At 37.8% G+C, this 72,089-nt stretch overlaps 2 protein-coding genes and 2 long non-coding RNA genes across 5 annotated transcripts; all 4 read right to left on the bottom strand.

The window, feature by feature from the left end:
• Positions 1-3,946: 3,946 nt before the first annotated feature.
• LOC124348650 lies at positions 3,947-4,474 on the bottom strand. The gene is made up of 3 exons (XR_006920080.1): positions 4,244-4,474; positions 4,090-4,189; positions 3,947-4,028 (listed from the first exon to the last, which is right to left on the bottom strand). It is a non-coding gene; the product is annotated as an uncharacterized LOC124348650 (long non-coding RNA).
• Positions 4,475-20,093: 15,619 nt separating this feature from the next.
• Positions 20,094-21,347, bottom strand: LOC124348581 (neurofibromin-like). Of its 2 annotated transcripts, XM_046798803.1 has the most exons (6): positions 21,087-21,347; positions 20,846-21,005; positions 20,674-20,785; positions 20,537-20,609; positions 20,223-20,366; positions 20,094-20,148 (listed from the first exon to the last, which is right to left on the bottom strand). In XM_046798803.1, the coding sequence occupies exons 1-5, from the start codon at positions 21,186-21,188 to the stop codon at positions 20,286-20,288; spliced, it is 528 nt and encodes a 175-aa protein (XP_046654759.1). In that variant the 5' UTR covers positions 21,189-21,347; the 3' UTR covers positions 20,094-20,148; positions 20,223-20,285. The 2 variants fall into 2 exon arrangements, with proteins under 2 accessions (XP_046654759.1, XP_046654758.1); XM_046798802.1 differs by lacking the exons at positions 20,094-20,148; positions 20,223-20,366 and having other exon boundaries at positions 20,394-20,609.
• A 1,492-nt stretch (positions 21,348-22,839) lies between these two features.
• Positions 22,840-24,210, bottom strand: LOC124348576. Its single transcript, XR_006920036.1, has 3 exons — positions 24,179-24,210; positions 23,178-23,478; positions 22,840-23,103 (listed from the first exon to the last, which is right to left on the bottom strand). It is a non-coding gene; the product is annotated as an uncharacterized LOC124348576 (long non-coding RNA).
• A 25,120-nt stretch (positions 24,211-49,330) lies between these two features.
• LOC124348697 lies at positions 49,331-50,986 on the bottom strand. Its single transcript, XM_046798971.1, has 4 exons — positions 50,410-50,986; positions 49,662-50,335; positions 49,566-49,596; positions 49,331-49,491 (listed from the first exon to the last, which is right to left on the bottom strand). Exons 1-4 carry the CDS (start codon positions 50,984-50,986, stop codon positions 49,331-49,333), a joined length of 1,443 nt encoding a protein of 480 aa, XP_046654927.1.
• Between the last annotated feature and the right edge of the window lie 21,103 nt (positions 50,987-72,089).

Genomic DNA, 72,089 nt, shown 5'->3' with positions numbered 1-72,089 from the left:
CAGATGATTCATTCACGAATAGATAAAAGGAGACAGTCCTGCCTCGCAAAAAAACCCGAAAAGTCACGCAATAAGTAAAGCAAAGCTCGTCTGCGGTTTGAGAAAGGAAAACCTATGCAAGACAATATGTATAGATTGTCAGGGGGAGGCGAGTAGCAGCCCGGGAAATGCGAGGGAATATCCGCGTCGTCTTAATCACATGCGCGCGACTTAGCAACTGCCGCTGCCGCCACCACTGTGCTTCAACTCGCCTCCAAGAGTAGTAATGAACACCCCATCTCCATCCCACCTCCAAGAGTAGTAATGAACACCTCATACATCACGGGAAGATGTTTGTTTTCTTTTTCTACTTCGTCTTTTATTCATCGTGCGCTCTTTTTTATTTTTCATGGCCGGCAGGTGAATGTCTGTGGCTTTTCTTTTCTTTTCTGTTGGAGAGTGTGACATTAGTGGACAGGCACTGGCGGCTTATCGGTTCGAATAAAGCCAGAACTAGCTCGCTTTTACGTACATCTTGACTAGTTGGACTCTTCTTCTGGTTTATACTGTACTATTACAAGCTTATGTTGGTGTGTGTGTACCGTACAGATGATTCATTCACGATTCAGCTGCTTTACCAACAGACGGCCTCGTTCTCCACTGAATTATTTGTCAGGGTACTCCCGCGTTTTGGGAACAGCTGCTTGGTTGGTGGCCGCAAACGAAAATATGCCAAACAATTAGCAAAGGAGTATAGTGTAGAATTTCTTTTATTCATATCAGGCCGAGAATAGACTGTTGACTTTTGAGTTGGGATTATAGCTGTGATCGGTCACATCGAGACACAGTGGCAGCAAACGCGGACAGAAAGAAAAAAGGGCCTTTCTGTCGACTGCGATTCAGCATCATGCAGCATTACTATTTGAAGAATAATACCAACTACTTTCAAAATTTCCGCGGGATTCAATTTTATCTCCTCCCCATCCCGACGAATTAGGCTAATGTGAGAGTTGAGCATATAAAAACTTTTAGTTTTTTTTCTTAATGCTTAGTTTTAATATTTTTTTTGCTTAACTAGTGTGAAAACATTTTTTGTTATTAAAAAAAATCACTTGCCTACAGGCAAAAATGAAGAGTGTAATCAGTAAAGAATTTCTGGAGAAACGAAACCGATTACGGAAATACCCATCTCCTAGGACATGTACTGGCCCCAAATTCATGGAAGCTGCCGTACGCGAATAAATGTGTGACGACGTAAATCATCTTTTAAAATCTGTATCATGCTTGTAAGTACATTTTCATCATCATATGTATATGAAGGCATATAATTCAATTTTGATTCCAATAAAAATTTTGTTCGAAACAACGATTCGATTCAGTTTTTCCTGATTTTTTATTCCTACCCAAGTTTGATTCTGATTTTTTATTCTTTTTTATTCTTGATTCTGAATCAAACATCACTGAATGATTTTGATGTTTGATTCTTTGATTGATTGATTCTATCCAAGTTTTGTTTCCGTTCATATTGATGATCGATTCGGCAGATCACTGTATGTTACGAGGCTAGTTAGGGCTGATGAAACCAATGAGCTTCACTTTCCTATGTCACATGTATCAGATTTGTTTTAAATACCACTACATGCCTAATTCTAAGGTTGGGTACATGGTGAACTTCCCCAGCGATCTTAGTGGAAAGATGGCTAATTTTGTAAATATTTTTTCGTGATTATCTATTACAATGAAATGTGGTAAACATCTTTTTTTTGCTTCCAGTTTGAAAGACCTGGAAATGGCGGGGATAAAGCCAGCAGATGTCATTTACATGGCTTACGGGGTAGAAATTCTTGCAGCAACAGAGGAAAAAGAAGGTGGGGTCCTTCCAAATTTCACGATGTGTTCCATGAAAAAAATTCACGAGGTTCCAGAAATGACAGTTTAAAAATTTAAATTTTTTAAAAATCCCTGTACCTCTACTTTATTTTCCAAATGAATTATTAAAAAAAAATATATTTTATTTTTGGAAATCTTTTACTTTTTACGTGTAATTATTTTGGTGCAATTCTCAAAAGAGTATATGCGTAAAAAAATAAAAAGTATAACTTATTTTTTTTTGTGGTTTTTGCATCTCCCTCGACAATTACACCATGGTAAACATTTTAGCTGATTACAAGAAGAGTTCCTTGAAGTGGATGTTCAGGGGAATCATGGTCCTTTCCATGACTCAGAACCAACTAGATGTTGTTCGTTTGAAGGAATTGGATGCTGAGGAAAAACTTAAAGAGCGCAATCCAGAAGACGAGGTAGTGGAAGAACCACCAGTCATAGGTGAAAGTGGGTTGAGCTTAGAAGTGGAACAGACTTTCCAGGAAATGTTTAAAACAGTCAAGTTGAGTGACAATTCTATTTTATCGGACCGAATTCTGGTACCCATCGAATAAGTCTACCAAGTAAATAATTCCTAAACACAAATCCGATCGTCAGCTAACGGGTCATTTTGGGTCAGGGGACATTATTTTTTTTTCGTTAAGGGAATTCCAATATTGTATTTGCAATATTGTATAACATTTTATTGGATTAATAAGTCAAAAATTGTGTTTCGTTATTTGATTTAGGTGTACTGAAATAGCTCAAATGGGAGAGCGTTAGACTGAAGATCTAAAGGCCCCGAAGCAGGACCTACCTAATGGTTAAGGCCAGTAAACTTCAATCTTCCCTATGAAGGCGAGAGGATTTGCTACCAAAGCCACGTGCTGATAAGGGCCAATCAGGAGAGGGAGGATTGAAGGACGCAATCTAGCACTCGATGGTGCGACTCTCCTTCCATAATAACAATTCACGCAGACAGAAAATTTGAAAGAACAAAAAAAAAAAAAAATGGCCGACGTCTGTGGTGTGACAGGTTTAATATTCCCAGAGTAAATTTTCAAATTTTGGTTTTTAGTTTGTGATTATTTATGGAATTCAAACTCCACGCCATTTAATTAATTAATTGAAAACGTTATTTAAAGTATGCCAAGAAAACAGTGGTTCGTAAGAAGGTCAATTGTAATGGGGTTGTGCAGTTGCAATCAAAAGTCAGTCAAATCACATTAGAAAATTGACTGTTAAACTTTCATCTCTTTTTGTGCCGCAACAGTTGGAACAATTTATGATAATCATTTTTTGTGGATAATGTTAGAAGCAACTGATAAAAAAGGATAAAAGAGAATACTTTAAAATTCATTATTTCAATTTTTTAGCTCTACGTTCCTTATTAGCAGGATCGAAGGTATTTCTTTTTTGGTTCAAGATTTTATGTAATTTTCTATTGTTGGACACAATTGGTTTTAGATATTTCTTTAAAATAACTCCAATCGAGTCCTTAATTATCCCCACGACGTGCAATTCCACACAAAAAAGTGCTCATTTTTCAAGCTGGGGAACAATGAATTCCTCAAGGCCGCTGAGCATGAACGTGGACCCCGAGATCTGCACAAGGCTTTCTTTTACGAATATATAGATCGCCCACAGCCTGGAGACAAATTTGACGGAAGCTGGAAGGATACAGTAGACCACCATGGTTTGCAATTTTAAATTTAAATATTTTCATAAAAATGGTTTGTCACACTAATTGTTGATATGTATTAATTTTGAATTAATTAATTTTAATTAATTTTTAATTTTTATTTTTCTGTTTGCGTTTTTAGAACCAATATAATAAATAAGGAATATTTAATTTCCCTATCTTGAATATGTTTCTTTGTTTTTTTATTTTTATACGGTTTTTTTATTTTTTGTTATTACGGGTGGCACTATCGAGCGCTGGATGGCGTCGTTCTATCCTCCCTCTCCTGATTGGATCGGATCAGCACGTGATCAGAAAGGATTCTAATTGGATCTTGCAAGAAAATTTTTGCCACTTCTCTCCCCTTCATGGAGGACCATACAAGTTTAGTGGTCTTAACCATTGAGTTGGTCATGCCTGAAACCAAGAATGAAAATGCCAGAGCCAGCTATGGGCCAACGAGTGAAAGAATATGATAGCGGTATTTAGACTATTCAACTGGTGCCTGAATAACGATATAAAATTTTACATTTACATTCAAGCAACATATATAAATAGGATGTTACCCAGGATCCACAATTAGGAGTGGGCAATGGCCAGAGACGTCAATATACAATCGTGACTCAATAGAAATCACGTATCAATTCACTCAATATTATATACACTCTAGAATACAGTCGATTAATATACATAATTCAATAAATGATCTCAATTAAATACCTGAATGCAGAGTCGAATAAAAAAGACACACACAATCAAAGATATAAAACAGCGGATCAAATTAAGAGCTGTCAGACGTTACTACCGCAAAATGGCCTCTTACGACTCAAGATGACACAAGATTGGAAAAGACGACTGTGTTTCTGATCAGCTGATAATTACGCCCTCTAATTATTTGACGTGACATCTACCATTAAGAAAATACAACATAAATTCAAATCCACAGCAGACGAATAAATTACGCGTCGATTTTCGCTGGAACAATGCCCGCAGATGTTGTGGGAGTTTCCGTACCATCCGTAGTTTCCAATGCCATCTAGTAGTATTTGGGGAAGTAAAAATCAACATTTTGAAAAAGATCCCGTTATGGATAAGATCAAAGCGTCAGTATCGAAGATTTCACAAAATGGTCACTTCTGGTCATTTTGTGGCGTAAAGAGTCAGTAATTGCGCAATGTGAGACAAAATATGCAGTACTGGAAATGCACTTCTCGCATGCTAAGCGAGTGCTCTACCATCTCAGCTACATCCTCTTGATGTGAGGTAATTGAAGTGATTGCAGATATCTATAATCAAATCAAATACAGGCAGCGATGGCTCATCCGGGAATCGAACCCAGGAACTCTCGTCTAACCGAGAATCATACGACTAGACCAATGCGCGTTATGCTAATTACTAGAAACTATGTTTCATGTGTCTTCCTTCAAAGCGCATTGCTTGTCTTGTGACTTGCGTTTTGGGTTGAATTTTTACTTGTGACGGAAAACATTTTTCATCGCTTACGGAAAAGTCTTTCAATTAACGTTTTACGATTGCGGAAATAACTTATTTGGGAGAAGAATCCAAAGGTCCCTGGCTCGAAACCGGGTTTGGGCAGGAAGAATCGTTAGGAATTCCAATATGGTCTAGTGGCTAGAATAACCTAGCTTTCAACCAAGAGGCTCGTCGGACGAGTTTGGGAGAGCTCCTCAGGCCGCCAGGTGGTCAAGCCACTATACCAGTGTTTCTATGCCCAACCTCCCTCCCGACGCTAGTCTATTCTTCGGCTTGTGGTACGAGGACACCTTTAAGATTGTGTTCGGCAACACTTTCCCTAGGCCACAATTGTTGTCAGTACACCGTTTCGTCACCGGACTTGGGCTCAGGGATAGCCAGATTATGGCGATTGCCCCAGTCCTTTTGGTTGGCGTCCAAGTGATGGTAAGAGTAACACTGTTTGAAACGGCTGACGTAACAGCCATTCTAACATGGCGGCGCCCGACAAAATTTTATTGAAGGTCGTCAGATCAACGTTGTCATCGAGGACTAATGTGGAAGAGCGTTTTGTGAGGGTATCTGATTACCCAACGAATGCTAACATGGATGCCATGAAAGTCCGACTATGCGAATTTGGAACTTGCTTGACCTACACCGTGACGGTTATGTCAGTCCAATTTTCGGAATGATTCCGTTCCTTACTGGGCAACTCACTGTGAGAATGGCATGGTCACACCCAATATCCCCTATCTGCAAGTTGTTGATCATAAGGTATACATCCGATATGCCAACCAAACCGTAAAATGTCGGGAATGTAACCTTTTGGTTCACATGGCGCTGGAATGCCCCACGCGGAAGACCCACCATTTACCGGCCCCGCCGAAACCGCCACAGATGAAAAAAACTAGGGGAAAGGGGAATCTGATGTCCATGGTTTTCCAGCCTTCGGCTTTCCCGCCAAACACGCCAGATGAATTTCCCCCACTCACTGGTGTGGCTTGGACGGATGTGTAGAAAAAGAAGAAAAGTCAACAGCAGCAGGGTAATAAAGCTTCCGCCAGTGCCACCCCCTCCCTCCCTCATCGATAACCCAGTTGTCGGCCTGGGTGGTGGCAGAAACTCAGCTGGGGACGGAGACACCCTCGGCGGAAGCTTTATCGACAGAAAAAGTGCTGAATGCCTTGGCACAAGATCACGATGGCTCAAAAATGTCCACCTCTGATATGGTAAGATGTCGGCAAAAGAAACATACAGCTAAACGACCTCGCCGAAAAGAAAAGAGACACTGCCGAAGAAAAAGGAGAAAATCCAACATTAATCATGAAGGTAGCATTCATTAATATCGCAAGGATCAGTACTTCGGAGCGCCTGCAACTATTGCTCAATTATTGTGTGTCAAACCACTTCCATATCGTCTGCGTACAAGAAGTCGCCTTTCCGACGTACCCCATCCCAAACAAAGCTGGTACTGCAGTATTGGTAGCCAATAACATTTCCGTGCAATACCATAAGTGTGACCCAGATGGTCTTCTTTTCTGTGTAAATTTTGGTCCAGTGTCCTTCGTCTCGTTCTATGCCGCCTCGGGGCGAATATTCCGCAAGGAACGAAGTGTTTTTTTTCGTATTAACGTGCCTGCCTTCTATTTATTTGTCAAAAAACCAACTGTGATAATGGGAGAACTAAACGCGGTTGATGAACGCGGTGACAGTGAGTCCGGAAGGCAGGGACCACCCCTTCCACCCCAGTCGATCATGATTAGTCGCCATGATTAGTGGCCTGGATATTGAGGATGTGTGGAAGGCTTTGCGGCCCCGTGAAGCCGGCCACACTTATTTTCACCAGGGTTGATCGGCGCGGATCGACCGAATCTACTGCTTTCGATCTATTTGGGAAGATTTCAGCCTCATTGCTACTTATACATCTTATGTGACTGATCATGCGGCGCTTCACGCGGTGTGTTCCTTTCTCTCCGTGCCGGAGTCGTCCCGTACTTCCCAGCCATCCATATGGAAGCTCAATACAGCAATCTTCACCGAAGACTCTTTCCGGAAAACGTTCGAAACGTTTTTGCACCACTCCGTGTCTCTGCCGATACGGAATGCCAACGTGGTGGAGTGGCGTCAAGAGAATAGCACAAAGCTACTGCATGCGGCTTAATTGTTGAAAAAAATTGGTCTTTTCTACCAAAATTGCCTGCAAGACCTCACGGCCTGGACTCAGATCTCAATTTACCCGCCTTACGAGCTTTGCGAGAAGAAGCGCGTGAGTGGCAACTAAGAGCACTAACGGGCGCAAAAATCCGGTCACGAAGCGTGTCCGAATGCGACATGGACGACCCGTCCGTCTTCCATGTGTGGAAGGAAAAATGTAATGGAAGAAGTGTCACAATAGTGGAGTTTAGCCATGGAAGATGACCAACTCTTAGTGGATCAAGCTGGCATCAATGCTGCCCTCAAGGACGGATTCCGGTCTGTTTTTGGCAGAGTCCATGACGGAGACCCGCGCTCGAGTTCCCTTTTCTCGAGGAACATCACAGAACGGCCACTAATAACAGGATTGATGACGCTACCAACGCCCCACTAAATACACGCTACACAAAAAAAACTACCGTCAAACAAGAGCCCGGGAGAGGATGGCATCCCGTATGATTTTATAAACAATTTTGGGAGGATAAGGCCCTATTCTTTGTTGAAATGTTCGGCTCTGTTCTTCAAAATGAACGAGGGTCCCGTTCTTAGTCGGTCGGTCTCGTCCGCCTCATTCCAAAGTGAAACCAACCGAAGAAATATACAGATTGCCAGCCTATCACCCTCCTAAACTGTGATTACAAGATTACGGCGGAAGCGTTGGTTGCCCGTCTGAAAACGACGTTTTCGGTGGTGATCGGTGATGTCCAGCGTAGAGGTATTCCGGTCAGACGGATGGGTGACAACTAAAATCTCTATCGGGATGTCTCCGCTTTCAAAGAGACGTCGGTGTGGGCATTGCGCCAGTAGCTAGGTGTAGTGTGGCGATTGGGATCGATTTTACCAAGGCGTATGATCTGGTGCAACACGACATTCTGGGACGTAATGGAACAGTTTGGTTACCCCATCGATTTCATCAAGTTGCTCAAAGCTCTTTATCATGACGCCAAAATGCCCATTCTAAACGGCTCCTCGATAGCCGGATAGGTGCAGTGCTTGTCTTCCTTACGGAAGGGTTCCCCTCTCTCCATCCACCTCTACGTTTACTCCTAGAACGATTATTACTATGTTTATCGAAGAAATTGAAGGGCATCTCATTTTTTGGGAGATCAATGACAATGCGGGTCTTTGTCGACGATGTAGCGATTTTCACTGATGTCGACACCGACCTTACTATTAGTGAAAAAGTTCTTGACGACTTTTGTAAGTGGACATCCAGTCGACTTCAAAAAACGAAGTCCAGGCGGATGACAGCCCAAGCTACGCTTTCCTGGCCTTCACTTTAGACCGGGGGACATACTGTAGGCCCTTTCATATAGTCTAGTGGCCGGCAATATGAAGCCCGAGGTGCAGAGAACTCGTATGCTTCGGCTGTCATCCACCAGGAACGCGAGGGAGGATGATAAAAAATGGCGACTAGGCTTGGTGGGAAACTTGTAAAAATTACACTTTACTAGATTGGGAATAACTCGGTCAATCTAGTCTAGAATGTAAATTCCTTTTGGATTCGTATTGAGGGATGGACGAGTAAACTTTTGGGAGAATTTGTTTTTTTTTTAAAGGTAAGCATTTACCCAAAAAGCGATACCAAAGACCCCCCAAAATTGTTAAAATTTGAAAAAACCCAAACTTTAACATTAAATATCTCCCGAACGGCAGGGAATATTTAAATTCTGCAAACACAGGTGAATCCGGAGTAAAAAAACTGGATATGCCTGAATTATTTCAGATTTTTAGGTTCCATAGCGGAATGGGAAAAAAAAGTGGGGTCCATGGATTTGGTGCACTTGAGTGGTGGATTGCTTGTTAAAAGGAGTTTAAAATGTCTGTCAAAGAGAAGAAGGAGAAGAAAAGCAAGTTTCCTTATCTTTTTTTCTCATCCGCCAAACTTGTGTATCGCTCTTTAACAAGCTTTCTAAACTCTGGATAACAAAGGAGGCTCGACAAAATAGAAAAAAAACTCTTTGTGTGTCTCTGTGTGTGTAGAAAGAGAGTGTGTAGAAACCTGCGACGCGTTTATTCCCGGAACTTTCTTTCTCTATTTTAATTTGTCTCCCGTTTTCTTTCTGTGACAACGACGACGACGACAATCGGGGTCGTCCGGGATGATTCCCCACGACTCTTCCATCTTTTTTTTTTCTCTTTTAATTGCAAATTCAAAGATGGAAATGAAATTTGTTTTTTGTTTTTCCCTCTCTCCTTGTTTTATATCTGCGCCCAGCAGTGCAACGCGGAACTGGCTTTGGCAGACGTTGTTTTTATTTCGTGTTCACTCTCTCGTATTGGAAATATTTTTTTTTCATTCGTTTGCTATGATTAACTCTTATAGACGAAGTTTCAATATTAATTTTGCACTTTCTTTTCTCTCTTTCTCTCTCTCTCTCTCCAATTTTGATGACAGGAATTGAAAGTCAACTGGGCCACTTCATTCGGCAACGCAACCAAACAGGACACGGTCAGTAAGTTGCACCTCTTGACTATATTTTATTTTGTGTCATTCGTATTACGCGCCTAATGTGTGTTGTGCGTGAGTGTTTTTTCTTCAATGAAGGGTGCCATTTTTGAGCGAATCTTTTTTAATTTGGTTATTTATTTGTTTGTTTCCTTGTTGCGATTGGGAATATTTGTCTTTCTTGTTTTTTTTTCCTGCCATTCTTTTTATGTGTCTTATCGGCCGCGTCGCCTTCAAAAACATATACGCTTTCGCTTCAGTGTAAAGCTCTGGCAAAATTGGTTTTGTAAGAGATCTGCTACTTGTTCACCATAAACGGTGAAAGTTTCTTAGAAGAAATGCTCGCAGCAAATTATAGGAACCAGTCTTAACTTTAATTTATTCGCACTACCGTTGACATTTGGGCGGTTGTTTCCCAATAAGCACCGTGTAAAATATGGAAGTGAAATTCTAGCAACATTTGAACAAAAACACAAATACCTGTAAATACAAACTTGTGTCTAGAGAAATTGTAAAAAATTTTATATCTTCAAACATCCATCTGCAATATGATGTTCAACAAGAAATACGAACTGATGCAACAACCGAAATCCGAGTTCCAAGTTCTAACACAAAACTTATCAGGTAGCCCTAATTGACCTACTTATCGCTATAAATCCGTTTAGTCCCTATAGTCGCTTATTGTGTACATTGGAGAAACGTTCAGAACGTTCGATTGTTTTATACGACAGGATGAGAAAACAAATAAGTAAAATTTTTGTTGATTACATTAATATGGTCTTATTCCATTACTGAAATGACGGCAGACAACACAAACAATAAATATCCCTAGAGATAACACTGAGCATAGATATCAATTTGAATTGCTTGGCATTGGTGGCTTAAATGATATACTGGAAGACGACATCGAAAACGGGTAATGGAGTGGCGGGAACGAAAGGCGTATGTGAAAAATGAGACCAGTGAAGTCTAAAGAATTGCGAGTCCGTCCTCGCTGTGTTAAGGTTACTTTGATCAAGTCAATGATGCCCCTTGTAAAGTCACCTGCTTATTTTCTGGTAATGAGCCACAACCTAGCAATGGATCTGGTAATTTAAATTTTACTTGACTATCCACAAAAAAGAGATGCAAAAATTTAGAAAAGAATTGAAGAGTTTGAGATTTTCAATAATAAACTTATTACATTCTTAATTGATTTGCGTAGTAATTTTTGCACAAGAAGAAATGCAGCGCTCGTACGCGCAATAATATTTCTTCAGGTTTTTTTTCTGTTTTAATTTGATTCAAACTATCTTTGTGCTTGAACAGGAAATCTAGAACGAGATCCACAATTTTTCTTTTCTCTTTCTTATCCCAGTCACGAAATTTTGTGCCAACCGTTATTATTATTTAACGCCATTCGTTAGCCAACTTTTATACGTGTCTGCGGGGTGCAGCCCAGCTGCTGTCACATCTAAAACCGGCTGACCCTGTGTTTTGGATATTTTATTATTATATTAAGAAGAAAAACAGTGTTCGTTTGAAACTCTTTGCATGCGAACGAATTGCGCAAATAACAGATGTTTCATCACACTATTAGAACGTCGTTTCGAATGAATGTTAATCGATCACGCCCTCTCCCCTTCTTTTTTTCTTTGTTTATAAAATTGACTTTATGCAAATGCTGTGTAACGTTTGATTAACATGTTTTGTGGGCTCGGAGGGTAGAGTTTTGTGTCGCCAGTTTTTGTGTGCAGAAAGGCGTTGGCGTTGCAAAAAGTAATTGGTGATGGTCACTTTTATTATCTCAGGAGAAGATTTGTCATTGTTTCAGTTATGGATTTCTATAAGAAAATGACTGAAGAATGGGTGTTAAAATTTAAAGAAGAATTTTTGCAAGAAGTCTGCGAAATACACCAGATTGAAATTCAGACGCTTCCCACAAATGCATGTTTTTTCTTCCTTTTTTTGATAATTTTTAATTAATTTTTTTTTCTAAGATTGTTGCTCTTTACAAAAACATCTTTGAGATAGATTATGAAATATCTATTCTCAGAAAACGGATGTTAGTAATTGAGCATTGCACTCCATATGGAGTTTTCTTATTAGAGTCGTATCATTGCGTTTGGTTTTTTGTAGGAGATTCTTCGGGAGTCCGAGATAGAGAGACTTAGAAATATTCGAAGTGAGAGAGAACAAGAGCATTGAAAAAACATTTAACTGTTGCAGGGTCGATAAAGCGAGGGATCTTGTTTATTCTGCTGAGGTGAAAAGGGCAGCCTTTATAGAGGTGCTTTGGAGGCATGTCTCCATTCTAAGGTACGAGTCTATAACGACTCCAGAATGTTTTTTTTAACAAGTTTTTTTCTTAGTTTTTTTTACAAAGTTTTAAAGGTGTTCTGTTAGAAGGACCCACGTATACCAATCCTATGCCCCATTTTATCTCTCCGAAGATGAGTATAGTTGCTGTTTAACTTGGACCACTGTCAAACCTGGTGGGTGGCGAAATCATAAGGTTAGAATTAAAAGTGGATCCAACAAGAATTCATAATAACAAAGAAATCAAGACTGGGATTTCAGCCCATATCTAACATAAACTCTGGGCCGAACAGGTCTTCATCACTTATCAAGTAGCCTTAGGAAACCTTTCTGGAAACCATGGTTAAGCAAAAACTCAATTCTCAACAACGTAATTTACCACAAACTTTCGTAAACCGGATTAGATAAAAAATACGGGACTTAGGACACGATCTTCAATCAAGAAGAAGATCACGTTCTCGCAATCGACAACGTCCTCCAACATCACATAATTAACCCATCCAAAATCAACTTCCCAATCACATGATAAATAGAAAATAAGTCTTTTATCAACTCCTGATGCCTCAAAAATCCCCAACAACAAATGCAGCAATTCATTCCTCCTTTGCAATGGAAAAATGGAATACCATAGGATAATCAACAAGCCCAAGTGAATTTTCAGTGACTCCCATACTGCAACTTTGTTACAAACGTTCATTTGACTTACAAACAAATTATCTTCAAATTTTTAAACTCGGTGTCACCTTCACTTTCAGAAGATATCACGTATTTTCAAATAAATTAACATCCCCTCTTTTTCTTTAAACCCACACTTTATCTTTACCAGAGAGATTGGCTTTCACACTTCATTAAAAATACTTGGACCCTCAAACACCAATCCTGGGTTCATGATGTTAATCCCTATCCCAACTCTTAACCCTGATAATGTCCCATCTTCTCTGTTCAATAATAAATAATTTCTGAATCGGAGAAACGAACACCCCACAATGAATCCATATCTTGAAGGCTGATAAAGGCTTTAACACTGTTATCTGTAATGTTGAAGTAAATGATAGGGAAGCCAAAAGACAGTTATCTGATCAATCAACGTATAGAGAACTCTCTCAAAAGGAATTCACTGAAAAATAAACAAACATAAAACAAAAAAGTTGTAGTATCTCAAAATTTATTCTTCCATTCACCTCATTACCCCCATTGAAGACAAATCCATCTGCGACCGTCCCCCCAACGGTTCTATGATCTATTTTTTACCAAAAGTCCATAAAAACAAGGAAGCGGCATTAAGAATTTTCCTGGTTGACCCAACGTGGCCACTTTCACATCCATTACTTACCTTTGGAATAAATATAAAACAGTATTAACAAGCCATCTTCTCAAACTAATACCTGGCTCTCTTATAGACACCGAGAATTTTTTCGAACAACTGCCATCTATACCCTTACAGCTGCATTCTTTATTAGTTACGGCCGACGTAAATAGCATCTATCCCAATATCCCGTGAAAGCTAACATTGAACCTGCATATGCCAAGAAGATCCTTTCCAGCGCTGAATACACGTTCACTAGAAGCTCTGGTTGCAGTGATGGACAGGTAGTCCCGTGCCATGAAGGAGAGACGAGGGTAGCACTTCATTTGTGCTTTACAATATGACAGGTTGTCATAACTTGCATTTGAGGGCTCGCGAGGTTCAGCAAGGTAGTCCTCAAGTTCGTCTTCAAGGCGAGCTCGTTTCTTCACTGAATATAGGTCAGAAAGGTAGTCTTGTTTAGTTCTTTTTTTGGTGCCATGAGAAGTCTAAGATAGTCCACTGGTGATATTAAGCATATAGAAGAAGGGTTATTTCTGTACTTTCCCCAGTCTTTCTCCAGACTGAATTGAAAAAAAAAATTATAAAAAAATTATACTCGGAAATAATTGAAAATGTACAGCACTAAACTTACGCTGGAAGGACAAAGGTTTTAACCATGTCAATATCTGAAGAATCACCATCGCCAGCTTCCCATCTTAAGCCTGTACTGAAGTACTCAACCTTCAATCTTGCGTCCAACACAAGATACTATATAAACAGATGTGAGCCGCTTATAGTATTTATTCAGCTTTTCTGTTGCCATAAGAGTGGCCTCCCTAGATTCCATTGAGTGGCCAACATGAAGATTTCATTTTTGCAACAACATAAACAATTTCGAAAGCACGACAAACCTCTGGTCAATAGATTTTGCATCGATTACTTGTCTCCCGATCGCGATAGTGCGTTTATCAGGAAGCCATAAGTCACAAATCATTTTCTTTTTGTCAATTTTCTCTACGTATAGGTACGCATTAGTGATTGGTTACCATAGGAGTGGGTACAAAACAGTCGCAAAAACGCAGTGTGAACACACGGAAAATTGGATGCTTCCCGATGTCGCTTCTTCAAAATAGTTCACCGTTGTTGTATTTGTTAATTTCTAGTTCAAATTCAAAAAGGAATTTAAACTTTGTACAATTTTTTCACTACTATTGGTACTCTGAAATGAAAGAAATATGAAAACTAAATGTATTGCGTCGCTATGGCTCCCCCCATTTACTGTAGAAATTAAATCATGCTAAAGGCAGCACGCAGAAAATCGGTAAGTCATGTGAACAAAATCATGCCCGAGTATTGATTGGAGGTAAAAACCTACGTAATTGGCGTCAGTGATGTATCGCTGAAGTCAAGGACCAAAAACAGAGACAAGTTGCTTGAAACTATTTGCGGTGATTTTTTTTCCTGGAAGTTGAAGATATTTTTAAACGGATATTGTACGAAATCTTCAAACACATTATTAGCATGATGAACAAGACACATTCTTCACTTCTGCCTCGGCCTGAATTTTTGCTGTCTACCTGATGCTGTTTAGCAGCTTCCTTCTCTCGTCTGTCAGCCATTACCCGCGTGCAGTCACTCCGTATCTGTCACTGAATTTTCCCATTCTCAATTTTCTTTTCAGTTTGATTTTTCTTTCTTGATTGTTGCATTTTCAACTTTTTCATGTATTCTTCATTCATTTGCGATTTAATGTATTATTCATAATATGAATTTACAAATGTGTTATTCATGTTATTCCTCGAATTTCTTATGAGAAGCCTCACCACACAATACAAAATCCTTGTTTCTCAACAATTCCGACGTTTAAGATTCTGGTTGTACACTATTTCTGGGTAGACACACGAAATGGAAAAAAATTTCATGTAAAAAAAACGATGTAAAACACGGATGGATAAAACAGAACCCACTGTAGCAGTGTACAGTATTCTAAAAAAAAAAAATCCGAATTCGATTTATTAATGACCATCTCCGAGCTATCGACGGTGAATGTGGAAACGCTCTTTTTTTGCTTGACCTCAGTGCTGCTTTTGACACAATTGATCATGCGTCATTAATTGATCGCCCCTCTGTATCTTTCGTCATACGCGGGATGGCCCTCAATTGGTTTGGTTACTACCTCAGCGGAAGAAAACAGTGTGTGATGATCAACGGTGATATCTCGCCTGACGTAGCGCTAACGACGGGGGTTCCGCAAGGTTCAGTAATAGGCCCAGTCCTATTTACCACCTATGTGAATCCGGTACGAACGTTGGCTACTGTATTTGGTGTGAAGATGCATCAGTTCTCCGACGACACTCAAGAGTACCTAAGCTTTCCTATTCTGCCTGACTTTGGAATAAAGTGGAAGGAATAAAGTGAAGCCTAATTCAAGTAAGAACCATCTTCTTAACACATCCTCTCCTCACGCTGCGACCAAGACAGCGCCTATTCCTCTCGGCATAGGTGAAACCGCCATCCCGCCCTTCCAACTCAGTTAAAAAACTTGGTGTTATTCTTGATAGCTCCCTCTTCATGGTGGTCCAAATTTGTCGGGTGTGCAATATTGGCTTTTTCCAACTGCGGACGATTTGCAAAATTTGGAAGTTCCTGACCACCTCAGCTGCGAAATGCCTTGTTAATGCATTCATTTTATTGCATGTCGACTATGCTAACTCCCTGCTCGTTAACCTACCAGATAAGCAAATCACTCGACTTCAACGACTACAGAATGCTGCTGCTAAACTTGTCGTTGGTTCCCGCAAATTCAACAATAATTAGCCAATAATCAGCCACCTACGCTGGTTGCCTATTAATCAAAAGTCCATTTCAAGCTGTGTATCCTTACTTTCCGTTGCCTTAATGGTCTGGCCCCTGCCTATCTCTCTCGACGGATCAAACCTTGTATACCGACCAGAGACCTCCGTTCATCTACATCGGGTAGGCTAGCTCAACCCCATACTAGAACAACGTACGGCTCTCGTGCATTCTCTTATGCTGCGCCGGTTCTCTGAAACGGATTGCCCCAGTACATTTTTTAAGATTTTCCCCGATCTCAGAACTTTTAAATTTAGACTCAGAAAGCATTTACTCGGTGTCGAGGGTGGCAAATCTTTTTTTTCTTGAAAATCTGTTTTTGGTCTGTAAATGGTGATCCCGTTTTACGGATCTGTCACAGACCTGTATGACAGTCTGTAAAAGTGTCTTACTCCAAACAATTTACAGACTCTCAAAATCTGTTCCAGATCTGTGAAACAAACTTTTACCAAATCCTGTAAAACAGAGCAATTCAAGACAAATTTCCTGTAAAACAGAGATGTAACAAGCCTGATACGGATCTGTTTCACAAGTATGTGAAACAGATCGGTTACAGGAGTCTGTAACAGCTCTGTGTGCTACCTGGGAGGTGGGCTTTAGCCACGACGTCAGGAGAATTATTAAAATTATTCCGAAATAATAGCTAAATTCATAGTATGTCTAAATAATAGTATTTATGTAAAAAAATTAATTTTAAATATAAAAAATAAAAAAAACACCCACCTGAACATGCAAGATAAAAATACTAATTCTCTAAGTTCCATCTTGGAGTAACTTCATCGTTAACATGAACTTTAAGATTTCTATCTTAGTTACATCTCTTGATTCACAATTCCATTGAACCAAAGATGTTTATTATCTAACGTGTATTTCTTCATATTTATTCCAATGGCAGGTTCCAATCAAATGTGGTAAATGTGCTGTAGATCAGTCAGCGATCGGTGTCAAGCTGTGTAAGAGATGTATCAAATGCTCCGTGTTAAACATCTTCAGGTGATATATTCTTTCCTGCAAACCTCTTAGACTTAATAGTTGACGAAAACTATAAATGAAAATTAACATTCTATTGATAATGTTTATATATAGATTCAACGAGCTTTACTGAGATAGCAAGTCTTATAGGGTAGTAGGGTAGTAGGGTGTGTCTATATCACTCACATAAAAGGCCCTATCTTTATGAAGAGATCTATGTAAATATAAGAGGTCACCACTCTATTAATGTACAATTGACATAAACAAAAAAACATTTTATTTGAACACTATACTAACACAGTCATTGTAGAATTTTTAGGGGATTTTGGGACACAGATTACAATTTTTTAAGAGTAAGGGCCTCAAAGCCAGCAGTAGTCACGATCTGAAAATTTTGGCAGATAGTGTGAAAGTATATGCTTAAAAAACAACGAGTTCGGCCAATCGCTACTCTTAGGAGATAGTGGGTATATTTGTACTCAGTTTCTTCAAAAGCCCTATAGCCATATAGTGTAATATTTCTTTTTATTAATATATACCCTAGGCCTAATATAACTCTAGAAATTGCCTTGTTATGGTCGATGATATTTGAAGCTTTTCTGATCTCTAATTTAAAGAACAAGTCTTGAATTTGAAGGATACGAAATTCATCTAGGTAACCATGAAAATAATAAGAAACCATTACAAATTGTAACAAAGATGGAACACCAGTGTTTAATATTTTTTCTTAGTTGTTATCATGGTTTCATGGTATGTCTTTAGGATATTAACAGATTTCTTGGCAATTTATTTGGGACAGAAATGATCTCATTTGCTTTTAAAATGCTAATAAAAAGAAAACACTATATTTTTGTTATAGCCGCCATAGAAAGGGCTCTTACTCCTTTTCGCCCAAGTTCCTCAATTAAGATCATGACATTGAGAGTTAAATGCCTTAAAGTCTTTGGTTAGCAAATCTCGTTATTTTAATGTAAAAGGTTACGCAAACAACTACTTTGAGGTTTTTCTTGTGTTTGGAGACTGCGTAATGTAGCTAACTGCTGTTTCGAAAAGGCCACACTGCAAGCTCTGTTTTCGTTGACGGACGTGTGCTGCGACCTCTAACATTTTTCCGCCGTCAACAACGACCTTCAACCAGTCATCAATAACAAATTCGTAAACAAAACCTCTTCAATGACGTGCACAGTTATGTAACGTCTTTTTTGTGTTTCAACGAGATCAGGGTTGAATTGAAAAAAAAGAACTGGAGAAGCCAAGAAATTGAGTGCGTGAAATATAACGGAGGCGTCCTGAATCTCCTCCCCAAAAACTCCATCAAAGTAACTACTTTGACCGAGCTACCCAACTTCCGCACTTTCGTGTGCTTCAACTTCAGTGTCTCTTTCCGCTCATCCAAATTTCGACTCATCTTGATTTAAAGACCGCCAGAAAAATCACACGCCGATTTCCTCGAAAAGATTTCTTCTCCCCATGAGTAAATTCAAGTGGTATCATTTAATTTAGTGGTATCTGCTGGCGCTTTCAACCTACATGTAGACGTACCTAGCGACAACTATGCCAAAAGTTTCCTGGGAATCATCCACTCCGTGTGTTTTCAACAACATGTCGACCAGCCAACATAGTGTTCCAACCCGCTCAAATCCGTCTAGAAAAAAGAACCCAGGAAAACTAGGAATTTTTTTTGTTCAAAGGGTTCGGAATGAAATTTTCCCTGTCATATTGTCATAACCCACCAACGAATGTTTTTTGGGTGGGTTAATACAAAGGAATTATACATTTTTTGTGTTTTCCAAACGGGTTGACTACGGGTTTTTATTTTGTATTGTTATTGCACAACCTTCCTGAACCGCCAGAAGCTATCCCGACAAATATTTTTCCTTTGTGATTCAAAAAAAAATTTCCGTTTTTTATGGTACGAATACTTGAAAATTCACTTTTTATGGTTTCAAGGAGAAAACCGTTTAATTTTCATATTAATTTTACTAGTTTGTATTTTTAAACGTTAATTCCTGTGGTTATTTAACGAAAATAATTTTTATTACGTTAAATATGCATTTTTGGGACGCAGTTTTTATGATTCGCTTATTTCTTACTTTTAATTCCTATTATTTGAGAAACATATATGCAACATATATGCAAGACTATTTTTTAATAAAAATTATGAATAAATTTCACGATTAAATTTTATAAATTATGAACAAACATAAATTCAGCTCCAAATATGTATTCAAACAAAAGAAATACAGTAGGACATCATTTATAGTTTAATTTAGTCCAAACGTCTTCAATGATTTTTCTGCCAAATTTCTCGTTGGCACACAACAACTGCCGCAGAAGATGTCATACAAACGAAGTCACTGGGCAGTACTGATTATTATCTTGCATTTGACTTAAATTGTTCACCACAAGCTAGAACGAAAAGAAAAGTTAATTGATATTGATACAATTTGATTTGATCTTACAACAAATTAGATAATCTTACATTAGATTTGCGATCAATTACTCCTCCTGAGGGGTTAGACGTTGATGATAAAACCGGACGTGGGATTCCACATTTCAATCTTTTCTGGCTGATGAAGCACTAGTAAAGCGTCCATGGCTTCCTGTGCCATGTCAGCCATATTAGGTTGATGAACCAGCGAGACTAGACCATTGATTAATTCTAGTGTAGAGCTCTGAATCTCATGTCCAGCTTTCCCTTGGTTCTAAATAATAACATACATGAAATATTTCTTACAATTAAGTTTAAATGAGACAAATTACGTTTAACATGAGCAGTGGATTAGCGTGAATCAATCGGACCATGGACAATAACAAGTTTTTGTAAGAATTACCCTCTTCCGACGCTTTCTCCTTGAAGTTCTTCAGTGGATTTACTTTTTCTTTTAGTGTCAAACTCTGTAAAAACGAAAAAAAAACATTAGTCAATATTGAATGATGCGAATTGATGAACGGCATGTATCTACATCGATTAGCAGTATTATAAAAAAAATTTTAATACACATGAAATTTGATACAACATTACAACATATTAAGCCGGTTACCTGGCATAACTGCACATATGTCCATGATGGATGAAAGAGTGGTTGTGTGATAATTCTACAGAAAAGATTTGTGAAATTTGAGTTTTATGAGCACGAAACCAAAAAACACTAAAAACCGGTAGAACTCACCTGTAGAGGGAAGCAACAAGGACATAGTGAAAAGTTGGTGGCGAATGTGGATTGAGGCATACTTTAAGAGCTTTGTTGTTGTGGGGATTTATGCGAAAACAAGACACGAAACAGTGGGCTTGACACAACGGGAAAATGGCTTGCCTGGATTGAATAGCAACACCTGCCCAAGAAATAACGTCACATTGTGGCAATTTGGAATATTCTAGATTCACTTATTTTTAAGTCGTTGAGCACAGACTGAACAAGCGCAAACACTTTTTCCACCACTTTTTCTCACCGTTCAGCAATTTGATTAGTCGTATGGTATCTACATTTATATATTGAATGAGTTCGATGTCACTTAAGTCAGGATTCTCTTCGTTGGATGAACTTAATTCTTGCAGTCTATATTGAAAAATCAAAGTGAAATGTTAATAGTTGTCATTTTAATTAATTAACTGTGTGCTACCTTGATGATATCCGACTGAAAACAACATTGAAATTGTTGAGACTGAGAGCAAATAAATATTTTGAAGCTAGAGCTTTAAGCTGGTTAACCAATGGATTTTCATTTGGCAAATCTGCATCAATAGTTAAAACTTTATTATTATTAAATATTTTGTATTTCAAAGTTTGTTTACCAATAAATTGGCAGATTTCTCGCAGTAACAGTTTAACATTCATGGCTTCATCAAATCTTGTTGTATCTTTTGGTTGGCCACTTAGGCATTTCTCTAAAGTGTCTAATACAATTAGCAATGATTCATAATAATTTTTCTCATAGTCAGGATCATGTGTTCTCTGTTGGAAATAGACATCATAACATTAATTTCTTTGCTTGTTTCCTGAGCTTGGTGATATTTAGAAATCTGTCAAACTTACTGATTCATTGACCCTCTGTAAAATCTTTGTAATTCCTGATATCACAAGAGAAAATTGAAATTTGCTGATTTGGATGACACACTCCTTATTTTGTTCCACCATTTGACGTGCATGTCATGTGTGTGGTCCTGTTCGGTAGGGTAACTTGATGAAAAAGAAAAGAAATGTCAATATGGTCAATAAAGATGAAGTTAGATTTTGAATTGAATGTAAACAGATCCATTCTCAGCAGATTTCTCAACAGCAAAGAGAAAAGAAGAAATTTTCCCAAGTCCATGACAATAATAGCGAGGTACCTATGGCGTAAATTAAAAAAACTCGTCTTTTTATCTCGTAAAATTCTACTCTTTAAACACTCACAAAATCAAACAACGTAACACTTTTTCTTCATTCGTCTGTTCTTCACTCACTCAAGATGTTTTGACGCGGTTGCCAGGTTTACCGAAAAAGTTAACTCACAAAGAACAAACATAGATTCAGTTTCAAATATGTATTGAAACAAAGAAACACAGTAGAACATCATTTGATTTAATGTAGTCCAAACGTCTTAAAGGATTTTGTAATTTTTGTAATCCGTGCATCTATTTTGGTGACAGAGTCAGTCAGAGTCAAGCTGATCTTTGAGAGAACTCTCCCGCATTGGAACGGGGTCTTTACGCTGCTTGTTTCCTATTTTTGTATTGAAAGACCAGGCAACATTTCTGCGCCCATCTTGGATAACTTTTATCATCTTCAATATTGTAATTGGGGTCTTCTCTGTTGATTCCATAATCAATTGAATTACTACTAATAAACAAAATAAAAGATTATACTAAGATGTAGCACATTATTAGTCATAAAATTCTGAAACGAACCAGCTAAGACGGCAACGAGATTTATCATGTGCCCATAAGCTGGACGGGCATCATTAAGCCTAACTTTCCATGTAATTTCTATAGCCAACGTTCCGGACAAAATCGAACTCCACAACTTTTTGGAAACTCCAATTTCTGTATTGTAAGTTCTTAAGCGTTCGACGAATACTCCAACCTATTAGATAAAACAAGAAAAATGAGAAATTTGAAGTGGGGAAATAATTGAAAAGGGAAAAAATACCAGGCTGACGGAAAGCTCGACAATTCCAAGCGCCAAATCTAAGGCAACTAGTTCGGAATAATAATTCAAAGGCAGAGTTACGGAATCAGTGAAAGTCTTGGTAAAGTTGACTAAATTCCCTTCACAAATAACGGCATGGCGTGTTTTTTCGCTTTGCAAACTATTTAGCCCCTTTATAATCAGGTCTAATTTAGCAAACAGAAGTTTTTGGTAACTTGTCAAGTTTCCGTCTTCCAAACTCACCGACGGTTCTTTGGGTAAAGCCGAGGGTAAAGTTATATAAAGAAAAAAAAATTATAAAAAGCAATATGGAATATTGAACAATAATTGCTTACTTTTAACATTCAGGTCCAATAGAATGTTAACACCTATATCATCAAGATCACGATCGTTTAAATCAACGAAATATGATGACATACCCGAGTCGCCTGATATGTGAAAATGTTTTTTGATTTGGCAGCAGATTTGAGACCCTCTTGTTCACCTTTGGATTTTTCTTGACAAAAAATACAAATATTACAAGTACAATACAAGTATGATTAAAACACAGCCAACTAGAAGCAATCGAGGCATTCAAAAAAGGATTTAATTACCAATAAACTGAGAATCCTCGTTGTCTGCTTCTTTTGAGTCGCTACTATTAGCATTATGTCGCAGCCATTCGATTCTGAAAATTTTTGATCGGCAATATAGGAGTGGACGTGTTATCCAATCTCTTGCTCAAAGATACATGATTAGGAGAAGCTAAGTCAACTTCATTTTTGTTTTTCCTCTTCTCCACTGGCTTTGGTGTTTCCTGGGCTGGTGGTTTTACGCTTCGGAGTATTCCCGAGTTGTAGTAGGTCTTTTAAATCATAATTGATTCCACCGGAGATAGATTAAAATATGGACGAGATCTCATTTTTCGAATCTTCAAATGATTCTAGGTGAAAATTGAAAAAAAATATATTTATTTTTTAAATATCTCAAGCTAATAATATACAATATAATATTTACTTGGGAAGTACACTTCTGTTAAAAAGTCGGAAATTTGAAGCTCGGTCCAGCTGGATTCCGGAAACCTTCTTTTTTTGAATGTTATTAAACTCCATTCCCAAAAATTGATTCCTCTAACCTTCAAATTGTCGTCGCTCATCCAGTTAGTCGGTATGGAAAAAAGACGGTCATGGGAACCACGAGCACTTGCTGTATGAATAGGACTGTTGACTATCAAAAAGAGTAGAGGGTCTTTGACATTCCCAGTGCCGTCTACGTTATAATATTTTCCTTCCCAGCGCACCATTTTTGAATTCTGCAACTACTTGTAAAAGGCTTTTTAGGTTCGTTTACAGTACACAAATCATATTTATCATATCATCTATTATATAAATAAAATTAAGTGGAGATCATTATAAAATTCAATGCAGTACTCAAATCGTTTGTTTGGTGCAGTATTAAATCGTTTACGCAAATAATACTACAACGATGCATGTGTCACTCAGCGGGAGGGAAAACAACTAATACTTCCCTGCTGTGTGTACACTCATGAGTGACTGCATGAGTGCATTAGTCGTGTAGTCTGCTGCTGTCAATTGATTTTGGTAATTTGGAATATTGTGGACGGAAAAAGTAATTAATCGGACATCTGATAGACCTAACTGGGATAGCATGGATAGCATTGTACGTCATTTGGCCACATTGTAAACCAGAAAAACGTGTTTGAAATAGGCTATCCTTTTAATAACCTGTGACATCATTCAATACAAAGACATTTGCATTTCAATAGCAATCTTTTTTTCTTATTAGTTTTACAAAGAATTAATTCAGAAAATTAAAATATAATCACAAAATTAGTCCTGACAACTGATTTAAAAAAACGGCCTGAAACCTTAATTTGCCCCACGACTACCATAAAGTTTCCATCTCGTTAACTAGTTATGATTATGACTAGAATATGCTTGGTATCAAATATTGGCAATTTTCAATAATTCAGAAGATATCAAAGGGGAATTGCTTACCTTATAAATAGGATGATGGTTGATACGCGGCCAGTTTACTGTAATTAATTTGTTCTTTAGATAGATTCTGAGAAAGTACTGAAGCCTAGCTGACATAGGCTAATAGCCCAGCTAGGCCTAATCACAACAAAATTTAGCAGGTGCGTAAAAAAATTTAAAATTACCTCATAGAGGGTAGCACATTGTCACCATAATCAATTTGAGCAATCAATAGGAGCGGATAGAAGCATTATTCTTTATGTTTACAATTAATTACAAATATATTTATCGGACCTTATTTGACTTTTGACTATCAAGTAATTTCCGAACAGTTCAATTTGTAACCTAATATTACGGTGAATATTTGACAGATCTAAAAACATTCCGTATTGTTTCTACGTTATTCTCAGTTTATTTGGTATTAATTGTAAATAAAATTGTGTCTTACGAAATATATCTTTATTTTAACTTTTTCTACGGTTACAGGTTATTTAGAAGTAAATTATAGCTAAACAAACAAGCTTCCACTGTGACAGGAACTTACTAACCGTTATAATTTAACTTAAGTTATAAATATGCCTCTTCCCTCTTTTCAAGCTTCTTGATGAAGAGGTCAACGCAATTTTGATTGCTAGTGGAAATAATAAGCGTCATCGAAAACGGAAACTCAGAAGCTTGATGCCTAATTATGAAACGAAAAAAGTTTACTAGGCCAATTGCGTGAAAATGGCGTTTCTCAACTCCAATGGGAGGTACTTATGGTTGAATGCCCATCACTACTCAGTAGTTACAACATCTCTATTCGTGTCAACAACAATGAAGCCTGTGCATCACCATTAATTGAAACAGAAAATACCGAAGACATTTTCCAGCTAGAGCCAATTTCGGACGATGAACTAATGGATTTTGATATGCCGCTTGGAGACGATGACGAAGAGCTGATTGCAATGCAAGAGAACACAGAACAGAAATTGTCTTTGCTTACAATTCTTCGTCATTTTGCCACATACACCAATCAAATACACAGTCATTTGACATATTTATTCAAATTACTGAAATATTACAAACCACCAGCAAATTATGATTGTCTGCCACGTACTGGACAAGAACTGTTGAAAATTGATGGTCGGGACTGGTTGAATGGCAGTAATAATACTAGAAGTTTGCCTAAACCTACGGAGTTGGAAGAAGGAGGAAAGTACATCCATTTTGGATTAGAAAGGGCATTAAACTGTGATTCTCCGGGTGTTTTGCACATATTTGGGACGAAAATCTCTTTCAGTTTGTCAGCATTTTCAGAGAAAATCCATCATTGTTACCGATTCCAGTCCGAGAAAAGGTATAAGCTAATATAAAAATCCATAAATACTGTATACGTCTGATGAAATAGTCTACACATTGTTATATTTTAGATTGAATCATATGACGACGATCTGAAGCTACAAACATGACTAAATATTCTTTCAGGTAGCAACCCAAAAGAACCGATTAGTTCTGCAATTCCGCATTTTCAGATTGATGTGTTCATTGATCCCGTGAAGGTATTTAAATCGTCTGAAGTTCCGTCTGTAACCCCCATCTTGGGTAGACTGTATTCTGTCCAACCATGTTCAAAATCTAAAGAAGGCATGTTTTGTTTTGAGAGACCAACACCATTTATTATCGGGTTCTATCATGGGCGGGACAAACCACCAAATGTACATTCTTTTTTGCAACCAATAATGAATGAATTTGACAGACTCTGCCCTGACATTGACGATGTTATTCCTCTACGTTCTTTCACTGCCAGCCTAAGATGCGTTATAGCCGACAGCCCAATGAGAAGCTATTTAAAAGGTACCAAAGGCCATAGTGGTTATTGGACTTGTGACAGGTGCATCCAAAGGGGAGAAATGGTTAAAAAAATTATTATAATGGCATATATAGATGCTCCTCTTCGTACTGATGATGATTTCCTAAGTTATCACACCAATGAATTTTCTATTGATGAACACGTCAAAGATGTAGAGAATCCAAGCCCTTTTGTCAAAATGGGATTTAATATGGTAACGGGCTTTGTAATTGATAGTATGCACACTATGATATCTGGGGCATTTTTCAGAAAACTTGATGGTTTCGCATCGAATCCTCTTGAGGGGAAATTGAGTTCAACTCAATTAGCACAAGTAGAAAAGCGATTGAAATTCTATCGCCATTGCCACCCGTACGAGTTTGATCGTTACGTTGGTTCATTTTCTCAATGCGGAAAGTATAAAGGACATGTCCTACGTCAATTTCTTTATTACTTATTGTACCCTGTTTTTGATGGGATTGTTGAAGAAGACGAACTAGAACATATAATGCTTCTTCAATATGCAATGATGTTACTTGGTGCTTACAAAACTTCCACAAAAATAAACCCTTCTGATGTAAAAAAGGCAGAACTTATTTTGAAGAGATATTCTTCGGAATTGACTGACCTGGGTATTCCTTGCAGATTTGTAAGTCACCAAATTATTCATTTACATGAAGATGTGACACATTTTCAGAACCCAGTAGAAGACAATAGTGCATTTGAGTTTGAATCATTTTTGAGTTTCTTTCGTAGAATAATTCCAAATGGATTTTTACTACCCGAACAAATTAGAAATAGACTAGTTGAGAAATCCAAATATCAGTTGGCAACTACTTCTTGTGGTCTTATTATCGACAACAAAATAAAACTTGATCTTGAAGCCTCAAAAAGGTTTTCCAGCAGTGATGATGACAGTCCAAAGTAATGGAATCATGGTGACAAATGGCCCAAAAGATTAATTTTCGAAAACTATTCTCTTTCTAATATATTTCCGAACAATGTTTGTTTGATGAAAAATAGATCAGCGGTTGTTTGTACCGACTTCGAGTTTCAAAACAATACGCTATTAGTAGTTGGACGGAAATGTATGAATCTGGATTGTGCTTTTCGCAAACCGTATGTTAGCACAGATTATTTCATTTATCGTGCTTCTGAGTTAAGTAAACAAAAAAAGTTTGGCTGGTAAGTGATATTTCGGCAAAGTACTATGCTCTTCCATTAAATCCCATAGAATTCCCTAATATTTTTAATCCCAAACAACACTGGTATCTCAGTTCCCTTCTTCACACAATGAAAGTTTGATATTGGTTTTTGGTTTACAATAATACACAACACATAAAGTTAAATTTTGAGAGCGTTTTTCTTTAGTGACGCATTGCATTGGTAGAGGTTAATAATTTAGATAGCGCAATTAAGCTTCAAAATAAAATTAATAGTCGGAATCACTATTCTAGATTATAGGACAGCACCGGTTTATTCCTGAAATAATATAAAAAATTAATGTTTCTTGATGGCAGTATGGTTAAGAAGCTTGAGTATAAAATAATTTTCTTGGGCTCGATACTCGGTTCGGTTTCTAGTGGCAGGACACCATCACACCAGACCACCATAGCAAAATAGCGTGGACCCTATTGACACGATAATTTTTCTTGTCAATAACACCATTTTCCAATGTACACTTGGCGGTGCTACTTGTTGCGACTAATACAATTCAAACCGATTTCCATTATACTGTCTTGGCTTTTTATTATTATTTGACAGGTTCACAGATGGCGTTGATAACATAAACAATAGCGTGAAAAGCAAGCAAGCAAGCTAGAGTCTGGCAATAATTTAAGCAAACAAGGCGTTACATGCCATTTCATCATACTATTAGATACAGTGATTCAATTCGCTGTTCAACTTACTTTCATTCTCATCCATCTTCTACCCTTAACAGAACGAAGGGAATTCTTCTAATGCTCTTCATCAAAGCCCACTATTTAATTGTCAAGTAAACGTGATGTTGAAACGACTTACTAATCGAAATTTGATTCTTTTAAATGAGGCATGCATATGTATTTATTATATGTGGATACCTGCGTCCGTGTGCGCCAATATGACGTTACCTTGATCTGCTTGTGTTGTCGAGTCTCCCTACTTCCCCGGTGACTGCGGGAAAATATAGGCTAGAGATATTGAAAAGTCACTGTAAGAGAATCCAGTTGGAATTCAACGTATGGCTGGCAGGCGAATTACAACGCTGTGAAGGTATGTAACGTGGATATTCATTTGTCTTCCTAGAGTCTCCATGAAGTTGTTTATTTTATCTTCTCTGAACTTACATTTATTCCTACTAATGGCACATTGCTAGATTTCCGTGATGGCCGGTGGTTCCTGAAGCTATAACCCGCTAGTGTTGCCGAATCGGTCAGCAATTTTTTTATTTTTGGTGAATGCGATTTTGTTTTCAGGTTAAAGACGTCAACTGGCGCCCTTCATGCTGCAGTATAAACTGACTGGAGTCTGGCAAAAGTTTCTTCATCAAATGTCATTTCTCTTGGTTCTCAGGTTTACGACGGAGTAAAATTTCCACTGAAATCCAATCCGAAATGGGCACCACGGAAACCAAACTGAAAAATCCTAATAATTCTATACAATTTTGCGCTATTCTAGATCAACAACCACAAATGAATGGAGTCCAGCCACAAGCAACAAGACGCCACTCATCCCTAACACCCCCCCCCCCAAAAAAAAAAAAAAAAAAAAATTAGGATTCCCTGATAACAAGAGGATTAGTTTGCATTTGAAATGGTCACTGACATCATGGGACTTTCGACCTCTGCTAAGAAAAGCGGGTCACTACTAGATCTTTGAACCCAACAGTACAAAATGACATCACACAACAGAATAATGAAATAATGTTATCCACTTATAAAAAGGAAAGATGGATGTACAGTACGCAATATGGTAATTTCACGTCACAGCTAATTTATTCGAGGCAAATATGGCAGGCTGCCTCGTTCAATTGATTTGAGAACTTCGAGCTACGAAATTCGTTTGGAAATCTCAAATTTAAAATGTGTAGAAAGAGTTGATGATGTAACTTCATGGCTCGTTTATGTACCCCTTCATTTATCAACTTCAATATTTGAAGATGCGCTGATCGTTCCTGCCACAAAATACTCAAGAAATATCTTTCGTTCTAGCCAAAACCGTTCGAGAGAAAAATCAATTCTAAGAGTATTCTCAGTGTTTTTTTCTTAATGGCCTACAGTAATTATTCATTCGAAAAAATTTGATGCACCGATGGACAAGTTTAATAAAGTTACATTTTTAAGTTCGAACGCATGTATAAGTTTTTATTTTCATTCTGCCACATTGGTCATATTGCAGCTGTATGGCCATCGGCTTGAAGCCCGGAATCTCTAGAGACTAGGATTCGCCCCAAGAGACTAGGGGGCGGTTATTAACAGGGAAATTGAGAGCATGGGTATATTCCATGTCCCTACTTTTTCAAAAGAAAAATTACCAGTCCTCGTAATTTAGTTTATGGTGCTTCATGGTCTTGGGATGCTTTAGGACAATAAAGTTATTTTTTTTATTCTTCCTCGTGGAACGAGTTGCATCATTTTGATTATGGCAGAAGCAAACATGGATCGTGGTGGAGTTCGAGTATTGAGGGTACCCTTAACTCGTAAGAATTCTTTCCGATACAACACAGAGTGTGGTCATATCTTCTATGAAAAAGACTTGAGGTTAGTTTTACATAGTTTAGTAGTTTACAGTTTGTTCAATCAACTTACATATTATGTCCACCAGAGGTGAAACACTTCAATTGGAGTGTGTCAACAGGAAACGCGAAAATGATGGGTGTCCCTACAACATTTACTTCGTATATGATGTGTACACACAGACAGGCTTGCACAACCACGAACCGATGTTTGACGAACAAAATTGGGCAGCAGTTGTTCACGAATGTGTCACGATTGCAGAGACACCGGGACAAGGCCGACAAGGGCAAAAGCGAATTTCGGAGCAGTCTCGTCGTGAAAAAAGATCCACCCAGCCACCAACGCCTAATTCGGTTGAAGACATCGTGCAGTCAATTGAAACGCCCCCTGAATTCAAATACGGGAAAAATTCTTGTTTAGTTAGTACTTCTTTTTAACTTTAAATCAAAATTATTTACAGGGAAAGTGTAAGACGAGACCAATTTTTCTTTGGAACTGCACAATCGGATGAGAACGATTGCTTCTGCTTGGTCAGCTGGGAGTAGCAATGTCAATGTATTTTGATGCATCCTTTAGGACAGTTCCCCTTCTCTTCCAGTAGTTGATAACGATCCACGTAGTCATACACAACAGGATAACTAACTAAATATATAATAAGCTTTTTGCTTTGCGAATCGTTCTATTTTTTAATAAGTTCGTTTCATCTAGGTCTTCCCTGTGGCGTTTGCGTTGATGACGCGAAAAACGAGGAATTAATACCATGCGGTAATGCAGATAATTTCTAAAACATTTCGGGAACGCTTTCCGGACACACCAATGACAATCCGAGATATTTTATCAGATTTCAAACTTTTGATGATGGCCATGCCAGACGTGATACTAGAAGCGGAAGCAAGAGGTTGGTGGTTTACTATGGACAGGCTATTTTAAAACGGCAGGACAACTCCATCTTACCCTACGTTTCCGTAATGGCAGTGTGGTTAACAGCATAGCAGAGTTAATTGCCCTTACTCTCCTTCCACCTGATCGAATCCACGAAGGATTTGAAGTATGTGAACTAATGTTATTATAATGGATGCAAAATACTAATAAACTATTTAATTACCTATTCCAGAACATACGGCAAGCTCATGCACGCCTTTTGCTACGCCAATCAAGAGTTACGCCACCGATGATTGGCAAACTTCACCGGTGTTGGACTGGCTATTAATTGGGCGTGGTAACGCCTCTGCGATTTAGCTGCAACGGGCAACAAAATCGAACCAACAATTTTGTGAAATCGTGGCACAGATGGTTCAATAAGCGTTATTTGCATTCCCACCTAAATGTTTGGAATTTTATAGGTATAATAAGATCTTTTTATTGTGTTTAATTAAAATAAGTTACCTGGTAAACTATTAATTTAACAGATCACATAAAGGACGCCAAAGACTCAAAAACCCGCGACTTTGAGGCAACTGAAGCCGGATTGTCAATTGGCCCTCGGAAAAAATTCAATGTCGCACCACGTCAAGAGCTAAACAAGAAGACGAAAACAATGAAGAATCGGACGTAAGAGTTGAGGTAGAAGGCTACCAAGCCGAAATTGGAGCTCTAATGGTCTTTTATTATGTTGGGCTGGCGAGGACCATGGCCTTAGGCCTGGTGTCTCGTGGTTCAATAACCGCATTCCCAGCCCAACAAGCGGAGTGTCCAGCCCAGCAAGAGGAGAGTCCAGACCTGAAAACGGAGAGTCCAGGCAACCAAGCCGAAATGCTGGAAGCCTTACTTAGGCAAGAAACGCAACGAGAAGGAAATTACGATGAAACACGCAATCGATCTACACCGTCATTACCTACAATCCAATTACATTTCAACAGACCCTTTTTAACTCAGTTCTGTTGGAGTGTCCCATCTTTACAAAGAAATAATTTGTCGGAAGACATATTTATTACCGCCACAGAAAAATATCCAGACGTTCGATACTCACAAACGTCACCTAACGAAATTGAAACTTGTTAACTAATAATCTAACGTCTTTATAACACGTGTAACTTCATGTATACTCATCCATCGGTGCGATATAGATATTCGAATAAAACAAGATTGATACGAATCCATAAGATTAATTACGATTATGTTGCCAAAAGAGCTTTTGATAAAAAGCTCGAGGTTTCTTGAGTATTTACTGACAAGAACGAATCAACATCGTTTTTTATTCAACGAATTCAGCGCATGTTCTTGATGTAGCAAACTTTCACCACCAAACTTGACAACATTGTGGCTAGCTTTTTCCTGAACTCGAAAAAAGGGGACTCGTCCGCTGATTCCCTGATACTCGGAGTCGCTTACTGAATAAAAATACAAACTTCATTTATTCAAGTCATTGGCTTAATTGTTGACAATCAGAAAGATATACAGACTAATATGATGAAGTGTCGATTGCAGTTTTCCCAAATTGCTATCATCACTGACCACAGGTTTCTTGTCCTTGTCCTTGTCCTTGTGCTAGTGGACCATTTTGAAACTGACCTTAGCCCCCAAAATGGCCTCATCGGTTTCATCAGTAAGATAGTCAGGGAAACATTTGGAGAGGTAGTAACCACAGGAAGTTGCATTTGCGTGTTTTAATAAATAAATTAGTGGTTGCAACAAAAAAATAAATTGAGAACTTAAACTGACCTGAGCCAACACAAACTTCCTAAACGATGTCAGGAGAGGAAGCCAGTGAAGCATTAACAGAGTAGACTGTCCATTTTAAACGCCTTTGATGTAGGGTCTATCTTTTAGAATGCATTACACCAATTAATCAGTGAAGCTATTAGTTCAAAAGAGAAATAGGCATGCCGAGAAATATTATAAGAATGTAAAAACTGACCTGAGCTGCAAAAAATTTCTTCATCGAGACATAGACGGCGAAGTTTTCACTTGTGTTTTGAACGATGGGGGCTACTGTCACGTCAAAGCGACTCAACACTCCCAGACACTTTTACTAAATAACAAAAGTTAAGGGCAAACAGTAAACTTGTTTTATAATTGATGTTTTCTTTGATTGAAAAATAAGAATTAGGTGTAACAATTTATTTTTTCTTTTATTTAAAAACCAGAAAAAGTATTTAGCAGACATAATTCTTAATTGTTTAGATTGTTGTGAGATATACGCATGTCAACACTCATTGCTTTATTGGAGTAGTCAAGCATTTCATCATGAAATCGTATTCCCCTTTCGCTGGCTGAGATTATATTTTTGAATTGATTTATCAACATTGTTGATATGCATATTGTATTCCAAAACACTTCGACCATCTTTTCCATTTGTTCGATAGCGTTATTGCGATCGTACATTATTCGTTGTAAAAGTTGCTTTGCTTTAGTTGTGCGCAAATCAATTAGCTGATGATGCATTTTTGCTACAAGAAATCTTGGCTTTTCTCCTTGCACAACTAGAACGGCTGCCTTCGGCGATTCTTGGATTTTTTGCATCAATTTCCACATATTGTACGTCACGATTCTTGCAGATTTTTGGCAAGCCACGTACTCTGAAATCATATTCATCTATTTTATAGGTTTTTCATTAATGCGTAAACTGTTGTACAAGTATAAACAAATAAATATTTGTTTACCTCTTCTTCGCTTCGCGGTGTTGGATCTTCCAGTCGGGAGTCGTTGCTTGAATCCATGCTGATGCTGTTATTTTCGCTTGCGGTATCTTCATCACTTTCATTGTATTGGTTGATGACCAATTCTGCTTGTGGAATAAGATTTAAATCTTGCTCAGGCATTACGTTTTGAACGGGACCAGCTATTTCAGAAAATTTTTCCTCAATATTCAAGTGATCTCTTTCGATGTGAAGTGCTATAACAATTTGATCGAAATTATCAGAATGGTTCAGTACATTTTGGCCAGTTTAAACTCCATTGAGTTGCTCTACAATTATATTCATTCTGTTTAAATGAGAATCTTGCTCTTCGTAAATATTCAACGGAGACATTTTCAAATCAGTTTCCAAATATATGCGTACGCTTGATTGATAATCATGAATTATAGAGACGCACGCTGCTTATTCATTGGCTGGAAGATCAAAATGTACAGTCATACATAAACTTTGACAATCCAAAGGTGAAGTTTTTGTTCCAAACATTGTAATTTCATTATCGTTTTCTTCGTAAACGTTCTCTGGGGACTATCGTTGGCCAATGCTTTTTTTTGTAGAATCATTATAGAAAAAAAATTTCGAGAGTACGGCTTGAGTAGGTTCATTATCTTTTTCAAAGTTGGCGTATTTTTAATTAGTCTAAGTTCTCTAGTCGGGTTAGGGTAAGAATTTTTTGGGGGTGGATTTCATTTTTAAACCTGCAAAAAAAGCATTTAAGGAATGGGTTGGAAATAAAGTTTGTTGTTTGTAGCCAAATGTATTTTTTATGAAAATGTTGGCTACAGAAAAATGTTTCGTTACTTGCCAAAAGTCTCTTGTGACGTAAACGTCCAGATGCCTTCTTGTGTGGATCAGTTCGTAGAAGCAGGACTTTGGGGAAGGGAAGTAATTTTTTTAAGAAGACTACAAACCAACAGTTAATTCGAAAATATTGAGGTAAAATGTTTTATTTCAAATTTCTAAAACAAAATATAGCTAAATGTGTTATAATTTAGTGTGTTCTCAGAAATTGTGGTGGGGTTTAAAATGATGAAATCAAACCAAAACGGAAAAACCCTCCATTTAATAGGAACTGGCCCATTGGTAGATGGGAGACAGTTGAAAGCGTTGCGTGCTCAGAATATTTATTTATCGCCGTTGCAAAAAAATATTTCAATAGTGGAGAAAGATTTTGAAAGCGAAGAATGGGATGGACAAGAAATGGATGAGTTGTATTTGGAATCCTGTGCTAAGTGTGTCACCTCAATATCATTAACATTGAGGTGATTGAAGAGCATACAAGGAAATTACAAATAAATTAAATATAAATAAAATAAATTTAGTTAAATTACAAATACAAGGGAAACATTCTAGTTTCGAGACAGAAAAGGTTGATCATCAAGAACAATTGCCTGCTTTGTTGAACGCAAATGATGGTCTCAAGAAAATGCATACAAATAGATCCAAATTTTTTACTGCCATCGATGAAATGACTTTTGCAAATAGGGAGGAATTTCGTGAGACATTGACGATGCGATCCGTTTGTCAAAACGTCTCTTCTTCGTGTAAGTTTTTTTTGCTAATCTTCTCTACGTGTGTTTTAGCAATTTGAAAATAACATTTTCAGATCCAAAGTGAAAAGACCTCTCATCGTTTCTTTCAGTGGAGAAGTTGGGGTGGACGGTTGTGGTCTTAGAAGGAACATCCTTTCGACTATTGTGGGTTATGGTGTTCGTGTCTTTGAAAGAGTCGTTACGGAAGTTGGATTGTATACAGCAGATGTAGACGACATAAATTTAATGCTTGGGGTTTTTCTAGGCAAGTTCTTAAAATGTTTATGCGTTAATATTTTAATATATCTTTATCTTATGATAGGGCTAGCCATAATTCAAGAGTGTATTTGCTCGAAGTACATCATTAAAGCCTAGAACGCCTGTTGAGGCAATTAAAATCGTCATCATCCGTTTATTCGTGGCTTACAGATGCCCGAATTAGATAATGTAATATGATAAATAATTTCAGTAAAAATTTCATGGTAATTTACTTAAGCAATCTTATAGCTATTTCTTGATCCTGATGTTTTGGCAGTTTTCATCTGTATTCCCGTAACCGTTGCAGTGTTCGTTGAATCGTTGGATGTGTCCAATATTTTATCTGCACAAAGCCCAGAAGCTACCATGTGCCAGTCTATATTTTAAAATTTCTTTATTCAGTTTTTGAATTCTGTTGCTAATGGCGATGTGTTAATGCCAACTGGCATTAAAGTTAATCTTTCTTATGTCTATCTCTTCTACACGGGATCGAAACATGTGCCAATAAGCTATGATTTCTCTAAGTATGTACTTGAATTCAAATTAAATGACTCTCGGAACCGATTTAGCCCATCCTGCAAAACTCGTGGTGGTTGCGGAAAGCTCGGAATCCCAATAGTAGAACGGTATGAGGACATGGTGAAGAGATTGATGCCATTTGTAATCTCGTTTCAGGTTTTGCTGTATGGATCTTGGATAACGGAACACGTAAAAAAACTTAATTTAAAGGGGGAATACGCATTTTAATGTTTTCAGCGGGTTGGTGGTGTTGACTGGTTGGTTGTATGCAGCTAAGTAACATCAACAGTTGCTGTGCACTGCAAACGTGTTTTTCATGTTTTCTCCCAAACTCAGAATATTTGTAAACCATCGTTTTCATTTTGAACTCTTAAATTAAGCTAAATAACAGGTTCGTTACACTTCAAAATACAAAGAAGGAATCAATTTTAATGGCTACTAAATTTTTTTTGCTTTTATTATGCTTTTGAAGTAGAGAAACGTTTTTTCTGGCCTTTGATCATTTCCGCATTATGTTTAATAATAAATATATGATCGAACTTCAGCATTTCCTTCTTTCGTCTATTTTCAGTCTTATTTTGATTGACGCTTAACTGCTGCTGGCGTAGCCGGAGTTGGGTCGTCAAGGAAGAGTGGCCGGGTTCCATACTTCCATTTCACCGTCTGTAGAAGAAATTAAAAGAAAATCTTATAAAAACAAACATCGTTATGAGCTTATGAGTCATGACTTAAGGGAATCAAATAAATGGATCATATGATTATATACCGGTGCTAGCCCGGGACACTCGTAAACAACAATGTAGACGCCTTCTTCGTTATCCTTGTCGCTTTCTCCGTCCTAATTGGAGACGCGTCTTTCGAATTCGGAATGACCTCTGAGACGTTAAAAAATTTCAAACAAATATGTGGTTTTTTTTATCATACCCATCTGATTTATGCCACAAGATACGTGAGTCGTATAACTATATAAGTAAGTAAAGGATAACGAACCTTTCGAGTGCTAGGACTTGTTGTTTTTTGTGTTGGAAGTGAAAATGTGCGCAGTGAGAGCCAGATTCTTGTCACGACTGATGTTTTTTTTTTCCAAAGTCCATCTTCCGATCCCTCTACCGGGAGTCTTAGAAGACGGCGATGATTTGAATGACGACTTACCACTCGGCGATGGACCCGAACCAGTGATACCGTATGCTGGTTATCTTGTGCCGCCTTGGCTCTTCTCTGCTGCTGTAAAAAATAAAGAAGCCAATCAAAGATTAAAAAGGACTACGTGGGCTGTTGTACTCGACCAGGTTTTGCATTTTGCAAAAGGGCTTCTTTTCTCCAAATGAAAAACCAAAAAGAAAGAGAGAAAAGATTCCTACCAGTTGGCTAGGTTAGAGGATAAATGGCATTAATTTGTCGAACCGGTTCGACTGGTGCTGTTATTACGAAATCGGTCGTCGTGAGGTAGATTTGCATAATTCTTTTGCTCTTGATGCTGCTGAAATGGTTGCTCAATCCTTGGCTGGAACAAGACCTTGTCATCTTGTACAGAAAAATGGTCTTCTTCCAATAATCAAATGTCCGTCAATTGTGGGTGCTGGAGTGGACGAAAATACGTACCTGGCTGATGTTGCTTCTGAACGTCTTTCCATTTCAAACTATGCACCAGTTTGTCCAAAAAAAGATCCTCTGGTCCGCTTATCTAATATTGTTTTTACTTCCAAAGTTATCCCACTACGCTGTAATCAGAGCGATTAAGGATTCGAGGGAGATAAAGACTGAATCCTCGCTTTTCGTTTCATCACCTGCAGGCTGATTATCCCCTTTTTACGTTTTCCTGCAGCGGCTTCTTTTAAGCCGTTCATTGTGATACCAAACCTTCGTTCATTTTCGATTGAAGAGCTTTACAATCTATTAAGATGGGATAATAGATTGTTTCGGAAAAAATTAGATATGTGAAAAGAGAAGATACAAAGCATATCATATTTCACATTATGTCATTTTCAAGTTGGTTGGTTTGCTGTTGAAGTTCATCGACCGACAAGTGTAAGGGACCTTTCAAGCCTTTTTTTCTGTAATTTCTTCTCTTGCGATTGAGTTTAGAAAGTTTGACTTCCCATGAACTTGATACCGTCTCTTGCTTTTAGATGTGTTAAATTACAATCATGTTTAATAAAATGCTATGAATTTGCATATCTTGAAAAACATTACCTCTTTCAATTACCATTATTTTCGCAATCAAAATTCAATTGAAGCTTATCATTTTAATCTTAAATTGTTAGTAACAATTTAAGATGAACGTAACGTAACAATTTGTTACGACAATAAGTGCTACAGCGGTTAGTTGTAGGATAACTGTAACACTTGTATTAGGATCCATGCATATAATACATCAGAGATAATACAGGTATAACAGATATGCATTAAATTACCATAGGGAATCCAAAGGAAATGTGAGCCAGTTGGTAGATATGGGTATTACAAATGATATAATCCTAGGGTCGTCTGCTAAAACAAAGTGTAGGGTAGGGAATCATAGTAGGGTTATGCAACCACCAACTGTAGGAGTTGTTTATGCTCAAAAATAAATAATATATAAAATGTAAAATAGATTTAACATTTTTTTAATTTAAACAACATAATTCTACCGCAGTCAGCACTGTGACATTAGATTTGGGCACAGATTTATTACAAATTTACCAGCCCTGTTAAAAATAGTTTAGTTTTAAATTTGGTGTCTGAAACTTACCAGTTTGTAACGTGTTTTTTGAGGATAGAAAGTTCTATAGATGCCCCACACGTGAGGCATTTTTCAAATTTAACTGACATTTTAACTATGAACTCGCTGACAGGAAGAACTGTTCCACGCACGGCTTGTTAAAACTCACGCAGCATGTGGCGCTTCTGGTGTCAAACTCAAGGGGAAAAAAAGAGATGCCCGTCTCTAATGTTTGTAGGAATATCCATTATATTGGCCGCTAGATGGCACTAAAAATAGACAGGTCAAGGTGAAGGATTGAGGTGAAGGGTGGAGGTGACGGGTGGAGGTGATGGGTTGAGGTGACGGGTTGAGGTAAAAAAGGTGGCACTTCAAACTTGCCATACTCAACAACTAGGACAAACGTCCCAAAGCCAACTTTCCTTCCAAGGTAGAAAGAAAACCGCAATGAGAGTTGAGGTATGAAGTGGGCAGTCCTCTGCAAGACAGACTGAGTGACAAAGAAATAGACGGAAAAACTAGGACAGTATAGGCTTCACCCAACATTGCTTATGTGGATTAGTCACACAATTTCCCCGTACACAAACGCTTCAACCGACACAGAACACGGGGAAAATTAAGCCGGAAACGAAAAGGGAGTATTACGAACTCTGCAACAATTCCTCCATAGGAATGAAGAGCGGATTCTGACGGACATTCACTGTAGCGGTTAAGCAGGTAAACTATAGCAAGAGATACAAAAAAGCAAAGTAACAATACAAAAAAATGTCCTGATTAAGTAGAATTGGGAAAACCATTTAACAGAGAGGAAAGAATATGAAGACCACTCGACAAAACAAAGCTCATCCCAAGGTGACGTGAGTCATACTTGCGATCCGTTTTTCTGCATAACTTTCACGACCTCCAGCCCCAAGACGGTAAATGCAGAGTCTGGTGCCGATTTGTAGAGTGAATGGACCTTGACGAAGTCAATATGTTGTTCAAGGCTAAAGTGATTCAGGTTAGTGCTAAAGGAAACGTAAAAATACTGAAGACGAAAACGTTTTACCCAATTTCTTGTGCTTCCTCTTCTTGGATGATCTCCACGGCTTGTACGCTGCTAGTCAATGGTTCATCCTAGCCGTGTATCTGTTTCTGGTTACAACCATGACGTCAGCCTTGTAGTCGTCGTCCACCATCGCCAGTGTGTTAACCTTCGCCTTCGCCACGACCCAGGTCTCCGAATTCGTTCCAAAGCTGTCTCCGAATACGAATCCACAACGGCCACAAACGCCGAGTTCATGTCCGCGGCAGTGTCCAAGTTCAAAGCTAAGGCGGGCTCAGTCTTCGAGTCAACAGCCAGGACGGGCTCAGTCTTCAAGTCAACATGCAGGACGGGCTCAGTCTTCGAGTCAACATCCAGGACGGACTCAGTCTCCGCCTGAAAATCTGAATCAAGAAAAGCTTCGCTGCGTTTCAGAATCCACTGTGGTCACTTTTCCTCAAATTCGGTGGTCCAACTCCTAAGCTCCGTTAAGAATAGCGTCCCTAACACATCTGCGTTATTCTTCTCGGAGAAAATCGACCCCAATCGTCGACGAAACGCCTACTCAACTTTATTTGTAAATTAGTGAAGACACGCGGAAGACGTAGAAATTTTTCCTGCAGCAGATCCTAAATCTGTCTTACCAGATTGCAGCCTAATTAACGACTTCAACAGCCTCCTCACCAAAGGGTCGTAGTTGAAACGGAAAATTTTTCCTTTTGCTAGTCTTTCAGTGGCGTCGGGTAAGCCACACTAAAGAGTTGGGTATGTTCCCCAAAACAGGGAGTAAAAGAAATGAGGAAAAAAGGCACAATGAATGCAAAGAACACAACGAAAACATCGAACATTTATCACCATCAAAATTTTGATCGAGTTGTAGATGACGAAAGCACCGCAATCTTGAGTTCCCGAATTCTGCTTCGGTGCAGTGGCATCGATGAACTTAACGGTTCCTCCACGGTATTCGCCTGTTGTGCCATCAGCTTTACAAAATGCCTTCTGTATGTAACTCATCACAGTGACAATAACATTCCTCCGTGTCTCTGTTTTCGAATAATTGCAAAAATCCGTGTTTTGGAAGTGGGGCCTGCCATAAATGACGTCACGCGTTTTTTCCAGTTTTTTAGACCCCCCCCCTCCCCTTCTGTCACGGACTGTCACAAAAACGTGTCTCCCCCCCTCAAAATGACGTTACAAATCGCTTTACTCCCTAAAAATTTATAGGCTAAAATTAATTAAAGAAAAAAGCATTATATTTTAAATCTTCTTGGTTTTATTGAATTCGAACTCGAAATCCAATAGCAAATTCTTTATAGTTGACAAAAAAATAAGAAATAGACAAAAACATTTGTTTCGGTCCGGATCCTTCTTCGTTTTCCCAAGGCGACGATAAATTCTTTGGCACTTGAATTCCAGCCAAATCTAATTCATCTTCGTCCATCCAGTTAACTTGCTCTCCGTTTTCTTCTCTCGCAAATCGCAATGATTGCCATCATCTCGCGTTGACGGACACCGGCAATTCGAACAGGCCTAGTTCTTGCAATAGTCAAAGCTTCTCGTACCGCATCGTTTTTGTGAACTTTTTGATGTTTCTTCAACATGACTTTGGACGCAAAGTAAAGTTACACTTCTTGCAAATCCTTTCCAGTAGTACAGACTGAATTGATAGACAGTAAAGATCGTATGGGAGTTGTTTTAAGGCTTTCGTTGACCACGGCAGTATTTCTTCAATCTGTAACATTTTTGAAACAAATAAACTGGGAAAAACGTGATTTTCTTGATATGTCCTCTCTGGAGCCTTAAGACCATCGGACGTTTGAATAAGAGGAATAGGAGGAGGAATAAGTCTGCTTGGATTTAAAACGAAAAATGAACTTCTTGGTGACGAACAGCAGGTGCTGTCCAAACACTTGACAATTTGACTCATATACTTACTTGTTCGGACATTTTTTATCCTTAGTTAGCATATCATCAATTTTCAGCTGTGATGCGTCAGGTTTAATATATTCAGCCACTGTAGGGAACTCATCAACCACAACTTTTGACCGGATCTCGGCGAGAGTTGACCCAGAAAATGCAAAAATTCATTTTTCTAGATCAAGGTCCATGGTTCGACGTTGGTTATCGAGATGCGTTCCATAATGATCGTAAGGTAATATAAGACCAGATAGTTCACGACTAAGAGGGGCCATTTTTCTTTCCACACGGTTGAATGCGCTTCGACTGGGAGAATTGGTGGCTACAAAAAATCCATTCAAATCGTGAATAAAAAAAAGATGAACTGCAACATCAATCACATTTTGATAACGAGGATTCTAGTCAGGGCCTCCATCTACAGCGAGGAAAATTACTGGTTTGACGGACTTCTCAGGGCCAGATTTCACGATTTTCTCAAATTCTGGAACGCTCAATAACCGCTCAAAGTCGAGCCCATGCGCAAATGCCGTAGACGAGCAATGTTTTCCGGAAAGGCGAGCTATGTATGTGCGCCCGGATTACCCGACAGCTTCTGGTTTTCCTAATCCATTCGGTTGAATCTCAATACAAGCATGTACGGATTGGATTAGTTTATGCTGCTCGGCCACAACCCAATCATGGTCAGGCAGGCTAACTCGGTACTCAACATGCATTATCATGGGCGATTGTTTGTTAGTGGCGGTGATTCCTATCAGACGCACGCTTTGTCGTTTTGACTTAAAAAACACGCTTCTTGTTGGCCCAAAAGAGAAGCCAGTGACTCCATGGATCGAATAGATGCCGTACAAAATGGTCCGTCTATGTGCTTTGAATGCAAATCGTTTTGAGCGCGAATTACCTTGACAGGGATGGTGACGACCTGTCGCTTCCCTTCAAGAGAGGAACTACGCCAAGGTAGAAATCGGAGATAAACTCCACTTTGACTGATTTGAAAGCCATCCTTCTTTAATTGTTCGGTCAGTTCATCCAAAGTAGCAATACTTCTATAGACTTCGCTTCTTCTTTTCTCGTAGGCAGCTGAGCCGTGCATGGCAAGATTGATGATGGCTTGAAGAAGCAAAGGTTGTTTGACTTCTAATCAGGGTCTTCCTACCTTTAGTTGGCCACCCAAGGAGTCCTTCAGTGCAGGGTTTTCTTCCAAAACTTTTACCAATTTCTTCTTTTTATTTTCTCTAGACTTTTTTGTCTTATCTGATCATCGACTATTTTTTTCAACTCCTTTTCAGGATCCACTTTTTGTTTCTTTTTTTTCTTAAATTCGCTTTCTTGTTCTTCACTCAACATATCATAATCTTTTCGTTTCTGTAAGGCTAGCAAGTCAGAATTGACAAGGATTAATTTGTCTTTTAATTCGTCTTGAGCCTTCGTTTTCGATGTAGTTGTTACCTGTGCTTCTTTTGAAGTAGAAAGATGCTCGTCTGATTGGGATTCTTCCTGGGGCTCATCAAATTGAGACCAATCTGGTAAAAATTCAATCGGAATTTCGGACGAGGAACCGTTTGATGACGTCAGTGATTTGTCTTGAGACTTTTTTTTCGGATTTTTGGGACAAATTTCCCCAAAATGAAAACATATTTCCTTTTCTCTTCATGGCAATAGATTTTAATTTTTTCATCATATCATCCAGTTTTTCGTCTTTGTCTTTTTCATCCTTCAGGCTTCTCCAAATCTGAGTGACCTCAGCTTGACAAACTTGTTTTGTCTTAGAAGGATATGCCTCATTATAAGCAAAACATATAAAAAATCTGCGATTTTTTTTATTTCGTTTAAAATTTTTTTTTTGTTACATCAAATTTTAGGAATCTCCCCCCTCCCCTTCCGTCACAGACCATCACAAAATCATGAACCCCTCCCCCCTCTGGCGCGTGCCGTCATTTATGGACGGCCTCAGTGGCGTCCCACGAAAGCCAAAAAGTAATCGACGAGACTTTCACACTCAAACTAATAGAAATAAAAACAAAAACAAAATTTAAGTTGGTTCAGAGGTGAAACCGTATAGATTCTAATATGAAACTAATTACTACCCTCCTCCCAGCAGAACATGGGGCCCAACATCCCTTTTTGACGTGCATATCGAGAAATCATGAGTGCATTCCTGGAATATTCTTATGTCTACATCTATTAAGCTACATTTATTATCCGTTTTTAGATTATATTTTTATTGGTGTTGTGTCTATGCAAATCTAATATTCTGAGAATTTGAAATTTAAGTAGAAATGAAATATACATATACCAAAGGATCGTGGAGATTCCAGTCAGTATTCCACAGTTAGTAAATTTTCCACTTAAGAGTTGTTTATCAATATGTTTTTTTATATAGTAAGGTTAGAATAGAATACACTATTCGGGTGCTTACAACTTCAATTTAATTAGTAACGCTTAAAATATTATTCCTTTCTTAAAGTTGACCGAAATTCTGGGGTTTGAAATCTATCCTCTCTTTTTGAACATCAAACCTTTTTTTGGGGTATCACTAGGATATACTTTAATTCCATGGCTGTATTATAATTTAATAATTGAAAGTGTTATTTATTATATTCTTTTAGTAATTAGAAATATGGTTGGAATTTTTTGAAGGAAAACAATTTACGTGCACCTCACAACAGTCGGCTGTTTAGCACCTCCCTAATGACCAAGTAAACGTACAAATTCCTCTTCTTTTTTTATCTCTTCCAGGGAGGAGTATAGAGGAGAAAGCAGTCCTATACCGCGCTGTTAGACATAGGAGTCCGGGGAGTGGAAGCCGCCAGCACAATGAGGTAGAGGGTAAGTTTTCAGCCGTTTCCCCATAAGCTTGCGTGGAACAGCTGACTACCCGCCGATGATTTTGTTAAATAGCAGGGGTTATTTGCAATATTTTTGAAAAACACTTCAAACAAAAAGTAATCAGAATTGAATTTCTGATTTTTTTATGTAAAAAAAAAAAAAAAAAAAACACATTTTTATGTAAATTTATGTATTATTTTTTTATGTAAAAAAAAAAAAAAAAAAAAAAAAAAAACATAAAAAAATCAGAAATTTAATTCTGATTACTTTTTGTTTGAAGTGTTTTTCAAAAATATTGCAAATAACCCCTGCTATTTAACAAAATCATCGGCGGGTAGTCAGCTGTTCCACGCAAGCTTATGGGGAAACGGCTGAAAACTTACCCACTACCTCATTGTGCTGCCAACTGGTGGCGGTTTCCACTCCCCGGACTCCTATGTCTAAGACTCCCCTCTCAGAGGGATAGCAAAGTGCTTTCTCCTCTATACTCCTCCCTGATCTCTTCGATCATTTGGTAATATAAGAGGTCGGATAGGGATTTTATGGTTTTACCTAAACGTTTGAAACTATCCACTACTAACACAGCTGAAACAGTAGATTGATATAATAGAAAACCGAACGGAGAAATAATAATCAATAAACAGACAATTCATGACGACTTGATGTAACTTTGAAGAAGTGGAATGTGTGGCAGTCCCTTAAGACCTCCCTTATTGCGGATCAGAAATATTGTAAATATACAGTAACTTTGATCAAGATACAAGAAATAATTCTCGCAATACCAAGTTAATCTTATTTCAGACGAGTAATTGCCAAACCTTTTCACTTCTCTAAAATCTTTCGTTTCCTAAACGTGATAATAAGACAAATAGATTTAAATATTTTATACTTTAAACAATTTGAATTGTGGATGGTTTGCATTGCAGTATTGGAAGCAATGACATAATTCTATCCGACATAATTCTATCCTATTTTTTTTATTAAAAAAAATTTACTAGGTTTACTTACGAGTTAGACATAAGGGCATATGTGCAACTCGTCTTTTAAGTAGTCAGAAGACATTGAAACTGATGAAGGGCTTATGAGTATAGAGCTATCTGTTTTTGTGAAGCCTCATTCCTATCCCTTTTGTAATTTTATAATTTTCTGAAAGGGGATTGAATTCGATAATTCACCAAAAAATCTTTTTTTATAGTTTCCGTTTCCGTTGCCGTCAAGCGAGATTCAAAAAATTCAACAAGTAATGGATAGTTTGATTGAACAAATACCAACAATTAGTCGATTGAAATTGCATTGCGAAATGATTTCGGAATGCAGAATCGCCACACCAGTGCGCCGGACAATGAAACGCGCGCGAATGATGCCAACGGCAATAGTCACCGGATAAAACGGAACAGCAATATGATAACGAAAAGGAAGGCGAGGTACATCGGTGGGATCAATCTGTTGAACATGCAGTCGATTGAAATGGCATTGCGAAATGATGCCGGAAGGCGGAATCACCACACCAGTGTACCGACCAATGAAACGCGCGCGAATGATGTCAACGGCAACAGCCACCGGATAAAACGGAACGGCGAAATGATGAAATGAGACTCACCCGAACGGTGAAAGAGACAATGGCGTTAAATGTTCGCTAGGAAACATTTGCACGAAATATTTACACCATACCGTGCTGCACCGGGGTTGGAATCCCGCATAGTACACGTGAATAGCCATCTGATCCGGGCAAGTTGAGTGCAATCGGAAAATAGGCCGCATGGTGATGTGTTGATGATAGTTTATGCGGGAAGACGAAGGTGGGTGGAGAGAGCAGCACTGCAACACACACGAAAAATTTATGAGCACATCATAATTTTAAGTCATTTACATAAAATCAACAACAACAAGATTCCGCCCCCGTAATCAATTGCGCATCACTAGAGTTGCCAAGCATGTTTAACTGCGGGCATCACAGCCTCATCTGTATTATCTACCACCGATATCGATACGGAAGTTTAAGAATTACCAGACAATTGCGAATGCAGGATGTAGGGCCTTGTGCGTGAGATCCAGGATGGGATAAATTTGTTTAGCTGTAAGTGACGACGGTTAAGTGTCACCGACCATCAGAAGAGATTTGATGTTTTTCAGTAAACTCTGTGGAATCGTTTGAGAATGGAAGACGAACGTGACGGACGTCAATTCCGCGTAATAGCACCTAGGTGTGATTGAAGTCCCGCAAAATCAGCCCGGCACTATTTGCTTATTGGTTTCAGTGTCGCTGTATGTTATTCAACTACAATTTGGTGGTGTGGCACGTGCTGGTGGCAAATAATTCCATTGAGCAAACAGCAAAGGCGAGAAGGATGTAACAACAACAAACCACTGACGGTTATTTCCTCCTAAACGTCTACTTCACATCAACAGCAACAACACCGAACAAAATAATTTTAATGCCTAAGGGTTGTGTAGTCATCGCTACAGCAGATGACAGTAATGTTTCTTGAAAGGAGTTGTAGCCTACACAACCCACCACCCGCGATTAAAAATCACATCTTCACTCCTTATTCATCTTTTTCATCCAATCCTAATCGGTGGAAAATCCTAAAATCAAACTCTGACCCATGCGCGATTCTCTCCTCCTGTACAGTAGAGGAGGAGGAGGGGCAAACAAAAATGTCTTCTAAAAAATTTCCTTTCCTCTCCTCTTCTGTACTATTCTAGAATAGCGGGAAAAAAGAAGAAAGGGCAGGGACAGGGACTCTTTCCCCCCCTCCCCTTACAACCCCCACCATCAGTTTTACAGACGAATTTAAAATACTTTGCACATGAGCAGTAGGTTGTTAAATGTTGTCTTTAGATATTTAAATAGCGTCGTGTGCGTTCGTTTATCGTTTCCTTTATCCTCCCCCCTTCTTGTTTGCCTAAAAATAGGAGAATATTATCGACATGTGATCTATCCTCTTCACGCGAACCGTACCACGTTGAAACCGCTGTTCTAATCAGTCGCGTTTCGGCGGTTCTTGAGGCAGGAGCTTCTGCCGGTGTTACATGGAATTTTTATTTTGGCATTCTTTTAACAATGAAACTTAAGTTATCCAAATCAACGAAACCAGCCCTAGGTAGATATTTAGCACCTGTCCCATAACATACACTTATTTAATTATTTGTTTTTACAGTTCCCAAACCATGGAGACAAATTCTTGGTTTGCCAGATGGTTACATGGAAGCCCTTCAAGTACGGGATAATCGATACAGGATCGTTTATAAAATGTAAGTCAAGCCCATTTTCCTTCACTGTCTTTTCCTTTCCTTGACTCTAAGCAAAAGTTTCCATCGAATAAAATCAGTTATTCCGCCCGGATTGAATGCTTTACTTTCGCCTTCCACTATAGTCACTGCAGCTCTCACTCTCTCTCGCTCTCTTTGTATTACAGTGTCAATTCCTTTGATTAGTTGTACGTTCTGAGACATAAATATTCTTTTGCTCATCTATTTACTGGCTTATCCCCTCCCAACTTTATCCAATTTGCGCATTCTAAAAAATGTACGGGGTTCCGATGCCAGACTAACTGTTTTAGGTACTATTTACACACGTCACACTGTGTTGGAGAAACTGGGATATTTCTCTCTCAATATTGCTGCGTGTATGTATGTGTTTCTGTGTTTTGTCTTTACTTTCCAGTCCAAATGCTCACTAGTTTGTGCTTCTCATGTCCCTTTTATTTCCAATGCATGATGAGCAGCGTTCGCCGACGACATCCGTTTCCTCGCAACTGGTGGGCGAAACTTGATCCTCAGTCACGACAACTTTTGATTGCGCTCCAGGCAATTTTTAGCGTCTATGTGGTGGCCGGAATGATCCCACCGATGTACTCTTCCTTTCCGTTTCATTTCAATTTTTTTCATTCCGTTAAATATGGTGACTATTGCCGTTGGCATCACTTGCGCGTGTGTCACCGGCTGGAACACTGGTGTGGGGTTCCTGCTAGTTCAATAATAACACCTTCATCAATATTTTTATTTTTATTTTTTATCCTTTATAGGATAAGTGGAAACGTAAAAGTACTGCGGTCGCTAACGGATGTGCAGGCTCACTTGCGGCAACACCCGGATCCTCGCGTTAACTTTTCAAAATTCAATTTTCTGGAAAAGTATTTCCAAGCAACACCACTGCATGAGGCTCTCGCTCTTGAAGGGAAAGCGGCGGATACAGCAGAGCCTCTTGTTGATGATTCGTTGGCGAAAGATGTTGTTCAAGAGTCCATTCCTGACCTACTCTGCGGCTGGGGCTCCATATTCACGGAAGGTGAAAGGATTTCGGAAAACCACTATCTCAACCTGGGACGCAAAATGGAGATTGACGTTTCAAACAGTGACGTAGGAAAGGTAAGAAAAAACTTTTGTTGCATGAATGTCTCGCATCTGCTTTCATCGTTACCCTTTCAGAATGCAGCAAGTGAAGCGGCTTTGACAAATACAATCACCGCTACTCACGAAACAATCGCGGCTACTCAAGCAAAGTTCGAGAACTGGTTCAATGGTCGTGACTCTTACTCACAGTCCCTAATCGGTAAAACCTATATATAGTTACTGGTTTTTCGTTGAGTCACACGTAACTAAACTGGTTTATTTTTTGTTGGTTTGCTTTGCGTTTACCGTGTCTTGCATAACTGTTTTTCTTTCACCAGAAAACTGGTAGAATGCGATCGGCACAATCTTCAACTTCTGTAAATGAAATAAAAGTCTACAAATTTAATTTGTCTAACACTTAAAAACGAATTAAATTACCACCAAAATGCAACTTCCTCTTATTGGTAGCGCGAAAGACATCCACGAGGGATGAGATGGTGAAATTTGTCGAAGAATGAGACAAAATTGATTTTCTAATATCACAAACATGTTCTATAACATCAACTTCGTCATATCTGAACTAAATTAAAATTCAACAAATTAGAATTTTAATTTAACAACACAATAATTATACATACATCCGAGCCGCAAATATCGCAACAGGCTGGCAAATTACGAGCACAGGTGATGGGTGTTTCGTCAGGGAAACTTGCAATTTGGACATTCCGGCAAACAGTGCAGTTTTCACAAAATAAAACCATGTCTTCAATTAAGTGCTGATTTCTCCATTGCCTGAACGTAATCGAGATTTTTTCCATCGGAATCTGATGTGTAAATTTCCATGATTACTACAATTACTTCATCCAATTGCAGTAATTTTTAGTTTCCATAATAAATGAGCTTCTGATGGGCATGTGAATCTGCATATTTGTAAAACAGGATGCAGTGGGCCAACTGTCCATCCAGGCCATCTCTGCCGCATTCCTGATAGTAAGATTCTATCGATTTCGGCATCGAAAGGTGAAAAACAAATCGAACATCTAAAAAATAAAGGAATTAATATTGGATATGACATTGAATTTAACAGCATGTATACCTGGCTACTTATTAATACCCAAACCAAAGGCAACAGTTGCGCACATAATCTAAAAAAAAATAAAAAATGGGAACGGTAAACGATGCAATTTTCCGAGAGCACAGCCAGAGAAACATGGTCGATATCCGAACCAGGGGCGATTATTAAATCATAACCCATACCCTTCTTCTCCATTTTTTTTATGGTGGAACCAGATAAATGTCCAAGGCGTTGATGCCATACACTCATTGAATGAATCTCTGATTTGGCCAACTGGGCTACCGATGAAACAGCACCTGGTTCAGGTCTCCTAGTAGATTGAATGTCAAGACGATATAGGTTGGAGGACTGGCAGACACCAACAGCTAAAACCTTTTCTTCTTTGGCAAAAGTAAGCATCTCTCCGGAAAACGTGCACACCGCTCCAAGTTTAGTGGCGCATCGAATGGAAAAAAGATTTGCCCCCAATCCTGGGACAGCGTTGAACCAGTTGCCATCGACTTGACATCGAATTGGAATATCGCTAACGCCATGGACCTGTAGTGGATCATTATCCAAACCGATGCTCTTCACCGGCCAGCTGCCAGGCTTGACTAAATTGTAGTTCTGGAACTGCCATAACTGATCACTCATGTGCTGCGAAGCTCCAGAATCCGCATACCAATCAGTTTGGTTACATTTCTTGACGTTGGAAAGGCAAAGAGAGGTAAAGGCGAAGCCGGGTGGCCAATCATGATTGCTGGAAGCGATGTTGGATCTGGTGTCTTCTTGTTGTCTAATATCTTTCTTCTTCTTCCAGCATCTCGACTCTTCGTAATTGCTTCTTCTTCCAATTATTTCCAATAGTTAAAGACAGGCATCGGTTTGCTGGGTTCTTGCTTACCGGAAAGAGATGCCTCTCCAGTTGATCGATCAAATCTCTTAGCAAAGAAAGCAGCATCAGCAGTGTCTACTTCACCGTATTGTTGATTCATGGCTTCCTGCTTCATGAGTCTGGCTCGCAAGAGATTGATTGTCTTTTTGCTGTCGTCCAGATTCTCCCAGGCTGCAATGACGTGGCGGTAAGAGGGAGGAAGAGTTGAAACAACTTTAGTGATAACCTGAACGTCCGAGACTGGAGATCCCACATCCTGTAGCTGGCTTGCCATTAATTCAATGGCCGTGACGTGACTGGAGATGTCGTGCCCCTCCTTATACTGGTAATTCAGGAATTGTTGAAAAAGGAACATTTTGTTTTCTGAAGCAGATTGTTCGAAATGACTGATGAATCGTTTCCACATTTGTGTGGCAGACGTACAGATAATGAGTGAGAGCTGTTGGTCAGAGCAGATGGTGACCAAAATGAGCAGCTGTGCTGTGTTGTCCTTGTGATTCCAACTGTTGATAGCCGCTTGATTGGTGGTGACACCTGAGGCCACAATTGGATCTGGTTTAGCTTCTGTTCCAAGCACCAGGTCCATCTAGCTGTGATTACAAAGCATCAGGCAGGTCTGAAATTTCCAAACTTGGAAGTTGGCTTCATTGAGCTTGTCAATGTGGGCAACATCCTTCGCAGTGAAAACTGACACGTTGGCCATGGAAAGCAACAGGGTTGTTCTAGAAATAATAGATATGCGGTAAATAATATAGCACTGTGCCCATAACCTGTTGATCTATATTCAATATGAACAAATAGCAGAGGTTGCTGTGTCCATCCTAGAAGAAAATAAATCGCGTCAAACCAGCGAAACAAATTAAACTGAAATAAGAATCAACAGAAAATATTACCTGGCACCACAGATCTTTAGAGCTGAGACATTAGAACATTATATTTGCATTCAACGCTTTCAGACAAAGAGGCCACGAGACCCGTTTATGTCACATTTCAGCCTCTCCGTCGTCCGTCTCATCTGGAGAAAACAACAGGTGTAATGGCCGAGGGCTCGCTTGGGCTTGGGCGGAAAGTGACGTTTGAACTGTGGCAGTTATAAACAGTTGCGGAGTCACCCATGGTTGAAACAGTTTGATAAAGTTAGTTATTGAAAAGGAAGTGTCCGTTTTACTAGGGGGTGTGGGGAACACAGTTACGCGACGTAGGGATTGAATTTCCTCAGGCGAAGAAGTGGTGGGCGTCTCTTTAACGCTCTCTCTCACCGTCTTCTTCAACCTGCTGAACTGGGCTGATTTCGACGGATAATCAAGATTTCAGTTAGAAAGATTTACACAAACAGATCTTTAAACTGCAGTGTGGAAATGATTTTGCGTTGAGTCCTGGAACTGGCTGTTCCAATCAGCGCAATTATTGGCAAAGAAAGAAACACATATCGTAGCATAGAAAGATTGCCATACTCCTTTCTAATTGAAATCAAAATTAATAAATGATCAAAATTTTATTTTGGAAAACAAAAATCTAAAGTCTAATCCCCAAGTGGTAATGCAATGAGCCTCATCTATGGCTACCCGTGACAGTTCGCCCTTTTTATAGAGAGTTGTCAAAAACTTGTTTAGCATGTTGTGTTGGTTATAATCTTTAAGTGCATTGCACAATTTTTCAGGAGTAAAATACAAAAATTTAAAACCTATAAAAAGGTATTGCAATACGAATTCCATATTAAAATTCACGTAACAATAACTAGTCTGGAAAATTACCACAATCGTGAAGGAAGTTGTTCATAAACGATTCAATCGCAATTCCATCAGTTTCGAAAGGATCGCATGTTGTTTTAACCTTGAAAATAAAATGATGAATTAGAAACTGCATAAATTGAAAATAAAACACTACTTCAATTACTCCACGTGAGACCAGATAAGTTATTTTATTGGCTATTAAAGTATTCAAGGGTGAAAAAAACTATAGTAACTCAAGTTTCCAGTGGCCAAAGAATGATATAGCTCGCTTATTACGCCCTCCGGTAGGCATGACTGCCAAACGATCTTTTCCAGCCAAAACAGTGTCAATTATTTCGGCCTGTTGTTGCTTCAAATCACAACATCAATAATAAGACATGTTAATCAAATTTCCTAATTAAATTACCGATATTCAAAAACCTCAAGTAATGTGGGTATAGGATGTTGTGGTGCTTGTACCTTGGTTGAATTTGCTTTATAGTACGACAAGCATTCCTCTATTGACATCAACATAAATACTCTAATTAAATCAATGAAATATTTCAATTTGAGTTATTTTAAAGTTTATGTCATGTAATAGCAATAGTACTAGGAATAAACTCACCCACTGTCATCGTTTTGAATTTTCAAGGTAACATTACTTACATTCATACGCTTTTGAATTAACTCGTTCAGTAAAATTGAGGCTGGTTCACGTTTATTAAATTTTGAAGGACAAATTGGATAAACTGAATGGAAAACTGCAGCAATGCTTCTGTAAATTTCCACAACAATTTCTACAACAATTTCAACAACTTTCTGTCCTGTAATTGCAACAAAACGACAAATTATGTCGTGTATACTGTAAATATTTTACATTATCCATTTGAAGAAATAACTATTTTTGAATTATATGCTCTGTAGAAAGGTTGTCACTATTGACATTGTTCAACCAGGAATATAACACATCGTACAACTCCAACTTCTTCATCAAACTTCTTAGTGACTGCAATAGATAAGAAAATTGACATTATACCACACATCAAACACACAATTATCTCACAAAACTCATAAATTTCGAAAAACGATTCCAAAACCAACACAATTTTGATTTCCAACTACACAATCAGCATTTCCCACACAGATTTCGACAAACAACATGAGAAGACACTGGAGAAAATTCAAAATCATCTGCTTCCATGTTTATGTTAGCGAACACCAAGAAATAACACACTCTTTCACCAAAATTTCCTGTCTCATAAATAGAACTAGTCAAACTTTTAACTCCTGGTTCAACGAAAGCATTCGAACTTGAAAAACACTTCAAAACAACAGAAGACTCAGTGATAGTGCAACGATTCCAAATTGAAGAAATTATTTTATGATAAACCAAACATTTATTTCGAGGCCATTTCCATTGTACAAGTCACTCGTTACATCAATTAGACTTGAGGACATTCTCATTTGAGAAAATTCTTTTATTTTCCAAAATGTAAGTTTATTGTTCAAAAGTAAAAGACTCGTTGTGTTGACGAAATTAAAGAAAGGATAGATAAAAAAATGAATAGTACTTGTTTGCAAGTTGGAAAGGATATTAATTGCCACTCGTTTTTGCAGTTCAATACAAGCAATCATTTTCGACTGTACATGTAAATATAATTGATTTTACTTTTCAACCGATTAATTAAAATAATTTTACCTTTGCCTCGGGAGTTTTCTTTTGTATGGTAATAAAATGTGACATCTGCATAACGCAATTGGTGTTATTAATTTGACATATACTGGCCAACACCTTAACAAATGCCTCAGCAGCAGAACGTTTAACGGCGAGCTCAACAAACACTGTTTTTTCTTCTCTTTGGACACTTCAGTTTGTATATGATTCACTGGTCCACATTGAGAACAAAAGTAAGCTAAATGAACAAAGTTTACCTTCTCACTGACACTATAAAATCTGAAGACAGAAGTCGGCGTCTATAAAAAAAATTACAATTAATTACTACGATAATTTCAATTTCAATATTTCACAATATTACAGGTGTTTTTGCAACAGTCCCATTTTGCCAGAAGGAAACAACTGCAGACTGCATTATAGTAGAGGAGAGATTTCCGTTTGTAACATTCTTCGATGACGTGGATGGCAAGGCACTTGCTGATTTCAAATTATTAGCTTGGAAATTTTAAATCACCTACGAATTAAAGAAATATTTCAATTATTAATTGAGTTAATTGAGATATTTCTAGAAAAAAATTACTAGTGCAGAGGTAGATGGATAGGGCATTGTTACACATACATCAACTTTTTCAGGACATTTCTTTGGAGTTCTTTCCATTGCGATTGTGAGGTTATGGAGTTTCTCCAACGACCCGACAAAGACTCGATTGACCAACAAGATGTCTTATTCTTTAAACTGATGTTCACTTTGCGCATTCATGTAACTGAAAAGCTTCTTCAGATCAATATGAAGAGCAATTAAGCAACGTTCATGTCCGGATATGTTAAGCTCAATAAACTTGACTTCCCTACCATCAATAAAGGCAGCCAATCTAATTGGAAAAATTATTTGTTAAATGAGAATAGTAAGAGAAATTGAAAAATGTATCGTTCTTTGTTTGTCAATTTGACAACACAGTTGCTGACATCGCCGAGCATGCCGAGCAAAATTTGGAATTCGTAATTCAATGCCAAATTATCTTCTAGTGATACATCTAGTAAAGTAAAACATATATATCATTTCCACGAAATACTAAATAATAAAGTCAACTACGGTTCTTCAACGGCGTTAATGGAAGACCGGTTGTGTACTGTAGATTGATCAAGAGTTCCCAATTTTTCCAAGATAGATATTTCAACAGATCATAAATCGGGTTCCCAATCGTCCTAAACATTTGATCTGTTGGGAGAAATTTATTGTTTTGGAATAAATAATAAATTTGATGTTTACACTACTCTTCATAACTGGTGACGTTCGATGCACTTGATTCCTCAATTGCTTTGTCCATTGACAAGACTACATTTTGTACCAATAACGGAATTTCTTTGGTTCTGAAAATAAAATATTTATTATTTATAAATAACAAATAGCAAATGTTGTAATTAGTTAGGCCAAAGTGCAAGAATAGAATAAGGATCTACAATCTCCATATCCAGAACCAGTGGTTACAATAACAATTGAGTTATGCAGCATGTTGGAAAACACTAATTGGTGAAACCTCCAACGATCTCGTAACTGTTGATTTAATTGATGTAACTTTTTATATTTCCTTTTCAAATTTTCGAAAGCATCAGCTACACCACTAGACGTGAAATTCTAATTGCAATTCATGACAAATAGTTACAATTATTAAAAATCAACATTTCTAAAAAAAATTACACATACCTCATTGCTATTTGGACGTAATTTATCCATTTTAATAGTGTTTAAACTCAAATGTTACATATTGCATGTACATATTACATGTGACATTACGATGTATATTGTAGTTTTTTGCCACTAATGGTTTAGAAGATTTCGTACAGATATCCGTTTTAAAATATCCTCAACTTTCTAGAAACCGCAAACAGTTTAAAGAGACTTGCCGCCGATTACGTCGGTTTTTACCTCCAATCAACACTGCATGATTTCATTCACATGATTGATTAACTAAGTGCTGCCTTTAGCATTTTTTTAATTTCTATGCTAATTGGGGGGTTAACCATAGCGACGCAATACATTTAGTTTTCATATTGCTTTTATTTTAGAGCACCAATGGAAGTGACATTTTTTTTACAAAGTTGAAATTCCTTTTTAAATTTAAGCTAGCAGTTAACAAAGACAACAGCGGTGAGCCGATGTGGAGAAGCAATATCGGGAAGCTTCCAATTTTCCGTGTGTTACCACTGCGCTTTTGCGCCGGTTTTGTACCCATTTCTATGGTAACCACTAATGCGTACCTAGACGTAGAGAAAATGACAAAAAGATAATGACTTGTGACTATTGGTTTCCTGATAAATGAACTATCGCGATCGAGAGACAATTCATAAATGCCAAATCTATTCTTTAGAGGATTTTCGTGCTCAAAATCGGTTTCTTCCTAGTGTTTGGACGCCACTGACGTTCATAATGACTGAAATCTATACGATTATTTGGTCATTGCCATTCAGGGGGAACTTATTTCCCTTTCTTACTTTAGCTTACTCGCGCCTTCCATGAACTGTTTTGGCAAAAAAAATAAATAGGGTCAATCGTCCTTCTGCTGTCCTCCTTTTGATGTGTGTTTTGTGCTGCAGACCTTTTCCATTTTATATAGTGGTAAATATTGTTCTGAATAAGGGTTGGAATAACCTATTCTACAAATATGCAATTACCACTATTTTTTCATAGTTTGCCTTAGTTTGAGAAATAAAAAAAAAAACCACAAGTATCAAAAGTAAGAAAAAGTATACTTATAATTTAGACAAAGTTAAAATGAGAAATACGACTCAAATTAAAAGTTTGGAATAATTTTTTACTGCACCTTTTATAAGCTTTTTTCAATTCCGGAATTCACATTTTCTTGGGGACGTACTTCAGCACTCACATGGAAGGCCACGCTGCACCAATGAGGAAACCCAGAGGATGAGGGAGTGAGTTCGTGAGTTGGAGGAAAAATTTCTATTGGGAGGATTGAAAATGATGATATTTTTAATGCAAACTCATTTTTTATGAATTAGAGGGAAAGAAATATAAAACGGCATTATTTCATGTCCATGTAGCATTGCAAGACGATCAATGTTGTATTCTGAATCCTATGAGCAAAAAGGCATGACTTCTTAGGAACCCTTCAACCTAAATTTTTGGTCAAAGTAAAACTAAATACTTTTCATCTGGTATCATTATTTTGATTTGTTCTTAGTTGCTTCATTGAAAATTCATTCAATTGTGACTTATCCATATTTCATTGGTAAAATGTATGCGTTGTCAAAGCCAAAATGTAATCGACGAGACTGTCACACCAAAACCAATAGAAATGAAAAAAAAACAAAAATAAAGTTTGTTCAGATGTGAAACCGTATAGCTTCTAATATGAAACTAATTACTATCATCCTCCCAACAGAACATCTGGCCCAAAATCCCACTTTTACGTGCACATCACAACTGGAGTTCTTCTAAAGGCTTCTTTCTTCATTTGGTTTTGGTTGACCACTTTCCTCACAATTCTTTCATACCTTTCCATATCTCTTACTGACAAATCTTCAGAGTTCTGGATTCTGTTTCTTATGGTTTGAATGCTTTCCTCACTTTCATTATCTTCATCTGCACATTTTTGCCGATATTGTTGGCTAAGTACAGAATATAAAGTTGGTTTTTTTGGGAGTTTGGTTTCGAAAGTATGTATTTCAATCAATGCTTGATAGAACCTGAATTTTTTTACCAGGGGGTCACAAGAATCTTCATTTTATGTTCTGCAATTAGATAGATTAGAACAAGATGTTTCAGTGTCTGTAGTGAATTCCACAACAGAAATGTGTTGCTTTTTTCCATTTTTCCTATCCCTTACAGTTTGAAATTTACAGAGTAATTCAGACCAGGTAGGATTATCTCCAGATGAAGAATATCTAAAGGGTAAAGGGCTAGGATTTTCACACTGTTTTCCTTCGATCGGAGAAGACGTAACTATCAACATAGCGCCATCTTGGAGTTACCTTCATACTTAGTTTCGTTTTCAGTCGCAGCCAGGTCTAGCCAACGTTTGTCTAAAGTTGTTGTGATTTTTTATTTCTTTTCATAAGATAAATTTACATAAAGTACATAAAGTAAACTATTAAAAGAAGGGAAAAGAAAAGAACAATTGTAAGTTTGGAAAATGTCGCCATTTCCCAAAGATAACTTTAAGAGAGTTTTTATTTTTGCACAACCATGTAACTTGTCTCCCGTCGTTTGATTTCAAAAGGCAATTGAAAGGAGCCGCCAAGACTTTTTGTCTCTAGAGCGAAGAAATCGATAATTTGTGTTGTCGTCCGCTCCGTCATCTTGTGCATCCTCCTGCTTCCTGGTGTGTTATATATTTGCCTTTTTTTCTTTCGCCGCGTGAACCATGGATAAACGAAAAAGATATCCTGTTAAGAAAATTATTGGCGTTGGGTAAGTTTGTTTTAATTTTTGTAATTATTTAGATAATGTTATTCTTTATTTTTATGTTTTAGAATAAGTCCAGTCGGGGATACTTGGTACAAAGTAAAATGGGAGGGTTATAAACAAGCAACTTGGGTATACGATGGTGATTGTGATGGGTGTCCCGATCGTATCAAAGAATTTTTGGATGGGTAAGTTGCTTTGGAAAAATGTAGAAATTCGTTATTTTAATTTATAGTTTAATTTTACAGGTATAATGGGGAACCCGTGCCACTTTTAGTGACAAAGCCATTTAAAAATCCCCTCTCCCTCAAACACAGGAATCAGTGGAGCGAGTCGTTATTATACAGTAGATCTATATGAATATTATCAAGATCCTGCAGGCATTGTACCTGCATGAGATCTGCCCAAATAGGTAAAAAAAAAAAAAAAAGTTGAGATTTCTTTGTGGTCGAATCAATATCTCAGCTCCAATGATCCTTACGACAAAACCCCTCATCAATCCAAACTATTTTTCAGATCCCCTCAAAGAGGATATCAATACCAGATTAATAATTTTTTTTAAAACAGAAGTTCAATTTCCACATGAACCAGCTGGCCTCAGCGGAGCTGATGGACGGATTTGCGTCATTGATTTTCATAATCTTGGCGTTCAATAATCATCTGACCAGCATGGGGATGGCAATAAACACGAGCCTCCTGGTGGCCATGATCTTCAAAATTTTGAATGCCTGCTGGGTCCTTAAAGTTAACTCAGACAAGAAAGAGAATAGGACCATGCTCAAATGGCAGTGCCTCTTCTCACCAATCATCGCTGGCCTAGTAAGTTGCTTTGCTATTGGGGTGGCAAAAATGACCAAAGACGGAGATTTATTCCAAAATGCCACTCGAGTGGAGAGCGGGCAAGATGATGCAAGCTGCCAACGAATTCGACGGGATGGCTAATTACTTGTATGAGAAGAGCAGCGGAGCTCATCCGGGAAGCATTCCAGCATCCCGCAGTTCCATTACGACCAATTGCGGGATTGCAACCGCCGGCTCCACCTCAACAGGAGAATCTTGTGGCCTTAGCTGCGATGACTATGTCATTGGGAACTAACTGTTGAGAAATAACGGATCTGTTTCAGTCTTTGTATTATAAAGACGGAATACAGATTGAATTACGTTTGGGAGAATTAAATGGGAAATAAAGAGAGAGAAAGACAGCGTCCTGACGATGGGAGAGCGGGACGTTTTCTGCCGTTTCAAGAACAAAGAAAAGGGTTCGTTGAAATTTTGGGGGTGAGAAAGGGTTGCAAAAAATGAGGGGGGGTGCAACATTGCAACATAAATTTGGGAGGGAAATAATATTTCTGACACTAACCAATGACGACTTCAGCATCGTGAACAACAGTAAGCCACATCTTCAAGTTAATTGTTTTCAACCTTATAATTTTATGTATTTTATTCTAAATGATAGTTGCCATATTTTAAAAAATTCCAGATTAAGGAGGAGGAAAATGAGGACACTATCATTCATCAAGAAGGAATGCAGGTGATTCAATAAAAAAATTCATGTTTCGTATAAGTGATGTTTTTGTCCTTAATTCTGTATTATTTAAAAATACAATATAGAGTTGTTGGACATCCTGCGTTGCCACTTCTCAAAATCCCATTTGTGTCCAAAATGGTTAAGCAGCGTACATCGTTCTAGAGAGGTTGTGCGCCGATTGGCCATTTCTGTCGATTCAATATTCATTTATATTCATCCATATATTATATTCGTCCTTACGATTAACGGGTTTATTATTTTTTTTATGATTAAAGATGAAAGTGCTATCTTTTTTTTGTGCAAAAAGAATTATAAAGTGACATGTAATAAAGTGTAGGGCAGTTAGTTTATAAAATTTCATGTGAGAATGAATACATTTGATGAAATTAAACTATTTGGAATTCATTTCGAAAGATTGAATTGGAATTTTGGAGAGCTCTAGAAAAACACATCTGCTAGCTGACAAGACCAGATGGCTGCAATATATGATATAGTATAATATATGACCACTTAACTAGGTATATGCAAAATGTAATACTTCTTTGCCATTTACCAGGAATTTCTTTAAAATTTAAATCTGTAATTATAAGCAGAACTTGCAGGATTTTGAAAGACATATTAACTCAGCCCCCCGTTTCTACTTTAATTCAAGGTTAATTGGATATTTTTACTATATTATCCTTATTAATTTTTTTTTAAATCCTTAGATTCGTGCTAACTAAAAAGACGAAATTTTTTAAGTTTAAATCGTCACTATTCCTCCGTTAATTTACGATTCACCTCTATCCTCTGAAACTTCCGAAATGGAACAATCAAAATTTTCTTGGAAAACATCCATTGTAGATGGGAATCAAGATTTGATGTAAGTTGAAAATTCTTGGATATCAGAAACAGAAAACGACCAGGTTTTGGTTGCAATAAGACTCTCTGTCACCCCTACTTGGTACGTGGTATTGTAATGCTGTGATGCTTATAATCGAAATGTTTGTTTAAGTATGTGGCACTGGGTGAAACGGTCTCTCCCATGTACCAACAGGAACAAAGAAATGTTTTTGGGATACCTGTCAACCTTTATGCTTTAAGAGAAAGTGGAAGCGATGTGACGGTTTTGTTTTGTTTATGAGATATGCAGCCAAAGTGAGCCTAACGCTGCCTTAATCCTGTTGTTTAGGCAAACGTTTCTTAACCTCAAAAAGGATTTTGAAATAAATACAGACTTAACAAATGTGACCAATTGTTCTTGTATTGAAAGGCCACAATAACGTAATGCATCAAAATACATGGGGTCATGGCTGTTTAAAAAGATAATATTTGAAAGCTAATTTGCCACGTTGCCAACACGCTTGTTGGAAAGGAATGTTGCAAGCGTGCTGCGGATACAGCGATGGAACTCCCACTGGCAATCCTTTTTTGTGGCAAATAGAAGCGGGAGCCACTTCCACGCCAAATATACGATAAATCTAACCAGGAACAAAGGGCAAAAGTTGCATTTCAAGTATCATCGAAAGTTATATCAAATTTAATCACATATGACTTTATGAACGTCGTCGGGCTCCAAAGCCGTTTTCAAATTTCGCCCTTGCTTGGCCACTTGGTTTGTCAATTTCTTCCCATTCAAGTAAGGGGCATCAAATCCATTCGCCATGACTTCAGAGATTAAGGCGCTGATTGTGTACACCTGGTTTTGTTTCACCCATTCACGAGGGATGCGGCTACGTTGATTTTTCTTTATCCAAGCTTTTTTGTTAGCAATGATCTTCGGTACCTCCTCCTCAGCCTTCTCCTCCCATTCTTTGATGAAATCCCAATCTGGTTTGAAATGACTATTAGCCTAAAGAATACAAATGTTAAAAATGTCAATGGGCAGTCACCAAGGCAATAATATTGTAATAATAATCACCTTGTCTCTTATGGGCACATATTCATCCTCACACAGAGAGGACTCTTCGCTGTCTGAAGCACTAAAGCTGGCAGAAGACTGGTTAGCAGATCTACCACTACCAAGTTGTTGTCTTCCGTGCCAACTGGCTCACTTCAATCACACTCACTTCATCAATGACTGATGTTGTTGCTAAAAATGTACATAAATATAGATTTTTATATGAGTGTTAGTTTTGATTGCTAAAGTAGAAATCTTATTACGAAATTTGATTCTTAAGAAAATGTGAGTTGTAATGTTATTGTAGAAGCTAAATTTTAATTTAAATTCGGTGGTCACTTCAGGATGTATAACCTATCTGTTCAGCGTTCAAGGCTTCATCTTTCATTACCTAGAGTTTAATTTACAAAAAATGATTCATCTGAATGTCTTTTGACTCAAATGATCTATGTGGTTAAAGCTCGTTTGTCATTTTGGCACATGGATGGAAATCACAGCTTAAAATAGTAGTTCATTTAAGGCCTGACATTTTTTAATTGCTGCCACTGTCTAGAAATTGTTTAGTACATATGTAACAAAAGGGCCTATGGTTTACTACGCCACACATTTTATTTGGTGTAAAAAAAAACGAAAATTTTTAATATTTTTAGGTATAGATTTGTGATTCACGGATGTTGTGATAGGTATTTGGGTTTTGTAACGTATCTTAAAAATTCTATTAACAATCGTGGCACTACACGAATAAAGAAATGGAAAATGTAGAAGTTGGTGTTACATGTGTAATGATTCACAATAGTTAAGAATGAATAAGAATGAGAGGAAGGCAGAGTTTTTTTGCAGTGTTTGTATTACAGTGTTGTCGGGATACAATTCCGGGTACGACTCTGCTGGATGAACAGATTGTCGGGCTTTATGTAAGCGATAATAAAGGTTGGGAGGATTGCACCATCACTGCAGAGTGGGGCGCAATCCCGGATGTAGTTGCAGCATTTACAGGTGAGGTGGTGCAATGGAAAAATGCTTAAAGGTACTGCATAGTACAGTGACCTTCAGGTACTGCGTAGTAGATTGCCCTATACTGCAAGCAGTAGGCAAAATGCTACACAGAATCTTTACACATGCTAGATGGGCAGATTTCTTACTGGACGATCAATGCATAATCAAAGAATTGAGGACGCTTTTGAAAAATGCATTCCATCTCACAGATTTATATTTTTAGAAAATAGGAAGAGGTTAGCATTCTTGAACCAGGAGATGAATTTGATGCCTACTACTTGCATTTCGTGTGCATGGAAGTTATAACTACTGCTCTTGAGGACTTTACGCTTTAGTGGAACAATCACAAAATGACGACTCATGATTACAAGACCTCTAGACAAATCTTTATCGGTGATTGGTTTGGTTGGGACAGGAACAAGGTTAACACCCCGAGCTTATTCAGGTAAATCACTAAATTTACGTAGAAAAATGTAATTGTATTTGAAGTATTCCAACTTGATTTTCTTCTTGCTTTGAATAGGCTGATGAATTTGAAAGTCAGTTTGCAGAATGTGAGGCTACAATTTTAGGAAAAATTCGAAATGATTGCAACGAAAGAAGAGGAATCCTTTTATGGACAATCTAACACAAGAAGAATCTGTGTACCTTAGACAACAGCAGGTTATTCAGATTTGCAACATAAATTTAGACAACATGGGGATGTCTTATCGTTTTGTTAAAGAACAAATAATTTCAATAAATTAGGACCCTTGCACTTCATTAATTGCTTGAAAACAGAAATCAAAGAAATCTGAACTGTAATGACTGGGGTTTTCCATCTTCTTAAATGACAGTTACATATAGTTTAAACGCTATATTTTCTTTTTATAAAAGATTATTTATAAAAGCTGATAAAAATAGCCAGAAAAATTCAACTTCAAAATTGTTTTCCCAATTACAAGGTTCCAGCTTACAACTTCTAAATCCAATTATGTGGTTTAATGTAATTGGCCACGATTCCTTTAACTTCAATTTGCTGATTAAAGGTAAAGAGATTTTAGGGTTACACGTTGCGGCAGACGCAGTTAGTGGAACTTCGAAAACCGTTCCAGTAACAAAAGCAACATTCGATTCTGTATCTGGCTGACCCTTCCCAGTCACTCTTCAATGTGTCGAGAGGAATAATGCGAGAACCAGTGCAAAACTGGTACATATCGTTAATTGTTGCCTTAATGGACCCATACACGTGATCCATCAGTACTCGTCCCTCTAAATTGAAATTTTATTAGCCTGGCCTAAAATGTCCGAATACATTTTTTTCTCAAGTGTAATATCTTACCTTCCAGGGACGACAGGAAACTTTCAAATTGCTCAATCACTGTAAAAAAGATTTTTAGGGTGTTTAAATGCCGAAAATTTTGTAACCTACCGAATGTTTCGTAATTCTTGCGAAATATTCGTTGTGGATACGGAATACTTGGCGTTAAGCTAACCATTTTCTTGCAACACGTAATTTAAAAAGTTTAAACCCCCAAATTAACGTTTTAAATATTAATTATCATGGTTTTATCTTTGTAGTGGTGGTAAGCTACTTAATTTTGGACTATAGATACTCAAAACCAGATTTCAGTCATTAATTTTGAACTAAGATTTAAAAAACGATTTTCCGTGATTTTACCTTTTGAAGTATGAAATCGGCTTTTTAAGAATGTTTTTCAAAAGATTAAGTACTCCACCGACGCTGTGTGTAGAATTCATATTTTGTGAAATGCAATATTTGGTGAAAAATCCCCGAAATTTCTGGGCATGGGGCACGGTTTAAGTTTTCAGCAGCAGCAGCAGCAGAGCCCACTCATAAAATATTGGTTAAAAAATACCAAAATGAATCGTTGCAATTGCAGATACAAGCCAAGCAGCTTTGAGGCACCAGGTGGTTTCAAAATCAAACGCTTACTCGTAGTAATTAATGAGCAATTTTTTTTTATATCCAAGTAAACTACTTCATTTGTTACACCGATGCTGTCGATCGGAGGTTCACCAGCAATAAAAAAAACTGCCGAATACCTTATACGTAAACTTAAAAGCATTGAATTCTATTATGCTGATTAAAGATTAAAATACAAATTTTATATGCTGAGATTTCAGAACTACAGGGCCCTTGACAACCGTAACAAATTCGTCCAGCTAATAATTTAGTTTCAATGGCAAGAACACGTTTCCTTGCAGGTAAGGTTCACAATATTCCTCCTCTTTGGTAGCTTTCATGATATCTTCGCTGAAACTAGTCATCAACGCGATGCCATAGTCTTTTCTTCTTCTGTTTTGACGACGGAAATCGTATCACCTTCTTCAATCCCTTGATAGGAGCTAATAATATAAACCATACGGTTACATTTTGTATGCATTAAGATTTCGATGGGGAAACTGCAGCAAGTTCAGAACGCTGCTTCTAAGCTAGTTGTCGGTACGCAAATATGTGATCGAGTCTCTGATCATATCAAGAACCTCCATCGGTTGCCGGTCGAGCAGCGGGTGATTTTCAAGACGGTGGTTTTTGACGTTTTGTTGCCTGATTGATTCTTTCCCAGTTTTTTTGTCTGATTTCGTCGTACTGTACAAGCCCACACGTGAACTTAGGTTCAAAAATTTACGTAACATTGTTTCCCCACCCTATCGTCTTGGGAAGTCTGGGGGGGAGGTCATTTACAAGTGCTGCTCCATCCATTTGGAATGCGCTTCCTCTTTCAGTGAGATCTGAGACTGACCAGCTACTATTCAAGTCTCGTCTGAACACACACTTATTTATCTTTTATCACTTATTTTCTCTGGCTTTTGCTCGCTGAAAAAATCTGATAATTTGTGTGTCTATACTTAAAAGCGTCATTAGATCTTTCATTATGGATAGTGCGTTAAATAAATGTTACAATACAATACAATACAATAAATTATTTCAAAGACAAATAATATTGTGTTGTTACCATTCATGCCCTTTCTCGCTGGACCCAACGGCATATTCAAGGCCACAGTCGGGACAAGTGAGTGATTGCTTTTCATTTAGTCCTCCTTCGTTTTCCCTTTCGGCAAAACTTTGTCGCCAAAAATTAATTTCAAATCGCCCATATAATTTTCCGTCTATAATTACTATCCATTCGACTCGCATCACGAGTCGAATTCACTGAACGGAAAAATTCTTTACAGGTACTATAATAACCGGACGCTCTATGGACGTCCTATGGATTATGTGTGGAAGTAGGGTTCATCTATCAACATAATTATGGGTTCCACAATTGGTTCTAATGGAAGAGCAATTGGTTTTATCTGTGGACGGACGACAGGCAAGTCCAAAATAACCAAGTTAAAATGTTCTGATCCGCCTTCATTCTTGGCGTCTGGCATTACGTATATTATACCCGAAATTTGCTATTGGAGGGAGAAGGGTGGTTTAGAAACGAGATTAAAAATTTTAGATGTGTTTAATATGTATATTGTGGCTATGTTGCACAATCGGTTAGATTTGGTGAAATTGATAGATAAACTCACTTTTAGAATTATCCTTCTGGAAACACCCATTTCAGAGCAACCAGTGGACTTCTCTTTCCGGGGGATTTTTCTACCCACATACGAAGGGGAATATCATAATTGTAAAATAAAAAAACGGTGGGTGCCTAGAAAGTTTCAAAATCAATTAAAACATTGTTATTACTAAAATAAAAAAAATAACATACTGCTTCACAGCAAGGTAGTTATCTACTGAACTCTTGTTAACATCAAATTTGATTATCGAGCGACAAAATAAAATATCTTTTTAGTCTTGTTCAATTGGCTTAGTTTATGAACCATTTGCTGATCGTACGGAACGATCGTTCTCATGAAATTACTTGGAGGTTCTAAAAATGATAACATCCTCAGTATATCGTTCTTCAATAAATCATTTCTGTAAAATACTAAATTTACCCTCTTTAGGTGTTGGATCATATAGGGTAAATAAATCTCAAAGGGGTTTTTATTCGTTACATCCGCGATGCGTTCACATTTTGAAGTGGTGTAACTGGTGTCTCGAGAGCACGTTGAACAACACGTGCATTAAACTATGATTCTATATCATTTAACTATTAATTCTTTTTCCATTTTTGAAAAAATTAGCAGCACACTGTTGGATGAAAGATGATGTCCGTTAGTGACGGCTGACGAGGGAAGGTTGGCGAACGACGTGGTATTCTGACAAATAGATCAAAGATGTCCAGCAGATGAGACTCTGTCGGAAACTTAAATAATGATAAATTAAAATTAAATATTTTAGTTTTTCCCGAATTAATTCCCGTGAATTCCCAAAAGATGATACCTCCCCCCTTCATCTTGTTTAAAGTTTAAAGGTTGCCGCCGGTGTTACGGGAGTGATTCACCCTTAACTTTACGCTCAGAGTGAATCATGGAAAAAAGCAAACCTCGAAGAAAATCAGGCATTCTACCGGTAAATAATGCCGATGCACTGCGGGAAACTGCGGGTTTTCTTGCTTGCAATTGAGCAAAGTTTTTAACTTTTAATATAAATTTGTTTTTCAGAAGTGTTAAATGCAGCTGCCAAAGCCTTCCTTGGATTTGCAGCTCGAAGTGTTGGAGCGAAAAATGCAAAATTAAAGTATTTTTAGGTAACACGATCAAAATCGAAAAGGGAAAAAGAAAACGTGACGACGAAGGGGCGGAAAGGCCCATATAAAAAAGGTTTAGAGTATCGGTTTCCTTTTTTCTTTTAATATAAATTAAAGTGTAATTGTTTGGAAAAAAAGAAATAAAATGTTATGATGCATTTTAATCATTCACTAAAAAAATAAGAAAGAAATGTAGAAAAGCACCCAAATTTGTGGGTGCGTATATAATGTATAATCAAACACAAATAAAACCAGGAAGATTCAGTCCCCTGGGTATTTAGTTGGGGTAAAGTTGAAGATGAAATGAAAATTTTTTGCAAATCTTTTGCATCTTTCTCGACAATTACAGCACGGTAAACATTTTTGGCTGATTACAAGAACAGTTCCTTGAAGTGGATATTCAGGGGAATCATGGTCCTTTTCATGACTCAGAACCAACATGTTGTTGTCCGTTTGAAGGAATTGGATGCCGAGGAATAACTTAAAAAGCGTAATCCTGAAGAAGAGGTAGTGGAAGAACCACCAGTCATGAGTGAAAGTGGAATGAGCTTAGAAGTAAAGAAGACTTTCCAGGAAATATTGAAAACAGTCAAGTTGAGTGAAAATTCCATTTTATCGGACCGAATTCTGGAACCGATCGAAGAAGTCTACCAAGTAAATAATTCCTAAATACAAATCTGATCGTCAACTCACGGGTCGTTTTGGGTACCCTTTGTTCAAGGGACATTTTTTTTCGTTAAGGCAATTACAATATTGTATTTGCAATAATGTATAACATTTTATTGGATAAATAAGTCAGAAATTGTGTTTTGTTGTTTGATTTACAATTAGGTCGTGCCGAAATAGCTCAAATGGGATAGCGTTAAACTGGAGATCTAAAGGTTCCGAAGCATGACCTTCTTAATGGTTAAGGTCAGTAAACTTCAATCTTCCCTATGGAGACGAGAGGATTTGCTACCAAAGCCAATCAGAATCCTTTCTGATCACGTGCTGATTAGGGCCAATCAGCAGAGGGAGGATACGCCATCCAGCGCTCGATAGTGTGACTTATTAAAAATTAATTTCGGCAACATCTAAATAAAAAAAAATCTGCACACGGCCTTCCTTACAGTGAAGCAGTTAACATGAGTATTTTAGAACAGTTTTGGAACAGATTGTTTCAACCAACTTAATCACAGCAGGCGGAATAAGAGGAAGACGACTTCAACCCCAACCTTTCTGATTTGGAGGTATGAAGTGAGGTTGGCTTTTTTTCGAAGAACGAAGCACCTCTACCTAAGCCCACGCAACCGTCGTTACCTCGGAGGTTGGTGTGAATGAGGAACGTAAAAAAAATAAGACACTCTGCATTGGTCTAGCCCAACTCTTTCGTCCAGAACCTAAAGACCGGATCGTTCGTCGTCAATAATTCGCTGCTTCATATATTTCACTGTTACCTCGCTCATCGTTTCATTTCCCTTTTAACAAGCGATCTCCCACTCAACCGGACCGAAATGGTGGGGGTACTTTTCGGATCGTAATCCGGAAAAGAACTTTACAAATCCGGACTAGGTCTAATCTGTTCAGAATCGCAAGGCGATTCCAACGGAATTAAGTCCGGATTTTTATCTTTTCCCGTTCACGAGATAATCACGGTTGAAAATCGTGAAATATCACGAAAACCCAAAGTCTCCCCGTCCGACTACATCGCTTTTAGCCGTATATTCGGCTTGTAAAAAAAAACTAATTGATACAAAATGTAGCCCTTTCATCCCTCTTTCAGAATCCAAAAGGATTTTTTATAATTCTTTGAGATGTTTGAGATATCACGATTTTCGTGATACCCCCATTTCGACACATTTTTCAGGCATTTCATTCGGCGTTGCCGATTGCCGTATATGTGCTTTTCGCCCCCTTTCCTGTCCACTCCTTCGCTTTTTCCCTGTTTCCTATGTATCAAGGCCTTGTATATCGATACAGATGGGACTTGATACATAGGAAACAATGGAAAAAGCGAAGGAGTGGGGGTGAAGTCACATATACGGCAATCGGCAACGCCGAATGAAATGCCTGAAAAATGTGTCGAAATGGGGGTATCACGAAAATCGTGATATCTCAAACATCTCAAAGAATTATAAAAAATCCTTTTGGATTCTGAAAGAGGGATGAAAGGGCTACATTTTGTATCAATTAGTTTTTTTTACAAGCCGAATATACGGCTAAAAGCGTTGTAGTCGGACGGGGAGACTTTGGGTTTTCGTGATATTTCACGATTTTCAACCGTGATTATCTCGTGAACGGGAAAAGATAAAAATCCGGACTTAATTCCGTTGGAATCGCCTTGCGATTCTGAACAGATTAGACCTAGTCCGGATTTGTAAAGTTCTTTTCCGGATTACGATCCGAAAAGTACCCCCACCATTTCGGTCCGGTTGAGTGGGAGATCGCTTGTTAATTACGGATTTTGTACAACATATTGAAACAATAAATTCTGTCTGACTTATAAGCATGTTTTTCTTTTTTATATATGATTTTCACTAAAATAATAATGGTAAATCACTTTTTAATTAAATTTTCAGTGGGATCATCTTCATGGTGTTAAGTTGTTCCTCGTTTTCTAAGATCTTTATTCTTTCAATATTTAATTTTGAGTTATCTAAACTTGAAAATTTTTAAACTATGAAGCTTTTTGGATTTTTCCATGTGTTGATGGCTTCTTCTGATTTTTCTTGATCTTCCGATTTTTTATATTTATTTGAGATCATTTCTTTGTTCTTCGGACTCATTCTTCATTTCCTTTTTATAATTGTCATTCCTCTTCAGAGTCTATTTTTTCCTCATCCATATCCAACATTGTAACTTTTTCTAAATTTTCCTCTATATAATATCTTTTTATTTCTCAAATATTAAATTACATGCAGAGCTGCCCCCTTTTGCCTGACTGTATGATTTTTTCCTGCCTTCCAGTCTATGGCTTTATGTCCCTCATTTAGAAAAAATAAGAACAAGCTTTTGTGTGGCTTGAATATGAGATAAAATTTATTTTTTCCTTATCCGTGATAAATGATGGAATGCTTTTATAAGTATAATTTCTTGACAATTTTTTTCTCTTTTTGTTTTGAGTAATTCAAACATTGGTAAAATTGAAACCTTTTTATTTCCTATATTTCTCTAGAGCCGATCGAATTTCTGTAATACCAGTTTCGTCTTGCACGTATTTTACTTGAAATTTCTTCCAAAAACTAGCAGCAATTCATTCTGGTATGATTTAATTTCCACATTCATATGATTTTTCCATGGATAATTCTATATGGAATACCACTTGAGAAAAATTTCAAACTGTTAATGATCTTTTAATTTTGTAACTACATTTCTCTATGGCAATGAAAGTAAATACTGGTAAGGTTGGTTTTCAACAATTCCTTGCTTCACAAGCCATCTACGTAATTCAAATTTCAAGAATTGTGAAATCCTAATCTTTGAAACGGAATAAAAGAGTTTCTTTTTTCTCTTCCTTTTTTTCTCCATTTTCAATTTGATTTGAACAAATTGTAAAATGTCTGTTTTCGAATTTTTCGTGTGCAAAGGAATGAATTTGTGTATGTGGATTGCCCATCCCTTCTACGTTATGGAGTTTCCCCGGAATTGGCCAATTTTATAAATTAAAAGAAATGAAATGCTGATCCCACCGAACGACACGAAATTGTATTACCAAAGTTCAATTTGAAACTGTCTGGATTTCGGAATTGGTCTTGGCACATATTTGGATAACTGCGTGGCGTAGACCTATCGCTAGTGAATTTTCCATTTAGTGTCAACACATTAATATTTTAAGTTTGCAACATTTTGACAGCGAGTGATGATTTGTAGCATCGGACTTTTTTCAAAGTATAGTGTTGAATGTTAGTCGAATAATCCCCCTCTATTTTCTTCGCCCGAGACTTCTTCTATTTCACTAAACTCGTTTTGCACCATTTCCTGTGTTACTATTACAATCATGCACTATAACAACCAAGGCAGATAGTTAACAGAAAACAATAAATAATTTTATTTCCAGGGATAGAGGAACGATGAGTTTTCAAAAAAAAATTGTAAATGGGATAAAAAAGAAAAATGCATACAAGAAAACTATTCAAAAAATTTCGGCTCTATTCGGCAAACGATTTTCAATTGGTTTTCAAGCAGACATTAATTATTTTTTGGCTAGATAAAGACCTAGTGGCCATTTTGGTCAACTGGACATTTGGAAGGGATTTTTGGACGACCACTCTTGTAATCGGTCAAGACGATGATGTAATTGGTGCTACTGCTGTGTTTATTTCATCGACGAAAGAGTTTTAGATGTTTTAGATGAAAGTTGAATTGGAGACTTGTTTGAATGGGGATGACAGATGTTGATTGGCGGATGATGAGAAAAAAGCCTAATTTGTTATGCGATTGGTTCCTTCGCATAATTAGCATCAACTCGGCATCAAGTTGCATCCTTAACAAGGTAATTTGTCATATCGTTAAAAGAAAAGCAAGACAAATGACTAAAAGAATTGATTTTGTATTATAAAGTCTTACTGAGGACCAGATATGTTGAAATCAAATGGACTATATTCATCCGGTATTCTGGAAGACGTTCATCGATGTTTTTCCTTTAAATTACTTCTCATCATGATAAGTGCATCATGATGATTTGTAATGGTGATGGCATCTAACTTATCCCTCAAAACTTTAGAAGCAGAAAAAGCTTTGGAAGGATATGTAATCGAGCTCAGTTCTGCTGTGACGACCTGAAACGGCCCAAGAAGTTGTAGGGCACCGGATAAGCATTTCCACTTCCATTCACAAAACATTAAGTCTGACCTATGGAATAGCAGC

Source organism: Daphnia pulicaria, chromosome 7 (assembly GCF_021234035.1).
Source record: "Daphnia pulicaria isolate SC F1-1A chromosome 7, SC_F0-13Bv2, whole genome shotgun sequence".
In the NCBI taxonomy this organism is placed as follows: domain Eukaryota; kingdom Metazoa; phylum Arthropoda; class Branchiopoda; order Diplostraca; family Daphniidae; genus Daphnia; species Daphnia pulicaria.
The sequence above is the reverse complement of the archived record's forward strand: the minus strand, read 5'-3'. Positions and strand labels throughout refer to the sequence as shown.

Bases quoted from the DNA above. Each gene is read 5' to 3' on its own strand.
- LOC124348581 (XM_046798802.1), bottom strand. From the start codon at position 21,188: ATGGTGGAACAAAATAAGGAGTGTGTCATCCAAATCAGCAAATTTCAA. The intron at 21,006-21,086 runs GTAAGTTTGACA...TATTTCCAACAG, and splicing joins TACAGAGGGTCAATGAATCA to AGAACACATGATCCTGACTA. The intron at 20,610-20,673 runs GTAGCACACAGT...TTTTCAATATAG, and splicing joins TTCAGTCGGATATCATCAAG to ACTGCAAGAATTAAGTTCAT.
- LOC124348697 (XM_046798971.1), bottom strand. From the start codon at position 50,986: ATGGACCTGGTGCTTGGAACAGAAGCTAAACCAGATCCAATTGTGGCC. The intron at 50,336-50,409 runs GTAAGCAAGAAC...GCAATTACGAAG, and splicing joins TGGAGAGGCATCTCTTTCCG to AGTCGAGATGCTGGAAGAAG. The intron at 49,492-49,565 runs GTATTAATAAGT...TTTATTTTTTAG, and splicing joins AACTGTTGCCTTTGGTTTGG to ATGTTCGATTTGTTTTTCAC.